This window comes from Aquila chrysaetos, unplaced genomic scaffold (genome assembly GCF_900496995.4).
Source record: "Aquila chrysaetos chrysaetos unplaced genomic scaffold, bAquChr1.4, whole genome shotgun sequence".
Lineage (NCBI taxonomy): Eukaryota > Metazoa > Chordata > Aves > Accipitriformes > Accipitridae > Aquila > Aquila chrysaetos.
In genome coordinates, this window is record NW_024470381.1 from 16,550 (window position 1) to 86,277 (window position 69,728).

Genomic DNA, 69,728 nt, shown 5'->3' on the forward strand with positions numbered 1-69,728 from the left:
GATTCCGTGAACCCCTGAGGTAACACAGTCCATCTTAATTGTTGCTTTCTATTTGTCTCAGGATCTTCCCATTCAAATGCAAAATAATCCCTACTTTGTTCAGCTAGGGGACAAGCCCAAAATGCATCTTTTAAATCTATAACACTATACCATGATTTTTGTGGTCCTAGTTTGCTGAGTAGGGTATACGGGTTAGCTACTACTGGAAAGCGTGTAATTGTTCTTTTATTAATTTCTCTTAAATCATGTACTAATCGGTACTTTCCATTGGGTTTCTTTACCAGTAGAATAGGAGTATTAAAAGGGGACATGCAGGGTTCCAATACTCCCTGTGTTATTAATCTGTCAATTTCTGGTTTTAATCCCTTTCTTCCTTCGAGTGATAAAGGATATTGTTTAATTCTGACAGGTATATTTGGATTCTGAATTTGTATCTCAAAAGGAGTCACGTCAAGTTTACTAACTGTATCTGGTGAATACCATACTTCAGGGTTTATCATTTCTTCATCTTTAACAGTTAATGGGTATACTGATACCCTTAGTTTTTCATCTTCTACCTTAATTTCCAATTTTAATTCTATAATTAAGTCTCGTCCTAATAAATTATATTCTGCTTCAGGGACGAGAAGGAGTTCACCTATTCCATATACATTATTTGTTTCAAATAATACGTCCTTAATTTTATTTACTTCAAACGGTTCTCCCTTAGCTCCAATGACTTGAACCTTTTCAGGAGACAATTTACAACCCATAGGTAATTGTCTAATTGTTGATTTTTCAGCTCCAGTATCTATTAAGAAGGTGAACTCCTGTTTTTGGGGGCCTATTTTTAATTTTATCAAGGGCTCTGGATGACTCCGGTCCCCTAAAAGATAGAGCCCCTGACTGTCCTATTCTGATTTTACCATTTCCTCATCTCTGATCCTTTGCCTACAATTCTTTTTCATATGTCCTTTTTTTCCACAATAAAAACAACATCCTTGTTCTTTCCTTACGGTTATTTCAGAGTCCCTTCCCTTTGACTTATAGTCTCGGGACGCCATCTTTTGTCCTTCTCTCACTGCTGCAACCATCATTTTCACTTGTCTCCTATGACTCTCTTCTTCCCGTCTCACATACACTTTTTGAGCTTCTCGCAATAATTCATCTAATCCCCTATCCTGCCAATTTTCCAATTTTTCAATCTTTCTTCTTATATCTTCCCAAGATTTTGCCACAAACTGAGTTTTTAGAAGGACCTGTCCTAAAGGTGTGTCAGGATCTAGTCCTGAATATAATTGGAGTGCTTTTCTTAATCGTTCCAGCCATTCAGTTGGACTGTCATCCTTCTTCTGTCTTTCGTTGAAGGCCTTATTGATGTTCTGGCCACGAGGGACAGCTTCCCGGATACCTTGTATCACTATTGTTCTTAGGTCTTGCATATGGACCCTATGATTTGGATCTTGATTACTCCAATTGGGTCTCTGAAGTGGCCATTTAATTTCGGCTTGAGGTCCTTGGGCATGTTGAACATCCCACAGCCTCATTCCTGCACGCCTAATCATATCTCGTTCCTCTGTTGTAAATAGGCGGTTAAGTATGGACTGCATTTCATCCCAGGTATAGATATTAGGACCTAGGAACTGGTCCAATCGTTCGGCCACCCCTATGGGGTCTTCTATCAGATTCCCCATCTCCTCTTTTTTAAAGTCTCTAAGATCAGCTGAATTTAAAGGAATTGATATAAACCCTATTTCAGGTTGGGCCCCCCCCCATAGGCATTTCCCTTAAAGGGTATATTTGAACATTCTCTTTCTGACTACGAGTCCTGGGTCTCGAAGGGGGTGGATCAAAGTCTGATTCTGGTGAAAGAGAAGATGCCTGGGGTATTTCTAAAACCGACATGGGTGGTGGAGCATATGGAGGTGGGACTAAGAGACTTTCTTCTAGTTCCTCTTTTCTTTTCTCACGTCTCTCCTTCGTCCCATTAACTGGGTAGAGAGAAGTTATATCTTGAGAACGTTGTATCCATATTTTTGCATAGTCACTCTCTTCTGGGTTGAATGGCTTTTTACTATTAACCCAGAGATTTAATTGTTGTCTGACCCAATCTTCTTCTGACCCATATATCGGCCAATATACGTTTTTAGAGATCTGTTTTCCTCCCCAGACTTTTATACAGTATCCAATCATTTTAGTTTTCTCTTTCCCTGCCGTTCCGGGGAAATATTTCCAATTACTTAGAATATAACCTAAAGGCGTATCCTTAGGTACCTTGGGTAATCCACCCATGGGAATCGAAGGCTTACTATTCTTCGAACCCATCTTCTGGAAGACCTTCTACCACACACACACTCGTTCCCCTTGTTCCTGGCCCAGTCCCTCACGGGAGTTGGGAAACGCAGTACTTAAGGGTCCACACTCGCTTGATTCAGTATATTGAATCTCTCAATCAGTGTTTTCCAGGAAAACCCAACCCCGACCGAACGGTATACCGCGTTATACTCACGCGTCCTTCGTCTTCGTCCGGACTTTTGTGCACAAAATTTATGGGATCTTACCGGTTCCTTTTGCTCAATATCCTTTAATTTAGGTTCGTCGGTAAGGAGTTCAGTGAAGAGAAGCAGTCTCCTCCAGAGCCGCAGAAATCCCGCGGGGCGCCTCTCTGAAGGACTGTATCCCCACCCTTCCTTATCCGAGTCATGGCACCATAATTGTCATAAATTTCATTAATCAATCGTAGTAATTCAATGGAGGTTTATTAATTATAGTAAGCAGGATATGAGCAAAAACAGCGCTGGGCGACAGGGGAGTCTCTGCTCCACCAACTGCCGCGCCTTACGTTTCTAACATTCCCCTTTTATCAGTCTTTCATTTCCGTATTCGCGTCTTCAGTGGAGTACTCAGCGCATGTCCCAGCTGTTGCTAGGGGGTCGTTTTCTGCCTCCTGGTGGTCGTTGAGGCTGAAGGCTAAAGTCTTCCTCAGTTACCTTTAGATAACCTTTTCCGTATATGGTCCTTCAGCTTTGCTGTATGGCAGTTCTTAGAAATGTTTTGCAACAGTTTTTAGCAGGAATTCTTGTGGTTTGTCGCTTATCTCAGGGTATATCTATACATTTTGTTAAGTGAAATAAGCCTTCGAGCGACTACTCGTGCAAGCACAATTTTGCAACATTCTTGTGGTTTACATTGTTTCATTAAGCAACACCTACCATTTGATAAACAATTTACAACTTTTAACACCCTGGCGGTCTGACCTGCTGTGGACTACGAAGAGGGATCCTTCCACACGCGGAGAGGCAGGCTCTCTCTTGCCTGCAGCGGGAGGCAGCTGCCGGCCGGCCAGCCTTCCATTTCTTCTTCTCTACCTTTCCCTGACCTCTCCAGCTTCAGCTGCAGCAGCTCCTGCCCACAGCTGGTAAGTGCCCTGCCTGTCCATTTGTGCTGCCGCACCGCGCGGAGAGGGAGGCCAGGCAAAGACAGCCCACGCAAGCTTTCCTTTCCGGCGGCGTTTCCTTACCAGGAGGAAGCAACGAGCACGGCGGCACCTCCTGCCGGTGCTGCATTGCCGTTACCGTCAGACGGCACGTGCAGGACAGGGGCAGCCCCGCGCACTCGCAGCTTCCGAGCTGCAGTACCGAACATTGGTCGCAGGGTGGCAGCGGCGAGCGCTTGGCACAACGCGCCAGCGCGCATGCGCGGCTCCCCAGCCGCAGTACCGAACTTTGGTCAAGAGGTGGCGGAAGAGAGCGCTGGCGAAACACACTGCCACCGCGCATGCGCGGCTCCCGAACGGCCGCACGGCGTTTTGGTTGCCAGGCAACAGCAGGAGGGCCGTAAACCGCGCCGCCGCGCATGCGCGCCTGCCGAGACGTCGTGCCGCACTTGGTTGCCAGGCAACAGCAGGAGTGTGGCAGAACGCGCCACCGCGCATGCGCGGCACCCCAGCTGCTGTACCGCGTTTTGGTTGCCAGGCAACAGCAGCGAGTGCCGTAAAACGCGCCACTGCGCAAGCGCGGCTCCCGAGCCGCCGTACCGCGTTTTGGTTGCCAGGCAACAGCAGGAGCAACGTAAAACGCGCCAGGCCGAGATGCTGTGTTGCGCATTGATTGCCAGGCAAAAGCAGGGAGCGCAGCAAAACGCTCCACGGCGCATGCGCAGCTCCCCAGTTGCCGTACCGCTTTTTTTGGTTGCTAGGCAACAGCAGCGAGTGCCGTAAACCACGCTACGGCGCATGCGCTGTTCCCGAACGCCAATACCGCGTTTTGGTTGCCAGGCAACAGCAGGGAGCACGGCAAAACGCGCCGACGCGCATGCGCAGCTGCGGAGACGTAGTTCCACGTTTTGGTTGCCAGGCAACAGCAGGAGCGCTGTACAATGCATGCGCGGATCCTGAACGCCGGTACCGTGTCTTGGTTGCCAGGCAACAGCAGGCACTGAGGCAAAACGCGCCACCGCGCATGCGCGGATCCCGAAGGCCAGTTCCCACCTTTGGTCGCCAGGCAGCAGCATCCCCATAACGATCCTGTTGTAAGCATCAGCTGGATGAGAGATGACTGACAGCTCAGCCCAGTATAGACCAGCCAAAGGTGGAAACTACTTACTGGGGGCACAGGGCTTACACTGCCCTGCCCTTTCCCCACTCACAGCCCAGGCAGTCATCTTCATTGCCTCCATACCAAAAAGGACCCGAGTGGCTGGAGCATTTACAGCAGTCCAGTGCAAAGAACAGACAATTCAGGTGGTCGCTTCTGTCCCTGCCCCCTCACCCCATTATCTAGAGAGGAGAAGCAGCACAGGGAACCTGCAAACGGGGGGGGGGGGGTTTGCCCTGGAGCAAGCCCCAGGTACTGCTGTATCCATCTCCATGTGACATCAGGGTGGTGGAAGTGACAGCAGCCAGTCAACAGATGCTGGTGAGAGATTTTTAAAAAAATAACACAACACAGGTGACAGCATGAAGGCAGGCCACAAGAGACCCAAAGCTGCTTTGTGCCAGAGGGACAGCTCTGTTCAGCAGGAAACGGCACATCCGAGCAGACCAGATGCACGTGGCCGATCTGCAAGTGAGCGATACCCCGGTGATCCTGCGGCTCTGTTGTGGTGTTTGCACCTTTCCTCACCTCTGTGCTATCAGAACTCTGCTCTCCTAATCCTGCACGCACGCAAGGCTTCTTGTGCAGGGCTTGTCTCTTATCGAAGAGATGCTGCACGGTGTTACTTACCACCCTGCCCTCCGGCGTGCAAAGTAATTAGACATGAAGCAGGGAAAGCAAGGAGGCATGTCGGGATATTAGATGTCCTCAGCAGATGACCGTAGAGCCCTCAAGGTTCCATCTTTGCTCCCTACAGGAGCGTGGCTCCGCACTCCTTGCCGCTCCCGCCAGCAAGCGTCACAATTACCCTTTGCTGCCTGCAACACGCAATACCTGCACGGCCTGAGTACTGCTGCTTACAGAGCAAGAGGAACTCGCTATAAAGCGGCAACGAACAAGGACAGCCCGTCAAGATGGCAGGAGGAACATAGAGAGCCTCCAGCATTAGCCAGGCAGGGCTTGCAACTCACCTCGTGTCGTGGTTTAAAGCTAGCCGGCAACGAAGCCCCACGCAACCGCTCACTCGCTCCCCCGCCCCCTCATGGGATGGGTAGACAATCGGAAGGGCGAAAGTGAGAAAACTCGTGGCTTGAAATGAAAACAGTTTAATCATTAAAAAGAAACAACAACAACAACTTGTAAGGAAAAGAAGAAAAAAATGACAGAGGATGGGGTGCAGGCAGCATGCCAGGGGTCTGAAGCCTGATGGATGATGGGGGGGTGATGTGGAATATGGGGGGGGGCAGGAGATAGGAGAGCAGGGTATGCGGGGGGAAACAACTCGCGTGGGTTAAAAACTCGCATGGGTGAAGGGGGCAGGCTGGAGCAACAGGGGGCATATGGGGGAGAAACACACACAGGGGGAGGGTGGGTGAGGGTACAAAGGTGCATGGGGGCACACGGGTGGGGATTACCTACCCCAGGGAGTCCACCCAGGATGATCCACAGCAGGTAACTCACCTGGGATAACCCACAACAGAGAATCCACACCAGATCATCCACACTGGGAGGACCCCCAGCAATGCCCCTCAAACTGCCTGTGCTTCACCCCCAATCTTCCCCAAACCAGGGAGTTTTTTGCTTTTTTCAAAATACTCAGTTTGGGGTGTGTTTCAGTGCTTTTCCACAACAGAAAAAGGGGTGATCTTTTGGTTGTGGTTTTGTGCATGAAAATGGGGTGGGTTTTTTCTTTTCCAGCTGCACAAATCCAGGCGGATTTGGCTTTCCCAGGAGTCCCAAATTCGTTTGGTTTTTTCCGTTGCAGACCCAGAATCAGGGGGTTTGGGGTTGTCCTGGTTTCGGCTGGAATAAAGTTAATTTTCTTCTGAGTAGCTGGTACAGGGCCATTTTGGATTTAGGATGAGAATAATGTTGACAACACACCGATGCTTTAGTTGGTGCTAAGCAGTGTTTATACTAAGTAAGTCAAGGACTTTCCAGCTTCTCATACCGCCCTGCCAGCAGAGGCTGGGGGTGCACAAGAAGAGTCGCTGAGCTAAAGGAGGATTCCAGGTAAACAGGTCAGCTCGAAATACAACACCTCCTTTAAAAGTTAAGACTGATTTGAACACTTAAAGTCAGCATTTAGGCTAATTGATATGATTTTGAACACCTTCTTAGCATACAAGTAAACACTCTTGCCAGTGTTGGAAAACGTCTCCTCCCTTCCTTACAGCGCTGCTGCAGGGAGATATCCCCGGGAGGCTGCGGGACGAGGCTGTACACAATCAGAATCTACGCTTATGGATCCACCACAACAGCTACAGCCCTTGCGCTGCTGCTTTGCCTCTTGCTTGTTTGGTGAATAAAGCTGAAAGTGAAGTGGAAAACTTAATAGAGCAAAATGAAAAATAAAGAATAAATCTCAATAATTCACTTTATCCTAAAAAGCTGTGCCCATGTTTATATAAATCCAACAAAAATACATTATTGAAGCAGTAACTCACCAAAACCACCTCAGGACTCACTGTCACTAGTTACAAGGCTGCTAATGCTTCCTGGGAAAACCTGGAAAACACACAGAAGCGACATCAGTTTGTCCACGTCTCTTCTTTGACCTTGATTGCTTTTAGTACAGGTGCTAGTTATCTCAGTAAGGTTTTCGAGTACTCTTATAAGATATTTTAAAAACTCATTGACTGCAAAAGCATAAAGCTTTTATCATGAAAACAAAGTCCGTTTCTTCTGAACAGCTGAACTCTTACGAACAGTTTCTTCTCTCTTTTAGTACAAAATTGTTTTCACAGTATCATTTACTAGTAAGCGCACAGAAACAGAAGATTATATGCTTTCAGGAAGAGGAAATAGACGGAGGGAAGTAAACTGCATAGGCGTAACGTGCTCCAGAACAGACCTTAGTTTTAGTATTCGTATTAAAATATTTCACAGAAAAAATGTGGAAGGAGAGTTGGCACATTCTTAATGTTAACTTTAAAGTCCATACTACAAGTACCTTCGGAAAAATGCAGACACACATCGTAGGCGTACCTTGTACTTGCAGACTGCTACGGAATCTTTCCATCTGTCTTGTACTTTCATGGCAGAAGAAAGGGCAATCACAGTGAAATGGTGGCAGCTGACATCCACGTGAGAGAGGAAAAAAAAAAAAACCAAACAAAAAAAACACTTTAGCATAAAACTGGGTAGGAATCCAAAGCTGCCTTTTTTTGTGAAGACAGTACAAATGAGCAGAGGAAAAAGTATTTTTGCATCATCTTCGGTACAGTTGTTGACACAGGCCACTAGAGCTTTTGCATTTTTTAGACTACCATGCCTTTGTTTTTTTTCCTTATTGACTCATTAGCAGGTTTAGTTTCACTAGAACTCATTTAGATACATGCAGAAGACAGACATAGGTATCTACATACATTTTTCTCAAGCCTAAGTATAGCCAAGACTTCCTCACCCTATATGTCACAAGTTGAGTATTTTTGCTAAAGAGCACAGCAACACATCTGTCCTTGTGAACTCCCTCGTTGCAAAAAAGGAATGATTTTTTCCAGGCCGTTTCTCCAAAAGGTCAAGATCTTTTAAAACCACAGTTGTGCCACCAAACCTGCTTAGGGTCCCTCCTAGCTTTTGACTGCCCTGAGATTTAACAGGCACACGCTCCATTCCATCTTCCAACAGCAAGAATACGTTAACTCTCTCAGATCCAGAGCGCAACCCTACAGACGTCCACACACGCACCTTGCCGTTTTGATGAGGAGCCATCGAGCACCCCTGCGAGCACAGCTGCACGCGCCAGATTGGTTTCACCTACGCTGCGAGTTACCGTTTCAGTGAATGTAGTTTCTGACGCTTTAAACCGAAAACCGTATCTCAATGCTTCGCCACAGTAGAAATGACCCATCACTAGAATGCTACAAAAACGCAGTAACACAAATTGCAAGCCCACAGCAGCAACAGCTCCAGAAATATTTAGACCAGGAAGAAGGGAGAAAAATAAAACAGCTTCATCTCACACACAGGGGAGCAGCAGGCAGAGAAAAGGGTCGGCATTCCGAGCCCTTACAGAAAACAGGCATTCTCCTTCCATTCCTCAGCCCGTCCCTTAAGGTCTAAATACCGCAACACTACTATGGCAATGTCAAGAGTAGGGAACAACAGCCTTGCCACTGGACTTGCCATTGACCTATGCTATTTACGTAGCAGGACACATATGCAGAGGGACACGTTTTGCCACACACAACCCTGAACTTCCTGAAAATTTACGTTTACCAAAAAAAGCCATTTGGAACATATTGCCAAACAACATTTGGCAATAAAGCTTTGATGCGTTTGACACAGACAAATTTTTGGTAACTTGCTATTTGCTTCCTGTTGCTGCTGTTCTTCCTTCAGAAATTCTACTTGTAGCCAAGTTATTCACTACTGGCTCAAGCATTTGCCTTCCTGGTATTACCAGCACATTCACAGAGGCAAGTAACTTAATTGCTCTTCTACAATTACCCAAACGACAATTACAGCCATGAAAGAGACGGTAAGGTCAGGCAGCAGAATAGCTCTGCAGGCTGGCACCAGTCAATATTGCACTCTTTAAAAACAAACAACAACAAACAAAACCGTGACCCTGTATCTTTTTTTTCTTCTTTCAGAGCTCACCCCTGTCTCAGCATTTCGTCTTGTCAGAGCATGAAGTGCAGGTGATCTGTACCCTGACGACTTTTGCATGTGATGAATGCCTGTTCAGAAACAGTCCAGATCTGCAAGACTGGTGTTGTTATTGCGGTTTTAATCATCATAACTCAAATTTTATTTACTCACGCATTTGTGAGGTGCCACACTCTGCTGCAACAATCTAGGAGAAACGATGCATCATCAGGGATCTGCCCTGGGGAGAAAATGGACTGACACAGATGCTGTGGATCAAGCGAGTTCTCCGTTTATTTGCTGCATAACACTCGGTTATATACTATAGCCTAGACCGCCCCCCGCATAAGCATAACGTGTTAGTTTCGTTTCCCAAAGAAAACGTGTTGCCTTGTGCAGTTTCGTTTCCCCTTCTGTCTACGTGCAGTTTCGAGTTTTGTTTCTCCTTTCTCTGCAGTTTCGATTCTTTGCTTCTTACATAGTTTCGTTTCTTCATTTCTACATAGTTTCGTTTCTTCATTTCTACCCCGTTCTACTCCCACAATTCCCCCTCCCTAAGCTCGTCTAAGTTAGATGATTTCATTGGGTACAGGTGAATACAACATATAAGCTTGTACAGTTTGTCTGACTAATCTATCTAGCATAGATCTCAAAAGCGTCAGAACACAGGGAATGATCATGCAAACAACAGCCAAAGCGCATAGACTCCCAACTATGAAAAAAACCCATTTTTTCAACCAGCCAAACCAATCTCCAGGAATATCTGGGAAACCTACTACCTTTACAGCGTTTTGGAGTTGTCGAATAATCTTGGCTTGTCGTCTGATGGTTCTCAGCATGTCGGTGTTGTTCTTAAAATCCAAGCAACAAAAATCTGGAAAGACAGTGTTGTTTTGTTTACATCCTACATCAAATTGGGCCAATAAAAAATACGTGCTGTTTGCTGCTTAGGTTACTCGTCAATTCACAGAGATCATTCTGCAGTAACCGTATCCCATAGATATATGTGCTGATCGGGTCTGAGAGGGACATCATCCAGATACACATTGGTCCTCCCATCTCGTCCTGCATCCATTGCCAAAAGTTCCGACTGTCTCTGACAGGCATTGCACCATCACAATGATCTGCAACAACATGCAGATAGCTTAGTCCTTATTGGTTCCTTGTACATCTGGTCGGATCCATTTGGCTGGCACACATCTGGGTCCACTGTCTGTCTGGACACAGGCGTATCCTCACCCCCACTGTAAAATGGGTACCGGTCCTTGCCATGCCATTGTGACCGGATCTCAGTACCGAACTGGCGCTCCAAACGCACGATTGGACAACGATGTAACAGAAAAATGTCTCTGTGCTGCAGTGTGATGCTGAGATGGGTCTGAATTACCCCGTGGCATATGATTCAGTACCACGCAGGCCTTGGTTAACAGTTCATTTTAGTAACTTACAGGTACCTTTTCCCCCTCCCTAAGACAATCTAACTGCGTCTTCAGGGTTTGATGGGCTTGTTCAATGATTGTTTGACCTGTGGAATTGTAGGGTATTCCAGTTGTATGTGAGATGCCTCATTTGTTCAAGAATTTGCGAACTCGAGAACTAACATAATTAGGGTCATTATCTGTTTTTATCTCTTGAGGGATTCCCAAAACACTGATTGTATGACAAATATGTCATATGGTGGCTGTCGCATTACTCTTAGTTTCAGCAGTGGGACAGATATATCTGCTACAGGTGTCTATAGTAACATGTAAATACTTCTGGGGTTTAAAAGGTTCATAGATAGTAATGTCTTGTTGCCAGATTTGATTTGGTTGTAGACCTCGGGGGTTAATTCCCTATGTCCAGGAGTTAGTTTGACAACAGTGTGGACAAGAAGCAACCACTGCTCGAGCTTTAGACAAGGGTATCCGAAATTGTTTTGCTAGAGCTGTTGCTACTTGATGAAAAAATTCATGAGAAAGTTTGGCTTGTTGCAAAATAGGGATACCTACTGATTGAATGAGGGTTCCTGCCGCTTTGTCTGCATGAACATTTCCCTCCGTCAAAGCACCCGGTATTTGTGTGTGACTGTTAATATGTGCAAAGAATATAAGGCTTTTTCTTTTCTCTAAAACTGACAAAAGTTCCTGAGCAGGTCCAGTCTCTCTGGGCAAACTTTGTTTACATCGTTGTGTTAATCTATATACATATTCGCTGTCTGTTATAATGTTCAAAGGGATGGTAGGTCAAGTAGTTAAAGCAGTTAACACTGCATGTAATTCTAAAATTTGAACTGATCCTTGACTGTTCCAAGTTTTGGTATGCCATTGATTATCAGCAAACCAGGCTATAGCTGCCTGTTGGGTCGATCCAGAGGCAACAGTGAATATTGTGAGGCCTTGGAGGGGTTTTTCTGAGATGGGTGTTTGTGGCTTAAAGGTTGACAATAAAAGACTCTCAATGAGAGGGTCACCCCTAGCTGGAATAATTTGTCCTGTAAAATCTGTTAAGGCTGCTTGTAAATTCATATCAAATATTATTAGTTGTTCAAAATTATGTGGACTGACAGATGTAGAAATAAATTTAGGATCTCTCCCTGATAACTGCTGTGTTCGTCGTCGTCTTCAAGAAATCGCATCTGCTAATGTTACTCAAAATTGTGGTGCAGCTTGTTTTGGATAACTGGTATATAACCATAACAAGGGGCATACCTGTGAATCAATAAATTGATATATCACCCCATTTGCTCCTTCTCGTTGCATGGTTATATGTAATTCTAATGGAATTCTTGGGGTATAACGACTGAGACTCTTGTGGGTTAATTTATCAGCTACTTGCTGTAACACAGCTTTTTGTGTATCTGTTAAGGAAAGCAGCAACATCTGTTTCGAGGAGCAGCAACATCTGGGGTTCCTGTTAGATCTGCTAGCAAGGGTTTCAATTCCATGTGTGTAATAGGAACAAACTGTTTTAACCATTGCAGGTTACCAACCAGCATTTGTAGGTCGTGTAGGGTCGACACTTGGTGTTCAATTTGTAGTTTCTGAGGTTGGACTGCTTGTTTCTGAATGAGTGTACCTAAATATTTCACTGGAACAGTTTTCTGTACCTTTTCAGGTGCTATTTCTAAACCATGTGTTTTGAGAGTTTGAACCAAGTGTTCTAAGGTTGTGTTCATGTCTCCCTCCCCACATAAGAAAATATCATACATATAATGATAAAGAACCCAATTCTGATGTGTGTCTCGAAATTGACGCAACGCGCGAGAAACAAACCACTGACACAGAGTTGGGGAATTTTTCATCTCCTGTGGTAACACTGTCCAATGATAGCGTTGTACTGGTTCTTGATTGTTGATCGTCGGGATCGTCACCGCAAATCTGGGTTGATCATCCGGATGGAGTAGAATAGAAACAATCTTTTATGTCAATTATCGCAACTGGCCAGTTTTGGGGTAACATGGACGACCAAGGCAGGCCTGGTTGTAATGGTCCCATGTCTTCAAGAACAGCATTGACTGCCCTAAGATCATGCAAAAGACGTCAGGCACCTGACTTCTTTTGGATGACAAAAACAGGGCAATTCCATGGACTGGTAGTTGGAACTAACTGTCCTTTTTCTACTTCTCGTTGTACTAACATCTGTAATTGAGACAATTTCTCCTGAGGAAGGGGCCACTGGTCAACTCACACCGGCTGCTGGGTCTTCCAATTCATGGCTGTGGCTGGTGGAAATTGGCCAGCAGCCCTTACGAAAAATGGGGATCAAGTTCAGCTTTCAATCGTGGGTCAGAAACTATGCGGAGCACTAGACCTTGCATAGATACCATCTCGTCCCAACAAAGGTAAAGGAAGCCCTTTTAACACAAATGGTCTGATTACAGTTGACAGGTGATGATCTCTTTCTCCCAATATTTGAATTTGGATGGGTAAAATACTTTTTCGGGTACCTTGATTACCACTAACCCCAGTCACAGAGACACTAGTCTCTTCCAAGGGCCATATTTTGGGCCAAATTTCTTGGGGAATCACAGTGACATCAGCCCCAGAGTCTAAAAGGGCTCGAATTTGAATGCTCTGTCCCCATTGTTCGCCCATTGGTTGTAAAAGACATCCAAGCATAGGACGTTTTGACATATCTAATACTAAATGAGCCATAAGAGTATCTTCCGGAATATATGTCAGTATTTCAGTGAGGGGAACTATAGTGGCTTGTATTGTGTCATTTGTTTCATTGTACATTCCCGGAATAATATCAACCCCCCATTTGTGAGCCCCATTGCCCACTAGAATGCCACCCAAATTCTCTCCCGATCCTCCTGCCTTCAATGTTATTGTTGTGGGTTGGCCCACCCAAACCCCTGTGGTTGTTCTTAAAGGTCGTCGGTTGCGATCTTCCAGGGCAGGAGTTCGTCCTCTTGCTGTCCAGTCGTCAGTGTTCCTCAGTACTCTACTGGATACGCTTGGTGGGACGGATTGTTCCTTGGCAGCCCCGCCCGCCCCATGCTGGGACCGCCCTTGAAGTTTCCCTGATGAGTACCACCCCATGTCATGTGACATTGTTTTGCAAAATGCCCTACTTTTCCACAGCGAAAGCAACTCCTTTTAGGGTCTGAATTTGAATTTTTGCTCTGATTGGATACCAAAGGGCATTGGCTCCTAATGTGTCCTTGTCCCCCCCAGGCCAAAACAGGATATGGTTTTACCTGAATTTGCATGAGAACGAAATGCAGCTGCAACCACAGCTACAACAGGAGCTGCTGCATTTTGAGCTTCTGTTTCTAACACTCGTTTAATCATATCTGCTACTGAGGCTTTTGCTGCTAACTGCATCAAAATTTGTCTTGTTTGATCATTTGCCTGAGTGCGAGCTAACTCCTTTGCAAGAATCGGCTTAACCTCCTCCAGTATATCCGCTATCTCAACGGCTCTCTGCAAACGCTCTAAAAAATCCTGGTACGGTTCATTAATCCTCTGAATAACCTTTGTATATGGTAGTCTTTTCTTTTCAAACCTTCCAACCTTCATAAATGCATTTCTAGCACAAGTTGCTGAAGCTGTTAGCACCTGACCTTGCAATCCAGCCTGAATCTGAGGGGCTGCATGTTGTCCAGCCCCTATTAACTGATCTATAAACACCCCTGCCAAATTGTGTCCTGGAGTAAGAGCATCCAACACAACTGCTTCTGCTTCCTCCTTAAATGCGTGCTCCCAAAGGCACATCAAAGGTGCCGTGAGTGCTGCACACGCTGTCTCGAGTCAAATGGTAACAACGGTTGAGCATATATTACATCTAGCAAAGCTCGTGTCCTTGGGCCATTCAGTCCATCATCTCTACAACACATCTGCCATTCTTTCACTAACTTGTAATCCAAAGGATGCCATTCTGGTCCACCAGTAGTGATTACTACAGGACATACCAACGCACCCCCTTCATCTGCAGGTTTAAAATCAACACCCTCTAAGACACACTTTTTTGCTATCAATCTCCAATCCGTAAACACTGGAGGCTGAGCTGCACAATTTACAACGCCTTGAGCCTGCTGTACTGTTTGATCAATAGTTGCTGCTAAATTTCTAAATTTCGCCAAAACCTCTGCTACTTCAGTGACCTGATTCTGTCTCGGGTCCGGCGAAACCTCCTCGTCCGAATCTGGCAATGGAACTGCGTCCGCTTGTAACTTCCCGATACCCTTACTGCGACTTTCTTTTTCCTCCGAATCTACCTCCATCAAAGACATTGGCGGTGCGCTAGGAGCCGTGATTGTACTACTCGTTGGCGGGACCTTCTTAGGTGGGTCCTCCACCTCATGTGAAAACAGCCCTGGCGGGGGAAGGGGTGGATACCCAAAAGAAAGATCCTCTGGATCCCCTGATTGCCTGCAAAAAATAGGAAATGCCAATGCATCCCGAGTATCTGCTGCCTTTCCCAGTTTCTCTCCCTGCACCTCCGACACCTCCTGTTCCTCTTTATCTTCCTGGTCAGCCTGTATCTCTACCGAATCAACCACCTCCCCACGCAACGCCGCCGTAGCTGCCACCCAAACCACCTTCGCCTCCCTTCCTTTCTGCAACACTATCAGCACCGAACCAAGAGCCGCGAGCTTGTCTGCAGCTCCTTTCCTCCCACTCAAACACTCCCCCACTAACTCCTCGCGCGCAGCCTGCAGCCACGACGCATCAAATATCTCTCCCGGCTTTACTATGAAGCCCCGCTGTATCATCCACTGGATGAGCTTCGTGACTGGAACCGTATGCACTCCACAGTCCACCTCCCTGCCTACCGCCTTTAATACCTTAATAATCATTCCGATGGATGCCATCGTCACCGGCAGGGCGCCCCGAAGGCAACTTCGTTAGTTATCCGGCCGGACACAACACCAACACACCAACCAAGCTCCACTGTGCTCTGATCATATCGGGGTCACCACTTGCCGCGCTCTGCTGCAACAATCTAGGAGAAATGACGCATCATCAGGGATCTGCCCTGGGGAGAAAATGGACTGACACAGATGCTGTGGATCAAGCGAGTTCTCCGTTTATTTGCTGCATAACACTCGGTTATATACTATAGCCTAGACCGCCCCCCGCATAAGCATAACGTGTTAGTTTCGTTTCCCAAAGAAAACGTGTTGCCTTGTGCAGTTTCGTTTCCCCTTCTGTCTACGTGCAGTTTCGAGTTTCGTTTCTCCTTTCTCTGCAGTTTCGATTCTTTGTTTCTTACATAGTTTCATTTCTTCATTTCTGTAGTTTTGTTTCTTCATTTCTACCCCGTTCTACTCCCACAGTGAGGAAACTAACTAACTTTTAGACATTGCCTCTCCTTTTTGGAGCTGGGGGGGGGGGAATGTGTTAGAGACTGAAAAAAATTACCATTCAGAGCTCCCAACCATGAGGGAGTGGTGGAGAAATCAATGAAAGCAAAGACCAACAGTAGCAACATTAAGTGAAAGTTGGCTTTAATTCTGATCACGTACTTAAGTGACTCTCCAAGTCTATGCCTCAGTCCTATGAATGCCTAGTCCTTTTTTTGGAAGGACAAACTTTTTTACTTAAAAGTCCTAGACTGAAGACTCCGCTGAACAGAATGGGGATTGTGCCACGGGACAACATGTCATCAACACTCTAATGGAAAAAAAAAAAAATCAAATAAAAATCAAATTTAAGTACCAGTTTCCATCACGTTTCACTCATTACATTTCTACTGGCATCTAGGTGCTCAAAAATGAACTACAGGGACACCACATATTCCTAAAAATTCAGTTATACATAAAAAAATAAAATGTATTTCCAACTTGCCCATAAAATCAGTATGAATGGAGAGAAGAGAAACACTCAACACTGAAGAAGCTAACAGGCAGCTTTAAATTTACCATACATGAAATTTCGTTCTTTCACCTGAAACAAAAATATATCAAGGGACCAGTTCAGGAACAGGGCACAATCTGTTAACAGCAATTTTTCCATCAGCTTTTCTGCACTAGCAGCAAATTTGCCTTTTCTGTGCATTTGATGTGGAGCATCTGTAGTGCCCTCGAGCTCGCAAATGTTTCTCTCCGCTCCCCCAGCCCCAATATGTGCAATTACCTGAGCAGCAAGCGGAATTAACCACGCAGGATTTCCTTCATGTGACGCAGAAGGTGACACTGGAAAAAGAGGAGACAAAAAAATGAACCTGTTTGTCACACTCAGCCAACAGTGAAAAGACAGAGGAGGATTCTGCCGGAAGGGCTCCGCACCCCAGCAGCTCCCACCGGCCAGTTTCTCGCCCCTTTGCCCGGTACCGAGGGGACGACAACACCTCGCCCATGCCGCCTCACAGGGGAGGCTACCCCAGGAGAGCCGGGGGACCCCCCACCTCGCCTCTGCCCACGGGAACAGACCAGGAGAGACCCTCCACGCAGAGAGAGGAGCGTGGCATGGATTGCATCCCCGAGGGAAGAGGCTGGGCTCCCCACTGGCAGAAGGACAACTCACCTCCCTGCTGCTCGGAGCTGCTTGCTGTGGACAGCCCTGCCTGCGCCCGGCCGCTCTTCGGCCATGCGGGGAGCACAGTCCGGCCGACAGACGCTCCAGCAAAAAGACGCTCCAGCTAATTGCGGCTCCTGCTTGTTACAGCTGCAGGTAATTTTGCCTCTAGCTAATGCACGCTCCAGACAGCAGACACCCTGCCTCGTTCCAGCTCCCGCTTGCTACAGTTCTGGCTCATTGAAGCCCCCACTCTGCACTGAAGCTCTGGTTGAGTTCAGCTTCTTCTCCTTATAAGGTCCAGCTATATGCAACGCTCTGGCCTTTCAATAAGGTTGTAAATCAATTGCTGTCAAAACTTGAGCATTAGGATTAAACATCATAGTTATATGTTGTATAAATATTCATTAGTTTGTGCGATTAATTACTTAACAACTATTCTAAGCAGCGTAGAAAGAAGAGCTGGACTCAAAGAGGGCACGTGGGGTCTGAAAAGCGCCTTTCCCCCCACAGACCATCGCAGATGTTGAGTTCAGCCTGCTGCATGCCAGCCTTCCGAACTTCGGCGTGCGACACAACCAGACCCCCATCTCCGGGGAGGGTCCACGCACCCTGCCCACTCCCTGCTTTCCCCCACAGCCTCCAACACCCTCCCACCCGCCTGCCTCTCACCCACCTGCAAAACCAGCCAAGCCAGCTTCTGCTTTTGGCCCCCAAACCAGCTGACTCACGCCCATTGAGGAGCCAAAAAAACCTGGCTGCTGAGCCTGTTCTCATGTCCCAAAAACGCAGGGCTGGACCTCTGTTTCTGAGCCCAAACCCACACAATTCGGTCTGTTTCTGAGCCCCAAAATCAGCTGCATGAGCCTGTTTTCAAGCCCCAGGAACAGAAAACTTGGATCTCCATTTCTGGCCCCCAAACCAGCTGACCCCCTTTGCAGTCCCCATGGGCAATGCTGGGGGGAGTGTAGCCACCCCACAGCCCTGCACCCCCGGGGCCCCACATGCAGTTTTGGGGAGTGCTCGGGAACCACGGAGGGCCTGGCCCCATGCCTCTGCGGGGCAGCCCCAGCACAGGCAGGGCATCACGTCATTACTGCCGTTTCAGGCTTTATTTCCCCGGCATCACCGGCAGCACTGGGCGCGCACCCCAAACGCCCCAGCCGAAGCACCCCCGCGGGGAGCCGGGCCAGAGACCCCCAGCCCAGCCCCACTCCAGGACCCCCCGTCGACAGCAGCCGGGGCCCTTCCCTGCCCCTGTGAGCACCAGGACCCGTCCACCACCGCAGGAGCACCCCGAGCCGCTGCTGCCCGACCCGTGCCAGGAGCAGCAGAGGCCGCCCAGCCCCAGCGAGGAGCAGCCGGGGACAGGATGGGGCTGCCCCTGCTCCCCACCGGCTGGACAAGGGCTCGGCCCTGAACCTCCCCCGCAATGACCCCGGGGCAGCTTCCGCCCCCGCCAGCCCTGGGAGAGCAGAGCCCGGACCCACCTGCGGAGGCTCCGGCCGGGGGATCCCACCTCCGCGACCCGCCGCGCCTCCCCTGCCCTGAGGCGGCTCCCGCTCCCTCACGGCCCTGAGTGGAGCAGAGCTGAACGAAACTTGGCAGCCGGGGTAGCCGAGGCAGCTGCCACCACTGCCGCTCTGCTGGGCCCGCCCAGATGTCCCGGGCCTGCCCCCGGCCCCACCCGTGTTCAATACAGCAATGAGGAGCAGGACGGAGGGCTGGGAAGCAAAAAATAAAACAAGGGAACGGAGAGGGAAAGAAAGAACAAACAGGGACAGGGAGAGAGAGGCAAAGAGAGGGACGGGGACCAGGACAGCAGGGAATAAAAAAACAGAGGGGGACAAGAAGCGGGACATAAGATTGCAGAGAGAGGTACAGAGAAGTGGAAAGAATGACAGAGAGAAAATGAGGTGGGTGGGGAGCAGGTCAGAGAGCTGGAGAAAGGCAATATATTGCTGGGGAGCAGCACAGGAGAGAGCCAAAAGAGATGAATGGGAAGCAGGGCAGTAGGATGTAGACAGCAAAAATAATGATAGGCAACAGGACAGAGGGATTGACAGGGAAGTAAGGGACAGGGAACAGGACAGAGGAATGGAAGGAAAAAATACTGATGAGCAACAGGACAAAGGGATATAGAGAAAGAGGAGGAGGGAAAAGGAAGGAGGGAGAGAGAGAAAAAGATGGGGTTAGTGTGCAGAGCATGGAGAGACAAAAAGCTGGACAAGGAACAGGACAGAGGGACTGGGGGCAGTGGGGGGAACCAGATGCAGATTAAGACAAAGAGATAGAGAAGGGAAAAAAATGGTGATGGGCTGCTGGACAGAGACAAAGGAAGAAAAAGTTGGGCCAGAGTAGGGAAGAGAGAAAGCAAAAAAGGGACAGCTGGATGGACAGAGGGGTATAACTAGAAACAATGAGACAGGCAGCGGGACAGAGGAATAGAGGCAGAAAAACCAGGGGGAGGAACAAGATAAATTAATAGAATAGCCTGAGTGATTTTCAGAAATTCAAAGATAATCTTTGATGTGTAAGAAGGTAAGTGATTATGGTGACCCAAGACCTTTTGCCTACAACCACTAACTTCAGAAGAACCAGGACACGAGAATTGATGAGATAAATTGATGAATGGTAATGACATGGGAACCGAGATCAACTGGAAAATTACAAAGACTTTGGACTGGGACAATGGGTGGTAAAAAGGTATAGAAGATTGGGAAATTTTTTGAAGGTTGCCATTCACTGCAGTGGTAGCCCAACTCTGAGTTGTTAATAAAGCAAACCTAGAGAAACCCACATCTGAAAATTCTTTAACACCTACGTCCTTCCAGTAAAAGGGATTCTGAACCACCCCCGGGTACCGCCCTGGAACCAAGCAGAGAGCACAGCTCCCTGCAGAGCTCCTGCCTGCCAGGCACTCAGCTCTGCTTCCCCACTGGCCTCTCCCTGATGCGAACAGAGGCAGAAGAGGCTTTCCATCCCCACTCATCCCTCGTCTGCCTGACAGCTGCCCGCAGCTGTGGGGGCACCTTTCCCCATCTGGAGAGTTGTGTTGCCCCGTACGGCTGCACCTGGAGCATCACCCTGGCTTACCCCAGCAGTGTGCTCACCCACAGCTCCTTCAGTGCCTGGGAGCTGCAGAAAGAGACAAGAAACAGCATCAGGCCCCGCTGCCCCCCAGCCTGGGGGCATACACGGGGGCCTGAACAGCCCAGAGGACATCAAGAATTGCAATAGTGATAAGATTTTTTTTTTTTTTTCCAACGGAATTGGATTCCCACCTCCAGCTTTTGAAGTCACTTTATCTGGCAGTTGTACAGCAGGATTCCTGATGGTGCAGTTCCACCTGTGGGAGACAATTTATAGTCTCCCATTTGCTATTGAAGAGCAGCTCAAATTGGAAATAGCCCCTGTTGCAGAGATGCACCCCATAATGCTGGTCTCTAGGTTGTTAGTGAAGACAGTAAGATGAATGACTTCTAGAAGCTGTGATTTCCACTGTCTTATCTGCACCCTTGAACATCATTTCCCCATAGTTACCAATTTCTTGCTCGTACATGAAATTAATGCTTGAGTTTACCTCCTGACTTGCTAAGTTTATTTTGCTTGTTTTTTACCAAAAGACCGTGAAAATCAATTCACAATCATTCAGCAGGCTGCTGAATTATTATCTGCTTTACATCTTTACCAATGCTGATGGGTACCAACCTGCAGCTGCTTACAGGAATTGGACTTCTTCTCACTGACTAGATGGCAAGTGATGCTGTATCAGTCCCCAGTTATGAGAAACCATCCCTAGAGCTGGCCCTGTGCTGTCCTGCTCCAGGGCAGCCTTCCCCCGGCCTGCATGTCAGGGCCAGAGCAGCACTGCAGGGGCCAGGCAATAGCCTGCAGGAGCACTTCTTCCCCAAGCTGGTCACAGCCGTGTCTGGGGCCATGGCTCTGCTGCTCCCCAGCTGGATCCTGGCTCACAGCCTGGGGATGTCTGTCCTTGGGAGATGTCTGCTCAGAAAAACAGAAGCATTCCTGCTCTAGCCCTGCAGTGCTGTCCTCGGGTGAACCCAGGTCCCCATGGTACACGCAGCCCTGGCCCACTGCCAGGGGAACAGATGGGGCAGTGCTGGTGCAGCCTTCCACTGGCCAGTAGTCTCTTCTCCACAAGATACGTGAATGATAATTTTTTTCCTCCAGTGCTTTCATGTGGGCTTCTTTTGTGCTTTTCCCCGCAAGAAACCCCTGAGGGGCTGTGTGTTTGCCCATTCTGTCCTGGAGGGGTGTTGTACATAGCCTGAAAACAGTATGTTGAGAGCTGTCAGGGGCCAGGCAACAGGTCACACAGGCCCTTCTGCAGCTTTGGAAATCTCCACCCATGTCTGGGTCCCATGTCATTACCTGACCCCCCCTCCAGTGACTGCAGGTCACTGAGAAAGAAGTAGATCACAGCCTCTAATGGAAACATGCTCGATTACAGCTGTGCCTGAAGCCAATGGCCACCCAACTGCTCAGCCGGATATTGTCCAGGAGCCTCAGGGCAACCTCACAGGTATGTCACTTGAATGAGCGGGCATTTAGGTTTTAATATTCATTCATATGAAATTTAACTTAATATTTTCTTGGCCAATGCTTAGACATGCAGAAGAGCAGAGAGGGAATGGGTCAGGCTCAGTGACGTGGCCTGGGGCACTCTGCTTTGCAAAACATTCTTTCCCAGCCTCTCTGACCCTGTGCTGCTTCCTTGTTGGGGTTGAGTTTAGGGCTGATGTGAGCTCCAGGGAGTCCTTTGTCCCGACAGCTCCATGCATGGTTTGTTTTAAACTGGCATGGTTCAGGCACCCAGTAACTGTCTGCATAGTGCTCCTGAGGGGCAGGGAGAGATGAGTGCCATGGAGCAATCCTGTGTTCAAACTGCATTCATTGCCGTTCATATCTGAAGTCTGTTGAAATATTTCACGGGAGCTTCTCTGTTCCCTTTGTTTACAGACATGGCTGGACGCAATGGATATCCAGCTTCACAGCCAGGTTCCAGGGCTGACGCCCTGGAACATGTACAGGATTATGGATAAGGTCAATGCAGAGTATGTAGCCTGCCTAGTAGACAGTGTGAGTTTGTAAGGACATGTCTAATCTAGAAACTAACTGTCTTACTTTTTTTTTTTATCGGAGATGGGAGCTGTGTCCCTAGATGGGTATTTTCATCTTTGGAAAGCAGAACACATGCTATCAAAGGTGCTTTTCTGTTTATTGCTGTTAAATTTCAAAAATTGCCTAGCAGTAACTGTTCACTATTCTTCATCTCCTTTAAATGCTTGAAGAAAGAGCAGCAGTGTTTGTAAAACACTTAAAGCTTTATGTCAAATGAAATGTCCTAAAAATTACAACTTGAGGGAACTCCCCTCTCCCCTTATTTTGGAGGGTAGGAAGTGCTCTGAACTTTTCTGCCAGTTCTGGGTTAGCTGAGGTGAACCGTTGCATGGAGTAGGAGGGATACTTGACAAGCAGAGTCTATGAAGGAAGTTGCCCTTAAGTGTAATTGCAGATCAAACCCAGACATATCTGTGCTAGTGTATGAGGTAGGCTTTTATAGCTGAGAGCTGCTGTCTGTGTACAGCTGCTGAAGAAATAACAGCAGCTTAGAAAGATGTAAAACAATTGACCAAAACATCCATTGTTCTTTGCCTAATACTTTGCTTCAGCCTTTATCATCTCAGCTTGGTTCAGATAAAGCATCCCATCTCCTTCAGGTTTTTTTTCTCTGGGTCAGGTTGTTGCTTTTCTCTTAAAGGTCTGGTTTTGCAAGGAAGTTAATATTTTAGCTGCATTTTGTTTTTTTTCCACTGCAGCTTCCTTGACCCTAGCTTACAGAATTGTTCTATGAACATTTTGCTCGTTCCTCAGAACAGGTTGGGGTTTTTTGTTTCTTCTGTTTTCAGTTACTTTCCACACAGTTGCCATACTGCAGGGAGAAGGTGTGTTTGCCTTAACGGTCAGGAGTGGTCAGTGTATGCAGGAGGATCACAGGCACATGTCTTGTTTCTGGATTGCAGGCAGCCTTCTCACAATATTAGATCCATCTGTTCCAAAGAATGGGGCAGTGGTAAGAAACTTGTCAAAGGGTGTTTCAAATGGTTTGTTTGCAGAAGTAGCTGTTAGGACTGCAGTAAGATAAGCTTTTAATAAATAGGAAGGGTTTTTTATGTGAGAGACTAAATCCTTAATGGTATATGTAGGCTTTGCTTTTATGACAGCATTCCTTGAGCAACCAACAAACACGAAAGCAACTCTGAAATCTAATGATAGAAAACATGAATGCTTCTATGATCAACTAATTGTACACCATCCAAATATTTCTGAAGTTTGAAAAGTGTGTGTTTTGCTTCTACTTCTTTTTTGTACTGCATCTTAGTCTGTTTTACTTCATCTCAAAGCAAATCCAGTCTTTGTACCACTGTTAATATTGTCTGTTCTTGCATTTTTCTCTGGGAATGGAAAAAAAACATGTTGTCTGCTCTGTGCTGTCATAGTGGGAGCCTGTGCTGTGAGTGAATGCTTGCTTTATAATTTTAAAGCCATGAGTGAGACTCTCAATTTTCAGTGTGAATTTGTTTGCTTTAAATATACAAAGGTCACTTTTTTAAAAAAAAAAAAAAAGTTTGCAGATTTGTGTGCTGTTTTCCTTTTCTGATGTGGATGCAGTATGTCCAATTGAACTTTACAGCAGGGCCAAGGGTGAGGGCTTGTAGGGTGCGTGGTCCCATAAGCTTATTCTCCTAGCCTTTATTTTCAAGCATAAAAAGGCACTGTGCCGTGATGCCCATTTTAAAACATATGAACCCCAGACTGCTAAATTGCAGTCCTTACTTACCTGGGCTCTAGGCATCCTTCTCTTCATCAGGCAGGTTACAAAAAGAGAATGCATGTAGGCAAGGATTAGGAAAGTTTTATTGATGTGGTTACTGGAGTTTGAACAGTGCCGTCTAGATGAATGTCAGGGTCTGCTTCTTTCAGATGTGGGAGAAGTTTCTGTGATACGAGAAAAGGTGCTTCACCGGCTCGTGTTGTCACCTGCCCACCTTACCAGCAACAGCCCTTGTCCTGACCCACTGTCAGTGAGGGCTCTGTGGAGGTCCTGACACTCACTCTCCAGTATCATAGGGAAGAAATACCAAGTTCCTGGAGTGTCATGACTGGTGGCTGAAAGCTGCTGTATGCGATCATCCCTGCTGGGGGGATGATCTATGTGTAGGTAGTATCTCTGGCGCATCTCCAGTTCATGTCTGGAGAAAGCCTTTGTGCAGTGCTGTTTTCTGCTCTGTGTCCTAGGCAGATTTTTTCTTGTTGTTGTTGGTTTGGTTTTTTTTGGCGTGGTGATGGAGACACTTAAGTAGTATTAATTCCCAAGATACTGAGTGTTTCAACTTTCTCTGGCTGTCACTGGGACTCGGAGTGGTGCAGCACCTCTAGAAAGTAGGCTCTCTCTTGATTTGCAGACTAACATCTGGGTTGACTTTTAAGTGCTTTGAAGTGTTACCTGAATGTGCTTTCAGCTTCCAAATGCACCTGCTGAATGTGGTAAGTCCACACTAACTTCAGATCCTTAATGTTGTATACAAAAGCAGGTCAGACAAAGGCAGTCACTTAATTAAGACTGGAACCGGGGCTGGTTTCTGCCCAGTCTAACCCTATCTCTATCTCTCTCCATGAGAAGGTAGCTAACACTTTTTAGGGCATCTTGTAAATGTTGCTTTTCTTAGCAGCTGTACAGGGAAGTGCAGGCCCTGGATGCTAGTTCCTGATCTGAGAGAGCAACTGCTTTCTGCTCGACTGGCATGCAGTGTAGTGTCATGTGCCCTTGACTTTATATCCCAAAGGTAGCAATGTTAATGTAGTGGACAGAGGTTGCACAGCACAGATGCTGTGTCTGCTCCTCGTGTAGGACATGCTACTGCATCTTCCTTTCCTTCTGGGATTCATAGAGCCTCCCTGCCTCTCAGGCGTAAGACTCAATCTGCTGACCCAAGTAGTCCAGGTCCAGAGGTGGTAGAGTGCTGGCTATGTTGGAGAGCTTACCATGATCAGTCCTAGGCACAGCTTGTGCTTTTAGTTTGGTGGGAATGATGAGTCTGAGGGACTTCAGCCCCTTAGGAGCCAATCTGAACTGCTGTTCTTGAAAGCCTGTTCTACACATCCTCTTAGTCGTGGGTCCATCAGGGATGGCTTCAGTTAATTTTTTTGGATTAGAGAAAGATCGACAGTCATTCTGCATTTTATAGCTTTTTATTAATAAATGACATTGAAAAGTATATGCCATCTGCTTTCATCCTCCGTCACCTGTTCTGCTAAGGAAGAGTTATGCTGGGTTGCTTGTCAAGAGCATTTTTGGAGCAAAAATAAGAGGAAGTCCCCTCTTGTGCCTTTCTCCTCTTATGCAAGTGACTGCTTTTGCTGACAGGCCCTTGTAACAGGGGGGGCATGTCCCCAACTTGCTCAGATGCCTTTGTAGTTCTCTGAATTAAAGTGGGAGATTCTTATCTGAATCTGGTGAATCTAAGTCAGCAGGTGTGAGACTTGCACATCGCTTTCCCACCTGTTAAGCCTGCAGCCAAGACTTCACCTCACATCTGGAGCAGGACAGCATGGCCTTGCCTTTTCGAAGTGTGTGTCACAGATGCTGGCGGCTGTGGATGTAACATCAGGAGGTTGCGGAGGCAGAAGGATGAGGATATGTTTCTGGTTAGGACTCTGTACAGAGGGGAAGGGGAAACTCCCTGTCTGCATCCATGCCTCTCGCATGTCTGCTGCCACGTGTACCGCTGGGTGTATTTCCAGTAGGTTACAAGTTTTGTGGCATTCAGTCTCACTTGGTACGGTGACAGCAGTTGGCACGTGGATGTAGCTGGCATCACTCCCTCTTTTCCCCTCCTGTTTGAATGCTTGTTTAGGCTGTAATTCAGTGGTACTTTAAAGAGGGCTTAAAAAGGCCTAGGGTTTGCAACTTGGCATCATGGTGTGCAGGAAGGAAAAGCATAGATGTGGTGGGGTTTAATCTGCATAAAAGAGTTGTTTGGGGAAGAGTGCTTACACAGAACACACCTTTTGCATGATAGAGATGAGATGACAGGACATTTTGCAAATTGCAGATTACTATGTAGGGATCCTTGTTTAGCTGAGGCTTCAGGTTTAGATTTTGTGAAAGCAAAATGTACTCTTCTACTCAATCTCATGGCATAACTGAACGGTGCTAGAATGTTTTGTTTGGACTGGAAACGTGCTGTAGTTTCCTATGTAGTGGTGGAACATGGTGTCGCTTAAGTTGCGGGATTCCTAGTCTGTTTTCATTGCTGGGTGAAGTGCTAAAAGTACCAGCTACAAAGAGTAAGGTGTGCTTGTGTGAGAATATTTTTGAGTGGAGATAGGTCAGGCTTTTAAACAATTTTGAAGCTACCTGAGCAGCAAAGTGACTGGTGATTATTATGGTTATACTTGCTTACAGCTAGCCTGTTGATCAGCAAAATGCACTTCGTGGCAGCTGGGACAGTAATTTCTCTCACATGGTCAGCTATTGCAGCTTGGCAGGTAGCTAGATAGGTATGAGCGTGATGGAGCCCTGCTTTCCTGGAGATGACTGAACACCAGCCTACCAATGGAAAGTAGTGAATGAATGCCTTGTTTTGCTTTGCTTGCATTCATGGCTTTTGCTTTACCTACTAAACTGTCTTTATCTCAGCCCACGAGTTTTTTTTCTAACTTTTACCTATCTGATTCTCTCCCCTATCCCAGTGTGAGGGAGGTGAGCGAGCAGCTGCATGGTGCTTAGTGGCCGGCTGGGCTTAAACCACGACAGAGCTCATGGAGGAAACCAGAGTGACGTTCTTTCCCCTCTCTGCTGCCACGTACTTGCTCCTGGTGTGTTCACTTAGAGGCTTGTGGAAGACAGAACAAAGCTGCTCTTGATCCAAAATGGCTTGTGATCTTTGCTTCTCTGGCAGAGCTGGGGCCTGCTGAGCATGGAGCTTCTGGCTGTGCACCATCAGTTGAGCTGATGGCCTCAGAGGAGAAGGGAAGCAGTGCATGGAATTAAAGCTGCTGTTTCAACAGCATCCATGGGATTTGTCTGCACTGCTCCCTAGCGGTGGGGAAGCTTCGGTGCTGCAGAGAATACGAGTAGGTAGTTCCTCTTCAAGAAAATCCTGGACATCAAGCAGCAGCACTGCAGAGGCAAAGCATCCATCTTCCTCACCACATTGTATGTCCCTTCTCTGTTTGACAGGTATTCTGTGGGTGAGCTTCTACGAGCACATCATCACAGTGGAAATGGGGCAAGGTTCCTTCCTGTTTTATGGTATCAGAGCCCAGAGGTTCCTGGGTGAAAAGCCCCCCAGTGCCTGCTATGGACAGAAGCAGAAATTAGGAAGAAGCAGAATTTTGCAGCTGACTACTGGGAAAGGCTGGCTGGTGAGTAGCTTGAGGCTGTAGGAGACCCTTTACACAGGAGTGCCATAGAGGCTTGAGAAGCGGGTCTTTTTATAGTACTGGGAGCTATTGTATGAAAGGCGTCCCAGCAAAACAGTGCTCATGTAAGCGATAACTGTAATCATGCATGAAAAGCAAGAAGTCCTGCAGAACTGCTTTCTACAAAAGCTTTCTGAAAGAGTACTGAAGGTTGGTTGCTTGAGTGTAAGGCATACTGACTACTGTTCTTGCACACCGATTCATGAACAAGCTAGAGTTTATATTTCTGAATGGGATCTGACTTGTAGTTTTCAGAACCTCAAACACAAAATACATTGTCTTCCTCTTAAACCATGCTCCTGTAGTGTGGCACTCAAAGTGAGAGTGATTTCATTTAATTGTGTGCAATTTCAGAAACTGTGGCTTCCTCAGGTAATGCCATGGCAGCCACTTGAGTTCAATTTCCTGTATCTTCTCATAAAGCAGTTAAAGGCTTTGTCTAACTTCTAGCCATTACCTTTTGTGTCATTCTGGTGTAACTTTAAAAAGGAGTGGAACTTGGTAACTTCCCTACCCTTCATCCCCCCCCCCCCAATGTTTGGCCCAAATGTCCTCAGAAAAAGCTTCAGGAGAACTCAGGTGTCTTCAAGAAGTTGACCTGTCTGAAGCTTCAGGGAGTGTTAATAGAAAAGATCCCTTCTTAGACTCTGGAAGCTGTCTTTGGCTTTTGTGAGACAAGGTTTTGGGTTGGTTGGGCAACAATAACAATCTAAACTTTCCTTTAACAGAATCCTGATGGAACCTGGAGGAATTATTTTTCTGACCTAAATTTCTTCCCAAATGCTGTTCACACCCACTGCTACGACTTGTCTGGAACAAAACTCTTTGTGGCAGGAGGTTCCCTTCCATCAGGACTTCATGGGAATTACGCTGGTCTCTGGAGCTAATGATGACTCTTTACAAATGCTGATCTTTACACAGATTTCCACTTTTCCCTTTTTTTAACAACAAAACTGCATGATGCCCTTGATGTCTGATTTAAATGCAAGTTATTTTTTGGCAGAGATTTCTGTTGGTCTCCAGCAGTTTTGTACCTCTTTTTTAAGCAGTTTTTTGCTTTAACCTCCTTGATTGCTTTATATGAAGGGTTTTTGAAATCCCTTTTTATTGTTTTGACTCCAGATGCCTCTTCCCCCACATTGAGGCTAACCTGGCCACGTGCCCCCTCCCCTACTTTGCTGTGAGGTAGCATTCCTTTCTTAGAGAGGGGTTGCTCCCAGGCTTTCTGTGAAAGTCTAGGGGCTGCATGTGTGCGGGTACTTTGTGTCAATGACGTTACCTGGAGTGAGGGCTACTTGTAATCAAACAATATTAAAAATATTTATGAGAGAAGTTACTACTCTATCTGTAGAGCCTGGCCCTGGCCTGGGTTGGTCTTGTACTTTTAAAAAATAAGTCTAATGACACTGTTTATACATAGAGGAATATGGTGATTTTAAGCTGTACTCATTGGAGCCCAGGGACGGATTCCCTGGGAGTATTGCCCATCAAGCCCAAACTGCAGGAGTGCAGCAATTTTCAAAAGTGCATTTGTATTTGAATTGTAGTTTTCAGCAGTGCCAGGAGCAAAAATGGATCTCTGTTTCTTCTCTGCCTGTCCCAGTTATCAACTTGCACGGATGGAGTTTGCATAGGTTGTTCTGCAGCATGGCTATTGCAGGGGGATATGACATGGAGGGCTTGCAGAGATGTAGAGAGAAAATGGGATCTAGGGACATGAGTGTTCTGATCATTCACAATGAACTAAATCGCTCCATTTTCCACAAGCCAAGGTTCCTGAGTGCTGCTGCTGCTGCAGCTCATGGGTTCTTCATAACCTGCCTACAACCCAGGACGTTTTTTTGTCCCAGGCTGTGGAAACTTTTCCCATTTTAGCTGTTCTGGTTGCCATCTCCTCTAATAAGCCAATGTGATAAATAAACTATTTGGTTTTTTTTTTTCTCCAAGGCTGAAGAGTGCACCTCGGACTTCACTAACGCAAGCTAGAAGCTTTCCATGCAGCAAGTTACCTTGCTGTTAGCTCATGTTGCGCTAGCACCTGCTCTCATCCCGCTTGCTGTAGGAGAGGATCAGTCTTTCCCCAAATGCCCTGCTACCTTGTGCATTGAAACTCCATCAAACTTCTGCGGGACTGGGTGGGGAGAATAGGTCTGATGCCCTCCAGGTCCAGCTGTGAAGCGTGTATGTTCCAGGGTGATGGTCTTCCCTACTGCTCAGCTAAAGTGCAGGACTCCAGGGTGCTGCTCCTAGCCTTTTGGCAGGCACCATACTCAGCTTGTTACTGATGCCTCTATCCTGCCGGGATGAACGCCTTTGCCCTGCCCCTGTCACTGGTGGAGCAGAGTGTGCCTGTACCTCACTGCTTTGGTGCCAAATGGGCAGCTGGTTGAGGCTGAGAAGACAGACAAGACTGGGACATGCTCTGTTCTCCTGTCTCTGCTGGAGGTCACAGCCACCACCGCAGAGTAGCTCTAGTCCCCTACGCAGTTCCTGCCAGACTGCCTGGAGCTAGTCCGCCTGTGCCCTCGTGGTCCCTCTCGTCTCTGTCCTCAGTATCTTCATCAGTGATGCCAAGCAGTGAGCCTCAGGCTTAATTTCCAGTTGGTAGTGGAGAGTTGGATGGAAATCCTGCAAGAAAAAGGAATGCAGTTCCCTCCCCTCCAGGTGGAAATCCTGGCCAGGAAACAGCTCTCCCAGAGGTGGACCTGTCCCAGAAGTACAATTTATTCCCACTGAGCACTGACATGGGTATTTCACAAACAGCTCTTCTTGTGGCATTTCATAATTCTACTTCCCTTGTGGGTTGGTTGCTTAAACGGAATGAGTTCACGGCGCTGCATATGTGGCTCTTCAGGCTTTTCTTGGAAAAGGGGCAAATTACATACCCTGGAGTAGCAAAGGAGCTCTCCAATTTTATTTGGCATTGTTTTTTAAAGATCTCATAATGGTGCCTGTGTTGTTCTGTGATGGCAACATACTGCTTTGGTTATTTTACGGACTTTGAAAAGTGGAAGCATACAGAAAAGAAGCAAGTCTTGGGTGAAGTATGACAGTTTGTGTATTTCTAGGATTACTCTTCCAGCTGCTGTGTAAGATCACTGTGTCACAGGGAACATGTTCTGCTTAGTTTTCTTTATTTGGGCTTCGTTTGAGGTGCTGCTTGCCTTTTTTTTTTTTTTTTTTTTTTAAAGAAACTATACACTTGAGTCTACTTGAGTGTCCTCCAGTTGTGCTGAAACAACATTTACTAGTTAGGCACCGAGTGTCACCATTGCCAAAGGAAAACTCCTGGTGTGGAAATCCCAGCCCTGATGTTGACCAATTAATTGAAGCATATTGCAGGTCTGGGTGAGTGGGCAAAAAGGGTATTTGATATGGACTGAGCTTCAGCTTCCAAACACAGAGGCTGATCTTTCTGGAGAGTCAGCAGAGTCTCTAGGTTCCTGTAGAGGCACCCCTGGAAAGTGTCCCTGTCTGCTGACTCTGGTCTCCTGGAGCACCTCAGTGTGTGGTCCTAAAGCCTGGCAGTGTGAGTGCCCTTTTCCTCCTTTTTTTTTTCTGCATAGGAAGCTTTGGACAAATTTCGGAAGAATCTGGACAATGATGTAAAATTCCTCAAGTCTCACATGCTTCTGTGTATTCTGCTTTCAGGGTGCTTTCTAGCAAAGAGAACTTCTCACAGGGAGGTATTCATCCTTGTTGCTGTATGAAAATCCCTCCAAAAAACTGGAAACAAACTAGATAGCGCTGCAAGCCTGCAGACAAATGGGGCCAGAGAGAACTTGATTTCTAGCCTGTTTCAGTGGTTTTAAACACTTGTAGCCATACAGATGTTAAGTTTCAGAACATTTTGTGTTGGTCATCTGTCACTTTTGGTCCAGTCAGTGTTAGAACTTGAGACAGAGAAAGGTGATGATAGGCCAACTGTCCAAAGATCAGTGATAAGAGAAAAAGCCGGGGTTTCTTACTTGATTTGATTTTGTTGCCCTATTGGGTTAGATTTTGGAATTGAAATCCAGGATCATGGTGAGAAAGGCAGGGGGTTCCCATCAAAGGGCAGGAATGGCTGTAGGGAAGGGAATCTCCAGGCTCCGCATGGAAGGCGATTTGGGGGCAGCCTGTTGTTGAAATGGAAGATAGACCCCTGCGATGGATGGAGTTGAGTCTTGTGACTGCTCTTTGGTAGCTTCTCGAACAGCTCGCTGTGCTCTGCTGAGACCCAGTGGCATGCCCGTTATCAGACCATATTATCTTTTCCAATGTTCCTTAATGATTTCCCTCCCTTGCTCTTGCCTGCCCTCTGGAATGGTGTGTTTGGGGTTGCCTCCTCCACCCCAAATCATCCCAGTCTTTACTGTAGCAATATTGTACTTGCAGAGGTGACCTCTGTCAAGCAGGAGACCTTTGATCTGCTTAATTTGAAACTGGGACGACCTTTGAGGCTGGCTTGGCCTGTAGAACTGGGCAGTTACCCTTGTCCCTGTTTGATGGGATTACACAGTAATGGTCTATTCCTCAGGGGGTGAGGGGGAACAGACTCTGGGTTATCTCGCATTAGGCACTTGGAGGAGAGAAGAGAACTTTAATCATAACAGACCTTGAGACTTTTCTTCCTGCTGTTGACTTTTCAGTCATGTGGGAGCTCTTGTGCTGCTGGTGAGTGTAGGAAGCAGTTAATTTTACGGCTCAGCTCTTTTCAGTAGACTAGCATGTTAATTTGGGCATCTTTGGGTATTACATATTCAGTATTCATGGCCACATGTAATCAAATGAGTGACGACTTAATTCTGGGTTCAGTAATACCCAGCTTGCAATTACTAGGCAGCAGCCCCTCAGTAACAATTGGGTGTTAACATGATGGACATTCCTAAGGAAGCAGAAGCTACTTTGCAGTGTTGGCTTGAGCACAGCAATGAGTGTGGTGCTCAGCCTCTTCACCAAACACCTTCTTCCTGGGAATTCCTCCAGTTTTCTCCCTTGTACAGTCAAGTCATCCAGGGAGAATTGCTAGTCCTCTCCTTGGGCGCTTTCTGGGATTGTGGTAAAGTGAGTCCATGTGTTTGGTTCCCTCATCAGCGCTGCTGGAATTAGTCCAAGGGGAGTAAATGACCAAAGAATAGTTAATAGATGCTTGTTGCTAGTCTCAGTTGTTCATTTTCCACATAGATCCATTTTTAAGATGCGCTGCAAGAGTGTGCCCAGTGATCTTACTGGACTTAGTCTGTCCACAAAGGTTACATTGACATTGTGGGTGACTCTTGTGTCTTTCATTACAGGGATATATTTGTGTCGTGGTTTAACCCCAGCCAGCAGCTAAGCACCACGCAGTTGCTCACTCACTCCCCCCCCCCCCAGTGGGATGGGGGAGAAAATCGGGAAAAGAAGTAAAACTCGTGGGTTGAGATAAGAACGGTTTAATAGAACAGAAAAGAAGAAACTACTAATGATAATGATAACACTAATAAAATGACAACAGCAATAATAAAAGGATTGGAATGTACAAATGACGCGCAGTGCAATTGCTCACCACCCGCCGATCAACACCCAGCTAGTCCCCGAGCAGCGATTCCCCCCACGCACTTCCCAGTCCTATAATAGATGGGACGTCACATGGTATGGAATACCCTGTTGGCCAGTTTGGGTCAGCTGCCCCGGCTGTGTCCTGTGCCAACTTCTTGTGCCCCTCCAGCTTTCTCGCTGGCTGGGCATGAGAAGCTGAAAAATCCTTGACTTTAGTCTAAACACTACTTAGCAACAACTGAAAACATCAGTGTTACCAACATTCTTGTCATACTGAACTCAAAACATAGCACTGTACCAGCTACTAGGAAGACAGTTAATTCTATCCCAGCTGAAACCAGGACAATTTGCTGCCTCGGTTTCAAGTCTTTGGCTGCCTTTTGTTTCTTAAGGATTAAGATACTTCCATATCCGTGTCCAGAATTTCATCCTCTTCCTCCACCTGAGTACTTGCTTTGTATATAGACTGCATCTGCAGAGTTAACAGATGAAAGATTGTACTTCATTTAATGTAGTGTCTTTAAAACTCTTGAAATGGCATTCAAATTGTCTGCATTCTTAGCTGGGTGCCTGTCTTGCTCCTTAACACTTCTCTCTTTGGAGCTTTAGAAATGTCTGACAACTGTTTGGCTTGTCTTGGCTTACTCTTTGCTGGATTTACAGGGAAGATTTCTTGGCAATCAATGGTGCAGGTTGCAAGTGTGAGCTTCTGGCTTCTTGTCGTGCCCCAAGTGATGCAAGAGTCCTAGCAGATGCAGAAATGCTTGCTTATTTTATTCGAGGGAGGTGGTGGTGGTTGTTTTTAAACTACCCACAATGTGCCAAGTTTTCCTTACCAAGCAAGGGGAGAAGTTACTGCTTAGAACTTTGCAGCTGAAACTACAAAGCCAGTCCCTTAACTGTGCAAAGTTTCTTGCCCTTAGAGCCGTTGCTGTTCTGGTTATAGGAATAACTGTGCAGCTGGAGGAGCAAAGTGAGGAAACGACAGAGCAATTCAAGAGCTGACAATGGATCAGAGGGGGGTACAAGCAGGGGAAGGCACTGCAAGAAATATGTCCTGTTGCTGCTTCTGAGAATATCTTAATTTGGAAACTTGTTATAGGAAAATGATGTCGAGGTTGAAGATGAAGTGCAGAAGTGTGAGGGTCATGCTTCCACTTTGTGTGTTTCCAAGTTCTTTACCTTTTCAGCCCAATTAGTTTAGAGTTCAGCTAAAAGAATTTTGCATTAGAGTAAGTCTTTATTGACCTTGTATCAAACATGGATGTATGACAGTGGTGTCAGACTGGAGTATGTGAAGGGTTTTTAATTTCAATCCTCATACTTGTTGAGGTGCTCTTTGAAGTGTGAATCTCTTGCAGCTCAGCTGAAGCATGGTTTTCCTGCGTGTGTGGACATCCTGAGGTGTGGCTGTGTCTTCCTAATGAGCACTCTGCTGCCAGCTTTAGGACCTGCAGGTGACACCTGCAAGCCTTCATCTTAGGTACTTAAGTGTTGATTTTGTGGGGTTTTTTTTTCAATAGTTGAAGGAGGATGGGGGAGGGAATTGGGTATTTCTGCCGCAAGGAAATACTGAGGAGGAAAAGAGGATACACACTCCTAGGGGAAGGACAAGGGAGGATGAGAGAATTACTGGTCCTGATCCTGCAGTGCCGGTGTTGTTTTTTGGGGACGTGGTTAGGGCACAGGAGCTGCTGTGTGCATTGTGTTTTTACCAGCTGTCACGGGCAGTGAACTGCACTGTAAGGCTTGGGAGAGGTGAGGAGTGCCTCCCTCCTACTAAGCAGCACTTGAGCTGTTGCCTGATTCCACACCTGCGCGCAAAAGGAGGAACTAAGTGTGAAAAATCAGTCCCTGTAGGAAAAGTCACCTGTTTGTGCAAGACTGCTGCATACAGAGGAAGATCAGTTGTGGGCTGAAGGTAATGCATCATTCTAGATGCAGTACACAAATAGCGACAAATGGATTTCTGCTTTCTCTGTAGAATGAGTTTAACATACCATACTTTATCAGGATTTGAGTTGACATTAATATTCTGCTAGTTCAGTACATCAAGAATAATAGATATGCTGCTGAATTTTCCTGGGTTGTCTTTTTTTTTTTTACATTTCTTAACAGTTCTAGAGCCTGTGAGAGTTCACGAAAAGCAACTTGTATGTCTCACTTCTCTCTGAGAACCTCTGGATTTCTCTTCTGTCCTTGCAGAAATGTCTGACAAAGGGTTTCAGAACAATTTCCTTGAGGTGTGTATTTTTTAAATTGCATTGAGTTTTCTTTGTTGTTGTTGTTGTCTTCTCCATCTTCAGTTCCCTTCCAGAGGCTTTGAGGCAATGTTGTTTGGTTAGAGAAGGAAGAACCTTAAGGGGCGGGGCATGGAATTTAATCATAATCCTGGGCTGTGATTCTACATCCCTTTCCTTAGTGCCAAGTCAGCTTCAGATCCTCCATTTCCTGGCTTCAGTCATGTTCCCTTGCAGGGCTTTGTCCCCTCTGGTATACTTAATTTGACTGTTAGTGCAGCTGCCCTCTGAACAACATCTGTGAAATGATGCAGCACAAGAGCCTCCCAAATGAAAGTGCACTTTTGCAGGCGATGTAAACCTTTGTTCTGGTTTAGATTGTAACCCTGTGGTCATACATGTTTGAACTGAGATAACTCAGGGTATATGTGTCTGTTGGGAGAGTTGTAAGGCTTTATAACTGAGTTTTCTGCCAAGGGGACAGTGACATAGAGCTCCAACTTCTAGTCTTTTTGTGGGATAAGGTATGTAGCTGGATATCTTTTCTTTTTTTTTTTTTTCCCCAGGTGTTTGCACTAGAAGAACTCTATGTAGTTACTATTCTCTGTGTATCACCAGAAAACAAACTCCAATCATATAAATTGATAAAGTGCTGGTTTGCCAAAGCCAAAACTTCATAGTAAGTATAAACATGATTTTTAGTTCCTTTTTATAGTAGGACTGTGCATTTTGAAAATAAAAGTATGTAGCTACTTGACAGAAGTAAAGAGTGCTGCTTTTAGAATGGAAAATCCAAGTCCTTAGAATTGAGATGAATTTGCCCTTGGTCAGAGACCTGTCTTTCCACCACCTAATTGCTCTCTATTAATTAGACGCTTCAAAATTAAAAAAAAAAAAAAAAAAAAAAATTAAAAAAGTTAAAATTACTGTTAGGTACTTAAACTGTTCCAGCTTGATACTGGAACCTTACCAATAGGTTTTTAATGTAGGTCTGTCCTTCTGAGTTTGTACTAAAAATCAAAGTGAAGGACACTTGTCTCCTTTGAGACTACTCTGTAGAGTATAGTGGCACAGAAAAAAAAACTTTTTTATTTGAGGATGGACATAAGGACTGGATCAGTTGTGTGGATCAGTGATACTATGGCTGTTTCTGGTAAAGTCAATTTTTTTCTTTTTTTTTTTTTTTTTTTCTTTTTTTTTCTTCTTTCTCCTCTGCAGAATTTTATACTGATGTACAGCTTTTAAAGGTGCTTCCCTAAGACCTATTATCAGGGTATTTGAAAGTACTTGGAACTACCTTTGCTATTTAAACCCTTCTTGGTCATAGTACAGTGCTCCACTTTGTTTTGTTTTTAGGGCCCTGGTCTAGATTTTATTTGTCTAGTATCAGACAGAATATTACTGTCTTTCCAGTAGGTGTTGCCATGAGAGGGTCTCTAAACACAATGAGTTACAGGGAAGGATTCCACACAAGAAGACTAATTTCAAGAGGGATGTTGGTTATCAGTTAATAACTTTGGAACACAGCAGAGCAATATCGGTTTCCTGAAATTGTATGAAAGACTAATTAATGAAAACTCAGGGGTTTTTGTCAAGCTATCAGTACAGTTGTGCGACATCATATGTTGCCATGGTGGTCTAGTCATCAAATCTTAAATCCTGCTGTTCTTAGAATAATGATTGCAGCCAAGGAGGCTGTTGCTCTTACTCCCGAATCTGAATGCCTTGTAGATTTTTCACAAGTTGAGGAATGATGCATCTGTGAAAACAGTATTGAAGAGGGGACAGTCAGACTCTCCTCAGAGGACTGCTGTCACCAAGAAGCAACATCAGAGTGACAAGCCATTTTAAGCTTAGCATTACTAGCCTTCAAATGCTACAGTGCGACATGATGGCACAATGCAATGTATAGCTGTACACCTTTCAAAGAGACTGGGCCTAGGTGAAATCTTATTTAAAGTTAAAACTTATTTAAAGTTAAACAAATTATCTTCAGTGTTGATCACTTGTGCAACACAAATGGGTTCATTTAATGGTGATGAAGAGCTTATTATCCTTATGTTCTATATTCCGGTTTTTTCAAAATATCCACAAACAGTTTTTCTAGGTGGTGTAAATGGATATAGAGCAACTGTTGCATTATGCATTGGCCTGTCTGCAAATTCTGTCAATAGAAGCAAGTGTACTCTGTGCTTCTGAGTGGAGAAATTGTTAATTGTTGTAGGAACCTATGTTGTATGACATCTTGTCAAATGTAGTTGAAATCTGGGTGTGAATGTTTTCTCTTACCAAGAGGTAGGGTCGAACAGCAAGTACACAAATTGGCAGCCAGTAGGTGCATCTGAGAGGTTTTGGAGGTGCTCCTAGGTGGAAATCTTTGCGTACACATCATGGCAACCACTGCAGGTGAGCTGCAGGAGGGAGAGTATACAAGTGTTCTTCCTGATCTGGTTCCAGAATGTAAATGACATGTGAAAGATGCTGAGCTCCCAGACAAATTCACAAAGAGCCTCAGCCAATATTGCAGAAAGGTAAAGAATTTTGTTTTCAGAAAACTAGGCTAAGGACCTTGGAGAGAAAGTTTGGTAGTATGCTAACTGAGAAAAGTCACAGGATTAAACGAAGCAGTGTATCCGTAGAGGCAGAAGTGGAGCGATGAGCAGTGACCTGGAGAAGAAGTATCACTGGATAAATGCCATAATTAAAGCTCCAAGTCCGTACCAGGTCTTCCATGTGGAGTGTGGTGACAGCCAGAGTCTGAGAGTCAAAGGTGAGTCCAGGGATGTTGTCATGGTTTCAGCCCAGCTGGTAACAAAGGACCACACAGCCGTTGGCTCACTCCTCTCCTCCTCTCCGCCCTCCTCCGGTGCGATAGGGAGGAGAATCGGAGGAGAGAAAAGGGGAAAAAAAAAAAAACAGAACCTCAAGGGTTGAGATAAGGGCGGTTTACTGGGATAACACAGAAAAAAAGAGAAGTTACAACAACAACAACAGTACTAATAAAAGAATATACAAAAGGAGTGATGCACAGTGCAAGTGCTCACCACCCGGAACCCGACGCTCCACCACCGAAAATCAAGAGAGAGCTCCCCCCAGCCCGCTCCCCATTTATATATTGAGCATGATGTCACATGGTATGGAATAGCTCCTTGGCTAGTTCAGCTGCCCTGGCTGTGCCCCACCCCGCCACCTCCCAGGTTCCTGTAAAAATTAACTCTATCCCAGCTGAACCCAGGACATTATCCACCCCTTACTCTATACCATCTACATCATGCCCAGATCTTACATTTTCCAATTAACCACTACCACTTTCCTTGTTATATATATATATATATATATATATATATGTATATGGACACACACACACACACACACACACACAAATAGCATTGCCTTAGTTGATGGGCTATCCCTCTAATGTGTCCATCAATTTTATTTAGTCCATGACTTTGGGGCTCCATCTGTTGTAACAGTCCTTCAGGATAGGAGAGATGGTGTGCGGCGTTGGGTTGTTGTATGCTGCCTCTGGAACTTGCGGCTGGTACATTTGGTGCAACCCACGCCCTTGGTCTGCAGGTCGAAGATGTTGATCTTGAGGAAATTGCTGGGCGCCAGTTCAAGTTCTATCACTGTTGTACTTGGCTCAGTTTCAAAGTCCATCCTTCAGTGATTTGGGTAATTCTTACAGTAATACCCTTGATATGGCATATAAACACTATAGATACAATGACATACATTGGCAGGTTAAATATCATACAGCCTAATTCACTGGCTATTCTCTCCCAAAATCAAATCTCCCTGAGGTACCCATCGAACTTCCCCATCCTTCTGCATCACCCACCAGGTGTACCCAGGTCCTTGAGCAAAAACAATCCCTTGGATGGGTTTGTCTCTGTTTGAGGGAGGACTAACCCAGACTGTCTTTCTTAACATACTCCTCATGCACACTACAGGGACTTTATCCCCTTCTACAGTATGTGGAAGTCTTGGTTGGGCGGGGCCCGCCCGATTGGTGGATCCTCTAGTATTAACTAACCAGGTGGCTTTTGTTAAATGTGTATCCCAATGTTTGAAAGTCCCCCCCCGCATTGCTCTCAATGTAGTTTTCAGCAGTCCATTGTATCGTTCGATTTTTCCGGAGGCTGGTGCGTGATAAGGGATGTGATATACCCACTCCATGCCATGCTCTTTGGCCCAGGTGTCTATGAGGTTGTTTTGGAAGTGAGTCCCGTTGTCCAACTCGATTCTTTCTGGGGTGCTGTGTCACCATAAAACTTTCTCTTCAAGGCCCAGGATAGTGTTCTGGGCAGTAGCGTGGGACACAGGATATGTTTCCAGCCATCCAGTAGTTGCTTCCACCATTGTAAGCACATGGCACTTGCCTTGGCGGGTTCGTGGGAGTGTGATATAGTCAATCTGCCAGGCCAGCCCCTGTTTATATTTCAGCCATTGCCCTCCATACGACAGGGGTTTTAGCCGCTTGGCTTGCTTAATTGCAGCACGTTTCACATTCATGGATAACCTGTGCGATAGTGTCCATGGTCAAGTCCACCCCTCGATCGCGAGCCCATCTATATGTTGCATCTCTTCCCTGATGGCCTGAGGTATCATGGGCCCACTGAGCCATAAATAGCTCACCCCTATGTTGCCAGTCCAGGTCCACCTGAGACACTTCAGTCTTGGCGGCCTGATCTGCCTGCTGGTTGTTTTGATGTTCTTCAGTGGCCCAACTCTTGGGTACATGAGCATCTACGTGACGTATTTTTACCACTAGCTTCTTTATCCGAACAGCAATATCTTGCCACAGTGCGGCAGCCCAGATGGGTTTACCTCTGCGCTGCCAGCTGCTCTTCTTCCATTGCTGTAGCCACCCCCATAGGCCATTTGCCACCATCCATGAGTCAATATAGAGATAAAGCACTGGCTACTTCTCTCTTTCAGCGATGTCTAATGCTAGCTGGATGGCTTTCACCTCTGCAAACTGACTTGATTCACCTTCTCCTTCAGCAGTTTCTGCGACTTGTCATTTAGGACTCCATACAGCAGCCTTCCACCTCTGATGTTTTCCCACAAAGCGACAAGACCCATCAGTGAACAGGGCATATTGCCTCTCATTTTCTGGCAGTTTATTATACAGCGGGGCCTCTTCAGCCCATGTCACCTCCTCCTCTGGCGACATTCCAAAATCTTTGCCTTCTGGCCAGTCCATGATCAATTCCACAATTCCTGGGCAAATGGGGTTTCCTATGCGAGCTCGTTGTGTGATCAGTGCAGCCCACTTACTCCATGTGGCATCAGTTGCATGATGTGTAGAGGAGACTTTCCCTTTGAAGATCCAGCCCAGCACTGGCAGTTGGGGTGCTAAGAGGAGCTGTGTTTCAGTACCAACCACTTCTGAGGCAGCTCGAACTCCTTCATATGCTGCAAATATCTCTTTTTCAGTTAGAGTATAGCGGGCCTCGGATTCTCGGTATCCCCAACTCCAAAACCCCAGGGGTCGGCCTCGGGTCTCCCCAGGTGCTTTCTGCCAGAGGCTCCAGGTAGGGCCATTCTCCCCACCTGCAGTGTAGAGCACATTTTTAACATCTTGTCCTGCCCGGACTGGCCCAATCGTTACTGCATGAACAATCTCCCTCTTAATTTGTTCAAAGGCTTGTCGTTGCTCAGGCCCCCATTTAAAATCGTTCTTCTTCTGGGTAACTTGGTAAAGACGACTTACAATTTGACTGCAATTTGGAATATGCATTCTCCAAAAACCCACAACACCTAAGAAAGACTGTGTTTCCTTTTTATTAGTCAGTGGGGACATAGCTGCTATTTTGTTGATCAAATCCATAGGGATCTGACGACGCCTGTCTTGCCATTTTACTCCTAAGAACTGGATCTCCTGTGCAGGTCCCTTGACCTTACTTTCTTTTATGGCAAAACCAGCCTTCAAAAGGATTTGGAGTCTTTTCTTCCCTTTCTCAAAAACTTCTTCTGCCGTGTTGCCCCATACGATGATGTCATCAATGTATTGCAGGTGCTCTGGAGCTTCACCCTTTTCCAGTGCAGCCTGGATCAGTCCATGGCAAATAGTGGGGCTGTGTTTCCACCCCGGGGGCAGTCGATTCCAGGTGTACTGGACACCCCTCCAAGTGAAAGCAAACTGTGGCCTGCACTCCGCTGCCAAAGGAATGGAGAAAAATGCATTAGCAATGTCAATTGTGGCATACCACTTAGCTGCCTTTGATTCTAGTTCATACTGAAGTTCTAACATATCTGGCACAGCAGCACTCAGCGGTGGTGTGACTTCATTCAGCCCACGATAGTCTACTGTTAGTCTCCACTCTCCATTAGATTTCGGCTCAGGCCATACGGGACTATTAAAGGGTGAGTGAGTCTTGCTGATCACTCCTTGGCTCTCCAATCGGCAAATCAGCTTATGGATGGGGATCAGGGAGTCTCGGTTGGTGCGATATTGCCGCCGGTGCACCGTCGTGGTAGCAATTGGCACCTGTTGTTCTTCAACCTTCAGCAACCCCACAACCGAAGGGTCTTGAGAGAGACCAGGCAGGGTAGACAGCTGTTCAATTTTCTCCGTCTCCAATGCAGCTATACCAAAGGCCCAACAGTACCCTTTTGGGTCCTTGAAATACCCCCTCCTGAGATAATCTATACCAAGGATGCACAGGGCCTCTGGGCCAGTCACAATGGGGTGTTTATGCCACTCATTCCTGGTCAGACTCATTTCAGCTTCCAATACGGTTAGCTCTTGGGATCCCCCTGTCACACCAGAGATACAGATGGGTTCTGCCCCTTTATAACTTGATGGCATTAGGGTGCATTGTGCACCGGTGTCTACTAGAGCCTTATATTCCTGTGGGTCTGATGTGCCAGGCCATCAAATCCACACTGTCCAGTAGACTCGGTTGTCCCTTTCCTCCACCTGGCTGGAGGCAGGGCCCCTCTAATCCTGGTTAGAGTATCCGTTACTCGCTTTTCGCACACGTGAATCAGAAGTCCCTTCAATAGGATCAGAAATGAGATCAGCCCTTCTACTGCGTCTGGGGGACTGCTCATGGGAAACTGGAGCAGCAGTTTTCCAAGAAGAATCCTCTTTTCTGATTGCTTTTTCTCGCAACTCCTGTACCCATGCATCCAGGACTGAGGTAGGTTCTCCATCCCACTTCTTCATGTCCTCTCCATGGTCACACAGGTAAAACCACAGGTTAGCCCATTGTGTGTACTTTCTCTCTCCTGTCTCCTGGGCAGAGGAATGCTTACTCCTAATAGCTGCAATGCGGGCCTGTACAGGTGGGGAGGAGGACATATCCACTTTGAATTGCTGGAATTCTCGGGACAATTCCTCTACAGCCGAGACACAGGCCCGTAGGGAGGAAGAGAGACTTCCTTCATATTGCCGGAGTTGGACAGCCAATTCGTCCACCATTTGTACATAGCCTTCTTTCCAGGACATTACTGCCAATGAGTTGGCATAGGTTGGTGGTGCACTTCGTAGAAACTTCCACCACATCAGTTGTGTGCATTGGACTTCATCTGGATCTGTGGGTGACTGCGCATTTTCTGGATCATTATAAATCACCTCCAGCACGGCTAATTCCCTCAGGTACTGGATACCTCTCTCCATGGTGGTCCACTTGCCTTGGTAACATGTAACTTCATCCTTGAAGGGGTATCTTTCCTTTACACCTAACAGAAGTCGCCTCCAGAGGCTGAGGACTTGTGTTTTTCTCCCAATCGCCTTGTCGATGCCCCCTTCCCTAGACAGAGATCCCAACTGCTTGGCTTCCTTATCCTCTAATTCCAAACTACTGGCCCCATTATCCCAGCATCGGAGCAGCCAGGTAACAATGTGCTCACCTGGGTGTTACTGATTTGTCATTAATTTGTTATTAGTTAGAATTAATCATATTTAGTTTTAATATTTTAGCAAAATCATATGTATGATGTATTTTATATATTTAACCACCAACCAGTGTCTGCTGCAAAACCCCTGTATAGCCCCGTACCAAGGCCAGAGAAATTGGCTAAAATCAACTAGTAGGAACATTTAGAACTTAGAGAACAGGATAAAGAAATACTTGACAACGGGGTGGTGTAAGAGTCGTTCAGTACGTTACTTGACAACGGCCTGTTTGGAACGCAGCGGCCGATCCCTAAGGAGAGAATGTGCGGTACAGGGCTCCTGGAAGGTACCTGGCTAGAGCCGATAGAGATAACCACATAGCTACTGTCAAAAAGGATGGATTGCACCTGTTGCCATAACATCGATGAAGAAATCATGAACTTTAGACGAACTTTGCTTCATTATAATACCAAAACACACCTCCTGGTCAAAAGCTACCCGCCTCCAAGACTTACCACGCCTCGGAGAGACCTTCACTACGCCTGCGTAAAAGATATTCACATATGCTAATGATTTCCCAAAAATCTAATGAATATGTATAACTTTTCTTGGAAATCTAATGAATATGTATCGATAAGTCTTAATATAAGGTGTATTGTTTTGGTGACAGGTGTGCGTGGTTCGTGAGAGGACTCGCCCGCGCACCCGGCCGTCAATAAAGAAGTGTCTGCTTATCTACACTAAATTGGTGTTGATAAGTTCTTCATTCCGAGCTTTTCGGTAACATGGGTGGCGGCTAAAATCTTTTCGCATGTCATGCAACTCACTCAGGGATAGAGATCAGGTAATTATTTCAGGTTCTGCCTCGTCCTCCTGTTCTCGCGATGACCCTGGTTCATCTTTATCTCTCACTAAGCGAACTGATTTCTTTGTGTGTTTCTTTTTCTGTACAGGGGCGACTGATACTGGCACAGGTTGGTTCTCTGGTTTAGCTGCAGTACCTGTCACCAGGGTTGGAGTAGCCACGCTGCCTGTTGCCGGGGTAGGGGTAGCCATGGTGCCTGTTGTCAGGGTTGGGGTAAGCCACGGTGTCTGTTGCCCTGTTTTCCCTCTTTTCCCCCTGAGGGTGCTGCCTAATATCAAGCAGTGTTTGGTAGATACTGGCCAGGGCCCAGCACAGTGCAGTGAGTTGTGCGTCTCTGGAATAGCCACAGCATTTTCCTTTCAAATATTCTACCACTTCATGAGGGTTCTGCAGTTGTTCGGGAGTAAACTTCCAAGCCACTGGAGGTGAGAAGTTCTCTAGATACCTGCCCATAACCTCCCACATGCCATGCCACCCATGAATATCCAGCTTTGGGGCAGATCTCTGGGTGGTACTCTTAAAGAGCTTTTTCGTAGCCCTAAACAAGACCTGAAACATATTCATGAGGCAAAACAAATTCTCAAAAGCTGTTGTAACAAACAAACAAATTCTCAAAAGCTGTTGTAATTAATCGGAAGGGGAGAAGGGAGGCGAACGGATGGGGGGAAGTATCCCCCCCTGACTTCCCCATGGATTGGGTGTAATTACCAATAAAATCCGATAGAAGGTGCCCAAAGTATGGAAATTATATCACTGCCTCATACAGATACCAGCTTAACCTCATGACCAGTGATGTAATCATTTCACAAGTCGACATTGCCCAGTACAGCAAAATGATAATCCCAATCACTCTCCCAGAGGTGATAAACATAACTACAGGCAATACATAGAGCATATAAGAACTTACAAAACGCCACCATGTAAACAAATGAACCAACATTGTGAATAACATCTATTTATCTAATATAAGAAATGAGTATGACAAATTTGTTTCAACATGCTCTGGCCAGATCCGTCGTTATCTCAACCCTTCCTGCCCCACGTTGGGTGCCAAAAAGGACTGTCGTGGTTTCAGCCCAGCCAGTAACAAAGGACCACACAGCCGCTCGCTCACTCCTCCCACTCCCCTCCGGTGCGATAGGGAGGAGAATCAGAGGAGAGAAAAGGGAAAAAAAAAAAACCCCAGAACCTCGAGGGTTGAGATAAGGGCAGTTTACTGGGACAACACACAAAAAAGGAGAAGTTACAACAACAACAACAACGGTACTAATAATATACAAAAGGAGTGATGCACAGTGCAACTGCTCACCACCCGGAACCCGACGCTCCACCACTTCCCCCACCGAAAGTCAAGAGAGAGCTCCCCCCAGCCCACTCCCCATTTATATACTGAGCATGATGTCACATGGTATGGAATAGCTCCTTGGCTAGTTCAGCTGCCCTGGCTGTGCCGTCCCCCACCTCCCAGGTTCCTGTAAAAATTAACTCTATCCCAGCTGAACCCAAGACAGATGTCCCAGACAAACTCCCGTCCAGCAGCATGTCCTGAATTAAAGTAATAAAGTTGAGTGCATTAATGAAGATTTGAGCTACCCGATGAAGGCAGGATCCTTGGAAGAACTGTCAACTGAAATGAATAGGGTTATATTATTACTATTATTATATAATTTTTGTTATTATGCTTCTAGGAATTACACATAAATCTTTTATAGTCAAAGGTGACATTTAATGAGTGTATCTTACTTGATACAATTCCTTTACAGGATGATGTTTGATTAACACATTTCTGGCTAATCAGAATAGTACAGCTAATCTCCATGTTAATTTGAATAAGGCTGTTGGTTTTGAACAGTAGTTTCTTTGTATTTTGATTTAGAAGTTACGACCTTTTCTTGCATTGCTTCTCATAAGCACCTCTAAACGGATGTTTAGATACATTATTTGAGCAATTTTCGGCTTGTGGTACCTTTACCTACTTATTGTCATGCTGTTAGGTGATTGGGCATTATTTTTTAGTAACTATTTCTGTCACTTAGCAACCCTCAGTGTCTTCAAAAACTTTTGTTTATTTCGCTCCTAAGTAATTTTCTTCTTCAAAATGGTAGTATAAATTACAGATACAGCAGTGTTGATAGCATCACTGATACAAGGTACTTGTTGTGTATGTAGCCCAAAATACAAAAGAATACAGAATACAAAAGCCCAGAATACAAAAGCTGGGAGGAAGGAGTGGCTGAGGGGGACTCCTATGGCTAGCAATCCGTGTAAGCCTGGAACACCCTGTTGCTGCTGTTTAGGGGGGGTCTGCCTTCAGTGCAGCAAAACTGAAGACCAACCCAGGTGAATCCTGATGCAGTAGGTGGAAAATGCTACTTCTGGCTTGGGAGGAGGGACTGTGACCTGAACACAGCTCCCCAGGGCATGATGCACTTCCCCCCACTGCGCCCTGGTGATCGGGGGATGTATGTTTTGATGTCTAAAAATGCACATATCACTTACCAATAAGGAAAAAAACTCAATCCAGAGTTGACCAGAGATATGGTCAGAGATATGACCAGAGCTCCAAGGCAGGGCAGGGGCTCGGCTTTGCTTTCCCACCCTCATCCCTTCGTGCCCTTCCCATGGGCCTGGCCACGTCCAACGCCACAGGCTGCTCTGCACACAGCAGACTGTCTGCCCCCGGGTCTCTCCCGGGCACCGCGAGGCACCGCGGGAGTCCTCCCTTGGCGCTGGGAGTTCAGACCAGTCTCCTGGGCGTGGGAGGGACAGCAGAATCACTGCCACAACTCTCTGTCCTCTTTGCAGACCCTGCGAGCCATGGACACCATGCTGGAGACGATGGTGCGCAGCTGTTCTGCCACCAGAGTCAGCGAGCAGCTGCAGAGTATCTTTCAGGTCTGGCATGTGAAAGGGGGGGCTTCACAGGGGCTGTTCCTCACCCTGGGGGGAAGGGGGTGTCCACTCTTGCGTGCATGGTCCTCACCCCAGTGCCATGCAGAGAGAGCACGCTGCAGGGAGGCTGCCCACCTCCCTTGGTAACCAGGGGCTGCCCGGCAGGCTCTTCTGGAGCACAGTGCCTGCAGAGGGTGGCATCTGCCTTCCTGCCCGGCCACAAGGTTGGCCCGGGGGATTTGTCCCAAGCCTGCGAGGGACCCTAGGGGCAGGAACCCCGCTACAGGCTTTGCTCGAGATCCCAGGCAGCCTTGACGGACTGTGAGAGTCCAGCCCGGGAGCCGAGCAGTGCTGCTTCTGCTGGAGGCCGTGTCTGCTCCCAGGGCACACCAGCAGCTTCTCTCTTCCCAGATGCTGCTGAACTTCACCAACTCTGAGAGAGCAGCTGTGCGGGAGAGGGCCGTGGGGAGGATTAAGGTTCTGAGCCTTTTGCTGGCCAAGAATTCCACACTGAAGGTGAGGAGCCAGGCACCCTCCAGCCAGGCCATCTCCCCCTCCCCGCACACCAGAGCAGCCTGCAGCTCTCCCCACGCGGGGCTGCTGCCCAGCTAGCTGCTCTGGGAGCCGCGGCCGGCATGGCCCTGCAAAGCCCTGACTCACCAGGGATCCAGCCTTGGGCACACTCTTGGGTTCAGGGCTTTGGCACCAGCTGCCTGCCCTCAACCCTTCTGCTGTCCTGCCTCCCTCGCCCAGGCTTGGCACCGCTTTGGACAAGACACGTTCGGCCCCATCTGCTATGGAGATGTCCAGATCCCAATCCTGGGACAGCTGCTGGGACGTCTCCTCCTTTTCCGCTCTTCCAAGGAACAAATAAGCTGTGCGGCTTCTGATGCTGTTTCTTTGCTCCACGAATTCATGCATAATCAAAAAAGTAAGGGGACTTGTGGTGGGCTTCATCCCTCTGCACACAGACATCTGCTTCTCTTCCCGACCTCCTCTGCCCCTCACAGCTGCTCCCCGTAGCATCCCAGCTCTCATTTTGCTGCAGAACCTGAGCGCTCTCCTGAAGTCCAGGACCTCTTCTCCGCTGCTCTCCTTCCTCCCTGCTTTCAGGATCTTGAAGCCCGCCATTTTGCAGTCCCCACAGCCAAAGCCACCATTGATTACCATGTCCCAAAGCCACGTCTGCCCTGTTAGTGAAGAGCTGATCCATCTGTGCACCACCACGGCTGGCCCCTCCAGTGCCTGGAGCAAGAAGGTGTTCCTGACACCCTCCAGAAACCTCCTTGACCGCTTCTGTCCTGCCATCTTGCAAGCAGCTCTCAGGGCCGTTCGGTAAGCTTGCTGGCAAAGCTGCTGTGTATTACTGACTCTTCTGTGTCCCCGCCGCTGTTTAGGCAGGTCAATGCTAAAGGCTAAAGCACTGCGGCTCCATTGGGAAGATGAGATCTCCTCCTTGCTGCGTCTGACCACCATGAAAGACATGGTAATGAGCTTCCCCCTTGCCGGGACTCTTGTCCCTGCCGTCAGCCGGGGACTTGTGTCAGCAAAGGCATCCAGAATCGCCGGGGCTGGCATGGCCTCACTGGCCCTGGTGAGAGGGCTCCTGCTGTCCCCGAGCAGGGACCATGCGAGGGCTGCACTCCAGTGTCCCACCAGCAGCAGCTCCAGCCCTCCTGGCCACCAGCAAGCCCTGCTTCTCTGGAGGGCCAGCACACTGTGCCCAGGAGCCCAACCCTCCTCCCTCACCCTGGGGGCCCTCTCTTCTTGTCCTCCCCCACCCAGTGACTGCAGCCCCTGCTGCCAGCTTTCCTGCGGGCACTGCCGCCAGCACTGCCGGCCATCTCTCGCCAGGGCTGCTCGCACTTGCCCAGCGAAGCAGCACCGTCAGGGCACTCGGTGTGACGTGTCTTCGCTCCCTTCCTTCCTCCCCTAGGCCTTTGCAAAATACCTCAAATCTTCTGAGAGGGCAGACATCGTCCTTGTGGCCATCGAGGCGATGAGAGACTCCAGCTTCAGTGAGAAGGAGGCAGCAAGAAAAGTGCTGCACGAGGTCATGAGAGACCCTGACTTCTGGCTGGCGGATGTAAGTGGCCGGTGGCTGCGCTGCCCTGCCCTTCAGCCCTGTCAGGCCTTGTTCCTCCCTCCATCCCTCCCTCCCAAACCCAGGTGTCTCGGGCACCGGAAGCCACCTGAAGGCAGCAGAGAGGGATGGGAAGGGCAGCGGACGAAATGGCTGCACTCCAGTGCCAGCACCATCCTCACCTGTGTCCTCTCCAGGTGCCAAAGATCACGAGCTGCATCCACAAAAACCTGGGATGCATCAACACGGAGTCAGCCCGGCAGAGCGTGGAGTCACTACTTCTCCTGATGACCGACCACTACCCCATCCAAGTGGTCACGAGCCTGCTGAAGTTCTCTCCATCAGCAGACGGGTACTGGCCCTGACAGCCCTGAGGGCTTCTTCCCCATGGGGAGAGGGGCACGGAGACTCTCTGGCTGCCAGACCCAAGGAATACTGCAGGATACCCCGAGGAGCAGGGCCCTCCATCCCACCACGCCTTCCAGCCCTGGTGGGTCAGCCAGGCCCGCAGCAGCCAAAGCTGGCCAAGCCAGCCCAGAGCCCTGCCACCACGCTCCTCCCAGCCCCACAGGGAACACTGCCTCAGCCCTCTGCTGCTGGCCCAGGGCATCCCAGCTGACGGGTAGGGTCTGCCTTATGCAGGGCTGACCCAGGCCATGCTGCTGTGGCCGAGGCAGCCCTGCTGACAGAGCGCTCTGGCTTGCAGCACCAGCATGGCCATGTGGGAGGTGATGTTGTCCGCGCCCCGGACTTTGGAGGTGGTCTTCAAGGAGCAACTCAGCAAACTCCAGGACGTGAAATCACACAGCCCGGTCACCTCGGCCACGGAGGACGCCTGCACCCCTCACTTGGCTGTGAGTTACCGGAAAGGGTCTTGACCACCTTCAACGAGCCCTGCAGCCTCTGCCAGTATCTCACAGCTGTGTTGTTTCAGCTGATGGCCTCCAGTGAGATCCAGTCAGAGCGTTCTGGTGACGAGTCCCACATTGAGAGCTACCAGAGGCATCCAAGCCTGCGGACGGTCTCCCTGTTGCTCGAAAGCCTCATCACGCTGTCGGAGAGACCTGACTTGGTGAGCAGGGCGTCATAAAGGGGAGCCATGTTGGCAGCCGGGCGCTGGGGCAGCGGGTAAGGCCGTCGCTTGGCCTTGGCTGGGAGTAGGGCGGTGGGGCGACTGCTCCAAACGCCCTCCCTGCCATGGTGGGGCCTGGTGGCTGCCTGGGGAGCTTTCCAGGCACAGAGGATTACCAAGCCATCTGTCCCTTCAGGCCTGTGGCAAAAGGGGGTGGCTGAGCAGGGGACAGGGAGCCTTTGCTTTCCTGCCCTCCCCGACCTAGCCCTGCTCTCCCGCGTCCCCAGCAGTGTGCCCACGGCCACCACCTACCAGGAGGCTGCCACAGAGACTCCTGTGCCGCCACCTGCCAGGAAGCCAGACAGGAGGCTGGAGCTCCGCGACCAGAGCATTTTTGCCAGGGTGGTCGCGGACTGTTTCACAAAGAAGAAACCCTGTCTTTCATACAGGCAAGAAAAATACAGGTCCTCCGGCGACACATGGAGGAGGTGTTCCACAATGGCAACACAGATATCAAGATGAAAGTCCTGATGGTCTTCAGAAACGTGATGGGTCACCTGAAGAGGACGGAGGCCAGCGCCATGGCTCTGCAGCTGGCGGAGGAGCTCCTACCCCTCTTTGATGACGTAAGGCTGATGTGGGAGCCTTAGCCCTGCAGATGGGCACCCTGCAATGACAGCTGCCCTTCAGCCCAGCCCTGCGAGCAGCACTCACGGCAGGGACTTCTCTCCTTTCTCCCTCGGGCTCTTGTGGGATGGCTTCTGGGTTCTGCAGCCCAGCACGGCTTCCCCCGACAGGCTGATGACCCCGGGGCGACCTGAGTCCCCTGTGCTGGGGCCCAGCCTGGCCCCTGTGCAAAGACCCTGTGGGCCAAGAGCTGCTCTCAGAGCCCCGAGGGCTCCCCAGCTGCGCTGCCAGGCAGGACCACAGATTGCCACAGCTCCTGCGTGCAGAGCCCTCCCCCAGAGCATGTCCCCACACATCTGCCCTCGGGCTAATGCTCACAGTAAGCGGGCAGTGGCTCTTCCTCAAGTCCCCCTCCCCTTCTCCCTACCAGGAGTCCAGCCAGATGAGAGAGCTCTCCATCAGCCTCTTCCGAGATGTGATGGAGACTGTGGTGGGGAAGGACAAGAGGAGGATGAAGAAGAAAGTGCGAAGGGGCCTTCTCCCGCTCTTCTTTCACATGTGTGATGAGACCGACAGCGTGGCCAAGGTAGAGATTCCAAAGCTGGCCAGCGACCCAGGGAAAGGCGTGCTGACCCCCCCCCGGGCATCAGGGCCAAGAGCTGCTGGCACGCGGACTCTGGGAGCGTGTGTCATCTCGGGGTCCGACTGACTGAGTCACTGAGGGCAGGGCAGGGCTCCCCTCCGTCCCTGCACCGCTTCCACCACTGCCCTCCTCATCCCCCAGTGCCTCTTGCTGCAGAGGCAGAAGGGGAGGTGGGATCCACTCCCAGCCACGCTCCCTCCATTCAGCCCTCCTCCTAAGGCTGTCCCTTAGGAAGGGTCCCTGCAGAACCAGCGTGAGCAGGGGCAGAGAAGCTGGCATGGACTTTTCCAGGACCTGCCCCACCTGCTCCGGCAGGGCTCACCAGCAGCCCGTGGCCCGAGGCATGAATACGCGCGTCCCTACAGGCTTCCCTGCTGTCCCTGCAGGTGTCAGAGGCCAAGGTTTTCAGCCTCGATCCCTGTCCCCCAGGGCTGTGCCCAGGACACCCCCAGATGTTTGGGCCAGGGCATGTCCCAGCTTCCCAAGGGCAGGATCACCCCAGGAGCAAAGCCAAGAGGAGGGGGACACCAGCTCTCCTTCCCCAGACCATGGTGCCATCTCCCAGCTTCTGCTGCTCTCCAGGTCTCTGGGGAAGCCCTCATCACCACCGCAGAGCTCCTCAAGTGGAAAGAGCTCAAACACCTGGTGCAGACACAGCAGACATGGAGGACTGGAGAGTGCTTGGTGAGGACAAGCCCCTGGGCCTGGGGACCCTGGCCCATCTGGGCCTTGCAGTGGGATGGAGGGGTCTCAGCACCCATTGGACCCCTCTGCCTGTGGCTCTTTCTCAAACTCACTCCCACAGAGCTCCTGGCTAGGAGATGGGAATGGCCTGGGGGGGACGGGGAACAAGGGCTGCCGGGAGGAGGGACTGCTCGGCCAACTGGGGAGAGGCTCTGTGACATGCCCGTACCCTTGTGCCCTCTCGCTCTCTCTCTCCAGCTGGTGCAGGACAGGAGCAGGGCGGAAGAATACTTGAGCCAGAGCCTGCCGTACCTGGGGGACGCTCAGGCCACCTTGCGAGAGATGGCCGTGAGGTTCATCGGTGAGCCACAGCCCCCGGGGTCCCTCTTTTGGCAGAGCCCCAGCTGCCCCGCGCGGGGCCTTGGCCTCCCTCTCCCACCCCTGCCCACGCAGGTGGGCTTGGTGGCTGCCTTGTGCAGTCCCACCCCCCTCAGCTACCGGTCTTCCCTGGGCTCAGCCCCGGCGAGGGGGAGGAGGGCGTGCAGCCCAGGCGGCAGGGCTGGGGCTGTGCTGCTGGGAGCATGCTGGGGAGCGGGAGGTCTGACGACGCTCTGTGCCTAGGGCTTGCTGCGCGGCCCCTGAGGGACCAAAGCAGGGAGAAGCTGGCTGAGATCTGCAGGGGTGAGTAGGGAGCATGGTCTGGATGGGGACGCCTGGGGGTCTCTGCAGACACGGGGGGTCATCTCGGCTCCGTTTCTTTCGGTTGCAGCTCTTCAGCCCATGCAAGAAGACAGCGAACCCGCCATCTCTTCCCTGGCACTTCAGACCACCTTCATCCTGAACTCTCCAAGGGTGCAGCGCACATGGGGACGCAGCCTGCGAGCACTGTGCTGCGGGTGCTGCTGAGCCAGGCAGAGGTGCAGCTTTCCTCGGGAAAGCGGCTGTATTTTAATAAAGCTGGAACAACAAGCCCAAACCCACGGTGTCCTTCAGCTGTGTCGCGTGCCGAGCAGACAGCGTCATCCCTGGCCTGTCCCGCTGCCTGCAGGACAGCTCGCCCCTCGGCGCACCCTGGCCCCAGGCTTGTTTTACAAGTTTACCCCTCGGCGAGTCTTTCCCCAGAAGAAGCCACGTTTGTTCACCCCCTGGGGAAGTCTTTTCCTTAGGGAGGCAGAGGGCAAAGGGGAAATGGCAGCCCCCAAAGGAATCGGGATTGCCCGGAGAGCTGCCTGACGCCCACGCTTGCCAGCAGCCCTGCAGAAGTTCTCCTTTGCTTCAGTCCCAGCGTCCTTCCCCACGCACAGCACCCTGGGGTGCGCGGATGCTGCTTTGAACGACAGCCCCGGGAAGGCCTCGGGTCGCAGCCCCATCTCATGGCCCTGCAGCAACCCTCCTCACGCTCCCACTCCCACAGCTCAGCCGAGACCCAAGAGGAGAAGCAGAGGTGTTCCGCAGGGGCCTGCAGTCCCCTCCGTCACGCAGCGAGGGGAGGGCGCAGGAAGGGTGCGCCCAGCTCCAGCCATCCTGCGGCTCTCCAGGCATCCCAGCGAGGCCCCAGCATCTGCTGTTGCTGCTTCGCCACTTCCCTGCCCCATGAGGGACTCAGGAGGGTTTCCAAGCAGAGTCCAGACGTGATAAGGGGGCAACTGCGGGGGGGGCTAGAGGACAAACAGAGTGCCTCCGTCACCATGAATGCCTCACAAGTGGTCCTCTGGAGACCAGGGGGCTCCTAAGAAGGCTGGACGAGCAGCAGAAGGCTCTGGGGCATCACAAAGACCTATGGAAGAGTGCCGAGGGGACTGAAGTGGTGTATTGTAGAGCCTAGGGGACCAGGCCCCCACTCCAGTGGGGCTTCTTAGGGTGCTAGAGGTCCCGCAGAGGGGCCGGGGGGGGGCAATGAAGGCCTCAGGAGGGATCCTGAGAGGCCTAGAGCGATCCTAAGACAGCTAGAGGGCAAACGGAGGAGTCCCGCGGTTGGAGTGTGCCCGAGAGCCCTCCACTGGCCCCAGTGAAGGCCAACGGCGGGCTTTTGTGTGCAATGAGGGCCAAGGGCCGCTTCCTGAGGCTCCAAGGGAGGGTGCAAGGAGGCTAAGAGAGGGCTGCTGCGGGGACCAGCGGGCAAACTGAGGCTTCTAGAGCACATCAGAAGGCGCACTGGGGTGCTGAGAGGTTCCGAGGGGGCAACTGTGTCAGGCTGAGGCAAGGCCAGGACAAGAGAGGGGTTCAGAGGGGACTCGTGGCTATGAGGAGGCCTCTAGGCCTGAGGGGAGCGGAAGGGAAAATGAACAAGTCTTGAGGGGATCCGATGGCAAAAAGAGAGCCACCCCATCTTGAATTTCCAAGGCAGCTACTCCTCATCCACCTCTTTCCCGTCCTGGCCCCAGATCTCCCCATCTGCTCTCAACCAGGCATCCCGGACACACACAGCCAGCCAGCTCGGGCAGAGCAGAGCTCTGAAGGTGCCTGAGCGTGGTCACACCGCGCAGCGGCTCCATGGCACCTCTCGGGCTGTAAGAGGTGGGGCAGAGAGGGGCTGTTCCTGAGACAAGGGGAGTCAAACGAACCTCAGTAGACATAATAAAGGGGGATGAAAGATGATGTTTAGCGCTTACATTGTTGAAATTAGCTGACATAGAGACAGTCCTTGATAAGAAGAGCTGGTCCTAAGAACCAGCCAATGAGGTAGAGACAGTTCCTGATAAGAAGCAGGTGCTGGCCCCAAGAGCCAGCTAAGACTGGTTTTGCGGCTTGGGTGAATACCAAGAAATCACTGAGCCTGCGCAAGAAAAGAGGTTACTAGCGGTGACGAAGAGGAGTCATCTATCTTCATCTCTGCGACCACCAGACGACCACCATAAAGAGGCACTGCGCAAGCGCAGTTGAGAGGAGACTATGGAAATGACCTCTCGGAGCTAATTTTAATATGAAGCGGGGATAGGTCATGCATATCTATAGGCGTATTGTGAATATGTAACACTTGACTGTATAAACTTGAAGCGAACTGCCGAGTTGGGTGCGCACGACTTTGGTGGGAGTACCCCCCATGCTGCCCAGTGCTGAACGAACATACCTACTTTACAATCTCACTGATTGTGGAGTCTGTTTCCGCACGTCATTCCAGGGTCCCTGGGGGTTCCTTGGACTGCCTCCGTGGAAGAGACAACAGCACTGGGACTACAGCTCCTGGCACGTCCTGTGGACCAACACAGCCGCACAACAGGCCTGTACCAGAAGATGACAGCTCCCGGCAGGCCCCGCAAGCTAACACAGCTGCCCAGAAGTGCCATGCTGGGAGACTACAGCTCCCAGCATGGCGAGGACAGAATTGTATGGCCCTGGGTGCCATCCTCCCCCCTTCACCCCCACAGAGGCTGAAGCGCAGCCCTGCCACACCGGCCCAGGGCTCCTCCACCCCGGCGGTACCACACAGCCATCCCCCAGGGGCAGCTCAAGGTCCCGCAGAAGGGTCTGGGGTGCAATGAAGGCCACAGGAGGGGTCCTGAGTGGACCAGCGCTGGAAGAGATTTCCGGAGGGCAGGAAAGGCTGTAATTGTGAGAGGGTGTTCTCCATCACGGTCACGGACCAGACCGAGAAGGAAACCAGTGAGGCGGGAATCTCCGTTTCTGGGAGCTTCCAATTCCTTACAAGGGCAAACTCAGTGGAGGAGGAAGTTTAATTTTCTTTTTCCTCTTTTCTGCATGAGCTCTTCCTGTTTGGTGGGAGGAAGAGAAGAGTTGAGACGACAAAAACTATGATTTCTGTTAAGCTTGAGTGAATCTTACAAACTTTATGGCATCGAGGGGAAGTGGCAGCGCTCTGCACTGCACCGAAAGGAAAGGGCTGTCCTGGGGGCACGCCGGAGTGTCTGAACATGGGGCTCTGGGACACACCGGAGAGCAACAGGGAGGCCCCAAGGGGACGTGAGGGCAAAGGGGGTCTGGAGGCACCCCGAGGCCCCCCAGGTGCCCAGGGCTGAGCCGGCCCCGTGCCCCCCCCCAGGGGACGCCCTGCCCCTCCCTGCCCAGGCAGCGGGTCACAGTGGCACCCTTTGCGACCTCCCTTTGTGACAGCGCACTGCACCACATGTGATCAGCACAGCTGCAGCCCCCAGCCTGCAGTGTCCAGCAGGACTGTGACGGGACAGGGCAGGAGCACGGAGCCGGCGAGGAGACCCCGAGCACAGCCCACGTCTTTCCCCGCCGTCCCCGGCAGCCCCGGTGAAGCCGAGGCGTTTCGCCGAAGCTTCCCCCTTGCCCAGCCCTACCCCTTCCCTCCATCCCGCAGGATGGCTCAGAGACCCCCCAGCCACCCCAGGGTGGCCTGGGAGGAGGACAGGGCTCCCCAGGAGAGCAGGTCTCCACCGGAGCCCGACGAGGTGTGCATGGTCCAGCCGCTGCTGACTGGTGAGTGAGGTGCCCTGACACTCTGGGCAGGGCTGGGGCCAGCGACCGCACCCTGCTCGATGCCAGGATAGCCGTTTCCCCAGCATGCTGGCAGCACAGGTCCCATGGGTGGTGGGCATGATGCTGCCTGAATGACTCAGACAGCTGGGAGCTGGCCCCAGCACAGCCTCTCCCAAGGAGGGAGAGAGCAGAGGGGACCCCGCTCCTGCTCCGGGGCACAGGCAAGAGAGAGGCAGCTGGGCTGGCAGCAGGCGGCGATGCTGTGGGACGGGGACCTTTCCTGCCTATCTGCAAGGCAGTTCCTCAGCCCGGTGCACTGGGGGCTTTCCCCACCGTGCTGTGCTCCAGCATCACAGAAGCCTGTCTGCCCTGCACGCTCCGGCCCTGACACACATGGGAAGACTGCGCCAGGGGACCGGGCACGAGGCTGCAAGGAGGGCAGAGCTCCTTCCTCTGCTCTCTCCTGCCGCCGGACTCTCTCTACAGCCCTCCCTGCTCTCCTGCTTTATTAGGTGTCAGCCAGTTACCCATGTACGAAGAGGAACAGGAAATCGTGGACTTCATCCAGGCCTTTGTCAGCAGCCCAGAAAAGGTAACCATGGCCATTTCGAACACGGCTGTGCTGGCGTCGGCTGACAGGGGCTCTGCTGCCGGCCTGCTGGAGGTGTGCTGGCTGGGCAGAGCTGCTTCTCCCAGGCCTCCCGCACAGCACTGCACCCCCAGTGCTCCGGTCCCACTGGCCATGTGTCCCCAACTCTCACGCTCCTTGTTGGTCTCTCTGTCCCCCGGCTGCCAGGAGGAGGGCCAGAAGATTAAGTTCCTGAGGGCCATTTGCAACCTGTGCAAAAGCACCAGGTACTATACCTTGTCACAGCGCCTGGATGTCTTCTGCCACAGATACGAGCTGGCAGAGAATATCAAGGTGAGGGGACACCCGGCAGATCTGGGAAAGGTGGCAAGGCCCCCCGGCACTGGCACCCTCTGAGGACAGCCCTTGGGCAGGGCTCAGGTCTGGTGGCGCTGGGTGCTGGCAGCTGCCAGGTCCCATCCCGGTTGTGCTCTGCAGGTGCTGCTGCAAGAGGAGCCCAGGGACCAGCTGTCCAGGGCAGTGCGGCAGCAAGCCATGCTTGCCATCACCGAATTGAGGTACCTGCCCATCCCTCCTGGGGACCCCTGCCCCAGAGGTCTGTGTCCACCTGCACGAGGCCTCGAGGCACTGCTCCCACCATCAGTGTCCAACTGGCCCCTCTCTCTCTTTGCAGCTCAGTGCCGACGGTGCTGGAGGGCAAAGAGGACATCCCCCTACACACTTGCTTCACGAGTGTCTTCCTGCTTCCTCCAGAAGAGGAAATGAGGAGCCTGGAGTCTTACCTCTATTTTCAGGTAAGGGCTGGGTGAGCCCCAGGAAGCCCCCAGTCCCTCTGGGCTGTTCCCTGGCCACCCCGTGCTGCAATACCACCAGAGCTCCAAGGCAGGGCAGGGGCCTGGGCGGAGCCGAGCTGGCTTTGCTTTCCCACCCTCAACCCTTCGTGCCCTTCCCATGGGCCTGGCCACGTCCAACGCCACAGGCTGCTCTGCACACAGCAGACTGTCTGCCCCCGGGTCTCTCCCGGGCACCGCGAGGCACCGCGGGAGTCCTCCCTTGGCGCTGGGAGTTCAGACCAGTCTCCTGGGCGTGGGAGGGACAGCAGAATCACTGCCACAACTCTCTGTCCTCTTTGCAGACCCTGCGAGCCATGGACACCATGCTGGAGACGATGGTGCGCAGCTGTTCTGCCACCAGAGTCAGCGAGCAGCTGCAGAGTATCTTTCAGGTCTGGCATGTGAAAGGGGGGGCTTCACAGGGGCTGTTCCTCACCCTGGGGGGAAGGGGGTGTCCACTCTTGCGTGCATGGTCCTCACCCCAGTGCCATGCAGAGAGAGCACGCTGCAGGGAGGCTGCCCACCTCCCTTGGTAACCAGGGGCTGCCCGGCAGGCTCTTCTGGAGCACAGTGCCTGCAGAGGGTGGCATCTGCCTTCCTGCCCGGCCACAAGGTTGGCCCGGGGGATTTGTCCCAAGCCTGCGAGGGACCCTAGGGGCAGGAACCCCGCTACAGGCTTTGCTCGAGATCCCAGGCAGCCTTGACGGACTGTGAGAGTCCAGCCCGGGAGCCGAGCAGTGCTGCTTCTGCTGGAGGCCGTGTCTGCTCCCAGGGCACACCAGCAGCTTCTCTCTTCCCAGATGCTGCTGAACTTCACCAACTCTGAGAGAGCAGCTGTGCGGGAGAGGGCCGTGGGGAGGATTAAGGTTCTGAGCCTTTTGCTGGCCAAGAATTCCACACTGAAGGTGAGGAGCCAGGCACCCTCCAGCCAGGCCATCTCCCCCTCCCCGCACACCAGAGCAGCCTGCAGCTCTCCCCACGCGGGGCTGCTGCCCAGCTAGCTGCTCTGGGAGCCGCGGCCGGCATGGCCCTGCAAAGCCCTGACTCACCAGGGATCCAGCCTTGGGCACACTCTTGGGTTCAGGGCTTTGGCACCAGCTGCCTGCCCTCAACCCTTCTGCTGTCCTGCCTCCCTCGCCCAGGCTTGGCACCGCTTTGGACAAGACACGTTCGGCCCCATCTGCTATGGAGATGTCCAGATCCCAATCCTGGGACAGCTGCTGGGACGTCTCCTCCTTTTCCGCTCTTCCATGGAACAAATAAGCTGTGCGGCTTCTGATGCTGTTTCTTTGCTCCACGAATTCATGCATAATCAAAAAAGTAAGGGGACTTGTGGTGGGCTTCATCCCTCTGCACACAGACATCTGCTTCTCTTCCCGACCTCCTCTGCCCCTCACAGCTGCTCCCCGTAGCATCCCAGCTCTCATTTTGCTGCAGAACCTGAGCGCTCTCCTGAAGTCCAGGACCTCTTCTCCGCTGCTCTCCTTCCTCCCTGCTTTCAGGATCTTGAAGCCCGCCATTTTGCAGTCCCCACAGCCAAAGCCACCATTGATTACCATGTCCCAAAGCCACGTCTGCCCTGTTAGTGAAGAGCTGATCCATCTGTGCACCACCACAGCTGGCCCCTCCAGTGCCTGGAGCAAGAAGCTGTTCCTGACACCCTCCAGAAACCTCCTTGACCGCTTCTGTCCCTGCCATCTTGCAAGCAGCTCTCAGGGCCGTTCGGTAAGCTTGCTGGCAAAGCTGCTGTGTCTTACTGACTCTTCTGTGTCCCCGCCGCTGTTTAGGCAGGTCAATGCTAAAGGCTAAAGCACCGCGGCTCCATTGGGAAGATGAGATCTCCTCCTTGCTGCGTCTGACCACCATGAAAGACATGGTAATGAGCTTCCCCCTTGCCGGGACTCTTGTCCCTGCCGTCAGCCGGGGACTTGTGTCAGCAAAGGCATCCAGAATTGGCGGGGCTGGCATGGCCTCACTGGCCCTGGTGAGAGGGCTCCTGCTGTCCCCGAGCAGGGACCATGCGAGGGCTGCACTCCAGTGTCCCACCAGCAGCAGCTCCAGCCCTCCTGGCCACCAGCAAGCCCTGCTTCTCTGGAGGGCCAGCACACTGTGCCCAGGAGCCCAACCCTCCTCCCTCACCCTGGGGGCCCTCTCTTCTTGTCCTCCCCCACCCAGTGACTGCAGCCCCTGCTGCCAGCTTTCCTGCGGGCACTGCCGCCAGCACTGCCGGCCATCTCTCGCCAGGGCTGCTCGCACTTGCCCAGCGAAGCAGCACCGTCAGGGCACTCGGTGTGACGTGTCTTCGCTCCCTTCCTTCCTCCCCTAGGCCTTTGCAAAATACCTCAAATCTTCTGAGAGGGCAGACATCGTCCTTGTGGCCATCGAGGCGATGAGAGACTCCAGCTTCAGTGAGAAGGAGGCAGCAAGAAAAGTGCTGCACGAGGTCATGAGAGACCCTGACTTCTGGCTGGCGGATGTAAGTGGCCGGTGGCTGCGCTGCCCTGCCCTTCAGCCCTGTCAGGCCTTGTTTCCTCCCTCCATCCCTCCCTCCCAAACCCAGGTGTCTCGGGCACCGGAAGCCACCTGAAGGCAGCAGAGAGGGATGGGAAGGGCAGCGGACGAAATGGCTGCACTCCAGTGCCAGCACCATCCTCACCTGTGTCCTCTCCAGGTGCCAAAGATCACGAGCTGCATCCACAAAAACCTGGGATGCATCAACACGGAGTCAGCCCGGCAGAGCGTGGAGTCACTACTTCTCCTGATGACCGACCACTACCCCATCCAAGTGGTCACGAGCCTGCTGAAGTTCTCTCCATCAGCAGACGGGTACTGGCCCTGACAGCCCTGAGGGCTTCTTCCCCATGGGGAGAGGGGCACGGAGACTCTCTGGCTGCCAGACCCAAGGAATACTGCAGGATACCCCGAGGAGCAGGGCCCTCCATCCCACCACGCCTTCCAGCCCTGGTGGGTCAGCCAGGCCCGCAGCAGCCAAAGCTGGCCAAGCCAGCCCAGAGCCCTGCCACCACGCTCCTCCCAGCCCCACAGGGAACACTGCCTCAGCCCTCTGCTGCTGGCCCAGGGCATCCCAGCTGACGGGTAGGGTCTGCCTTATGCAGGGCTGACCCAGGCCATGCTGCTGTGGCCGAGGCAGCCCTGCTGACAGAGCGCTCTGGCTTGCAGCACCAGCATGGCCATGTGGGAGGTGATGTTGTCCGCGCCCCGGACTTTGGAGGTGGTCTTCAAGGAGCAACTCAGCAAACTCCAGGACGTGAAATCACACAGCCCGGTCACCTCGGCCACGGAGGACGCCTGCACCCCTCACTTGGCTGTGAGTTACCGGAAAGGGTCTTGACCACCTTCAACGAGCCCTGCAGCCTCTGCCAGTATCTCACAGCTGTGTTGTTTCAGCTGATGGCCTCCAGTGAGATCCAGTCAGAGCGTTCTGGTGACGAGTCCCACATTGAGAGCTACCAGAGGCATCCAAGCCTGCGGACGGTCTCCCTGTTGCTCGAAAGCCTCATCACGCTGTCGGAGAGACCTGACTTGGTGAGCAGGGCGTCATAAAGGGGAGCCATGTTGGCAGCCGGGCGCTGGGGCAGCGGGTAAGGCCGTCGCTTGGCCTTGGCTGGGAGTAGGGCGGTGGGGCGACTGCTCCAAACGCCCTCCCTGCCATGGTGGGGCCTGGTGGCTGCCTGGGGAGCTTTCCAGGCACAGAGGATTACCAAGCCATCTGTCCCTTCAGGCCTGTGGCAAAAGGGGGTGGCTGAGCAGGGGACAGGGAGCCTTTGCTTTCCTGCCCTCCCCGACCTAGCCCTGCTCTCCCGCGTCCCCAGCAGTGTGCCCACGGCCACCACCTACCAGGAGGCTGCCACAGAGACTCCTGTGCCGCCACCTGCCAGGAAGCCAGACAGGAGGCTGGAGCTCCGCGACCAGAGCATTTTTGCCAGGGTGGTCGCGGACTGTTTCACAAAGAAGAAACCCTGTCTTTCATACAGGCAAGAAAAATACAGGTCCTCCGGCGACACATGGAGGAGGTGTTCCACAATGGCAACACAGATATCAAGATGAAAGTCCTGATGGTCTTCAGAAACGTGATGGGTCACCTGAAGAGGACGGAGGCCAGCGCCATGGCTCTGCAGCTGGCGGAGGAGCTCCTACCCCTCTTTGATGACGTAAGGCTGATGTGGGAGCCTTAGCCCTGCAGATGGGCACCCTGCAATGACAGCTGCCCTTCAGCCCAGCCCTGCGAGCAGCACTCACGGCAGGGACTTCTCTCCTTTCTCCCTCGGGCTCTTGTGGGATGGCTTCTGGGTTCTGCAGCCCAGCACGGCTTCCCCCGACAGGCTGATGACCCCGGGGCGACCTGAGTCCCCTGTGCTGGGGCCCAGCCTGGCCCCTGTGCAAAGACCCTGTGGGCCAAGAGCTGCTCTCAGAGCCCCGAGGGCTCCCCAGCTGCGCTGCCAGGCAGGACCACAGATTGCCACAGCTCCTGCGTGCAGAGCCCTCCCCCAGAGCATGTCCCCACACATCTGCCCTCGGGCTAATGCTCACAGTAAGCGGGCAGTGGCTCTTCCTCAAGTCCCCCTCCCCTTCTCCCTACCAGGAGTCCAGCCAGATGAGAGAGCTCTCCATCAGCCTCTTCCGAGATGTGATGGAGACTGTGGTGGGGAAGGACAAGAGGAGGATGAAGAAGAAAGTGCGAAGGGGCCTTCTCCCGCTCTTCTTTCACATGTGTGATGAGACCGACAGCGTGGCCAAGGTAGAGATTCCAAAGCTGGCCAGCGACCCAGGGAAAGGCGTGCTGACCCCCCCCCGGGCATCAGGGCCAAGAGCTGCTGGCACGCGGACTCTGGGAGCGTGTGTCATCTCGGGGTCTGACTGACTGAGTCACTGAGGGCAGGGCAGGGCTCCCCTCCGTCCCTGCACCGCTTCCACCACTGCCCTCCTCATCCCCCAGTGCCTCTTGCTGCAGAGGCAGAAGGGGAGGTGGGATCCACTCCCAGCCACGCTCCCTCCATTCAGCCCTCCTCCTAAGGCTGTCCCTTAGGAAGGGTCCCTGCAGAACCAGCGTGAGCAGGGGCAGAGAAGCTGGCATGGACTTTTCCAGGACCTGCCCCACCTGCTCCGGCAGGGCTCACCAGCAGCCCGTGGCCCGAGGCATGAATACGCACGTCCCTACAGGCTTCCCTGCTGTCCCTGCAGGTGTCAGAGGCCAAGGTTTTCAGCCTCGATCCCTGTCCCCCAGGGCTGTGCCCAGGACACCCCCAGATGTTTGGGCCAGGGCATGTCCCAGCTTCCCAAGGGCAGGATCACCCCAGGAGCAAAGCCAAGAGGAGGGGGACGCCAGCTCTCCTTCCCCAGACCATGGTGCCATCTCCCAGCTTCTGCTGCTCTCCAGGTCTCTGGGGAAGCCCTCATCACCACCGCAGAGCTCCTCAAGTGGAAAGAGCTCAAACACCTGGTGCAGACACAGCAGACATGGAGGACTGGAGAGTGCTTGGTGAGGACAAGCCCCAGGGCCTGGGGACCCTGGCCCATCTGGGCCTTACAGTGGGATGGAGGGGTCTCAGCACCCATTGGACCCCTCTGCCTGTGGCTCTTTCTCAAACTCACTCCCACAGAGCTCCTGGCTAGGAGACGGGAATGGCCTGGGGGGGACGGGGAACAAGGGCTGCCGGGAGGAGGGACTGCTCGGCCAACTGGGGAGAGGCTCTGTGACATGCCCGTACCCTTGTGCCCTCTCGCTCTCTCTCTCCAGCTGGTGCAGGACAGGAGCAGGGCGGAAGAATACTTGAGCCAGAGCCTGCCGTACCTGGGGGACGCTCAGGCCACCTTGCGAGAGATGGCCGTGAGGTTCATCGGTGAGCCACAGCCCCCGGGGTCCCTCTTTTGGCAGAGCCCCAGCTGCCCCGCGCGGGGCCTTGGCCTCCCTCTCCCACCCCTGCCCACGCAGGTGGGCTTGGTGGCTGCCTTGTGCAGTCCCATCCCCCTCAGCTACCGGTCTTCCCTGGGCTCAGCCCCGGCGAGGGGGAGGAGGGCGTGCAGCCCAGGCGGCAGGGCTGGGGCTGTGCTGCTGGGAGCATGCTGGGGAGCGGGAGGTCTGACGACGCTCTGTGCCTAGGGCTTGCTGCGCGGCCCCTGAGGGACCAAAGCAGGGAGAAGCTGGCTGAGATCTGCAGGGGTGAGTAGGGAGCATGGTCTGGATGGGGACGCCTGGGGGTCTCTGCAGACACGGGGGGTCATCTCGGCTCCGTTTCTTTCGGTTGCAGCTCTTCAGCCCATGCAAGAAGACAGCAAACCCGCCATCTCCTCCCTGGCACTTCAGACCACCCTCATCCTGAACTCTCCAAGGGTGCAGCGCACATGGGGACGCAGCCTGCGAGCACTGTGCTGCGGGTGCTGCTGAGCCAGGCAGAGGTGCAGCTTTCCTCGGTGTCGTGGTTTCAGCCCAGCCGGTAACAAAGGACCACGCAGCCGCTCGCTCACTCCTCCCGCCCCCTCCAGTGGGATAGGGGGGAGACGGAGGAGAGAAAAGAAAAAAAACTGGAACCTCGAGGGTTGGGATAAGGGCAGTTTACTGGGACAACGCAAAAAAAGTTACAACAACAACGACGGTACTAATGAAAGAGTATACAGAAAAGAGTGATGCACAGTGCAACTGCTCACCACCCGGGACCCGACGCTCCGCCACTTCCCCCACCGAAAGTCGAGAGCAGGAGAGCCCTCCCCCCGGCCCACTCCCCATGTATATACTGAGCATGATGTCACATGGTATGGAATAGCTCCTTGGCTAGTTCAGGTCAGCTGCCCCGGCTATGCCCCCCCACCTCCCAGGTTCCTGTAAAAATTAACTCTATCCCAGCTGAACCCAGGACATTATCCACCCCTTATTCTATACCATTTACATCATGCCCAGATCTTACATTTTCCAATCAACCGCTACCACTTTCCTTGTCTTATATATAGATATATATGTATATGGACACCCCCCACACACACACACACACATACAAATAGTATTCCCTTAGTCAATGGGTTATCCCTCCAATGTGTCCATCAATTTTATTTAGTCCATGACTTTGAGGCTCCATCTGTTGTAACACTTCTTCAGGATAAGAGAGATGGTGTGAGGTGTTGGGTTGTTGTATGCTGTCTCTGGAACTTCTGGCTGGTACATTTGATGCAACCCACACCCTTGGTCTGCAGGTCGAAGAGGTTGATCTTGAGGAAATTGCTGGGCGCCAGTTCAAGTTCTATCACTGTTGTTCTTGGCTCAGTTTCAAAGTCCATTCTTCAGTCATTTGGGTAATTCTTACAGTAATACCCTTGATATGGCATATAGACACTATAGATACAATGACATACATTGGCAGGTTATTTAGCAGTTAAATATCATACAGCCTAGTTCACTGGCTATTCTCTCCCAAAATCAAATCTCCCTGAGGTACACATCGAACTTCCCCATCCTTCTGCATCACCCACCAGGTGTACCCAGGTCCCTGAGCAAAACCACCCCTTGGATGGGTTTGTCTCTGCGTGAGGGAGGACTAACCCAGACTGTCTTTCCTAACATACTCCTCATGTGCACTACAGGAACTTTATCCCCTTCTACAGTATGTGGAAGTCTTGGTTGGGCGGGGCCCGCCCGATTGGTGGATCCTCTAGTATTAACTAACCAGGTGGCTTTTGTTAAATGTGTATCCCAATGTTTGAAAGTTCCACCCCCCATTGCTCTCAATGTAGTTTTCAGCAGTCCATTGTATCGTTCGATTTTTCCGGAGGCTGGTGCGTGATAAGGGATGTGATATACCCACTCAATGCCATGTTCTTTGGCCCAGGTGTCTATGAGGTTGTTTCGGAAGTGAGTCCCGTTGTCTGACTCGATTCTTTCTGGGGTACCGTGTTGCCATAAGACTTTCTCTTCAAGGCCCAGGATAGTGTTCTGGGCAGTGGCGTGGGACACAGGATATGTTTCCAGCCATCCAGTGGTTGCTTCCACCATTGTAAGCACATGGCACTTGCCTTGGCGGGTTCGTGGGAGTGTGATATAGTCAATCTGCCAGGCCTCCCACTGTTTATATTTCAGCCATCGCCCTCCATACGACAGGGGTTTCAGTCGCTTGGCTTGCTTAATTGCAGCACATGTTTCACATTCATGGATAACCTGTGCGATAGTGTCCATGGTTAAGTCTACCCCTCGATCGCGAGCCCATCTATATGTTGCATCTCTTCCCTGATGGCCCGAGGTATCATGGGCCCACTGAGCCATAAATAGCTCACCCCTACGTTGCCAGTCCAGGTCCACCTGAGACACTTCAATCTTGGCGGCCTGATCTGCCTGCTGGTTGTTTTGATGTTCTTCAGTGGCCCGACTCTTGGGTACATGAGCATCTACGTGGCGTACTTTTACCACTAGCTTCTCTATCCGAACAGCAATATCTTGCCACAGTGCGGCAGCCCAGATGAGTTTACCTCTGCGCTGCCAATTGCTCTTCTTCCATTGCTGTAGCCACCCCCATAGGGCATTTGCCACCATCCATGAGTCGGTATAGAGATAGAGCACTGGCCACTTTTCTCTTTCAGCAATGTCTAACGCTAGCTGGATGGCTTTCACCTCTGCAAACTGACTCGATTCACCTTCTCCTTCAGCAGTTTCTGCGACTAGTCGTGTAGGACTCCATACAGCAGCCTTCCACCTCCGATGTTTTCCCACAATGCGACAGGACCCATCAGTGAACAGAGCATATTGCCTCTCATTTTCTGGCAGTTTATTATACAGCGGGGCCTCTTCAGCCCGTGTCACCTCCTCCTCTGGCGACATTCCAAAATTTTTGCCTTCTGGCCAGTCCATGATCACTTCCACAATTCCTGGGCGACTGGGGTTTCCTATGCGAGCCCGTTGTGTGATCAGTGCGGCCCACTTACTCCACGTGGCATCAGTTGCATGATGTGTAGAGGAGACCTTCCCTTTGAACATCCAGCCCAGCACTGGCAGTAGGGGTGCTAAGAGGAGCTGTGTTTCAGTACCAACCACTTCTGAGGCGGCTCGAACTCCTTCATATGCTGCCAATATCTCTTTTTCAGTTGGAGTATAGCGAGCCTCGGATCCTCTGTATCCCCGACTCCAAAACCCCAGGGGTCGACCTCGGGTCTCCCCAGGTGCTTTCTGCCAGAGGCTCCAGGTAGGGCCATTCTCCCCAGCTGCAGTGTAGAGCACATTTATAACATCTTGTCCTGCCCGGACTGGCCCAAGGGCTACTGCATGAACAATCTCCCTCTTAATTTGTTCAAAAGCTTGTCGTTGCTCAGGCCCCCATTTAAAATCATTCTTCTTCCGGGTAACTTGGTAGAGAGGACTTACAATTTGACTGTAATTTGGAATATGCATTCTCCAAAAGCCCACAACACCTAAGAAAGCTTGTGTTTCCTTTTTATTAGTTGGTGGGGACATAGCTGCTATTTTGTTGATCACATCCATAGGGATCTGACGACGCCCGTCCTGCCATTTTACTCCTAAGAACTGGATCTCCTGTGCAGGTCCCTTGACCTTACTTTCTTTTATGGCAAAACCAGCCATCAAAAGGATTTGGATTATTTTCTTCCCTTTCTCAAAAACTTCTTCTGCCGTGTTGCCCCATACGATGATGTCATCAATGTATTGCAGGTGCTCTGGAGCTTCACCTTTTTCCAGTGCAGCCTGGATCAGTCCATGGCAAATAGTGGGGCTGTGTTTCCACCCCGGGGGCAGTCGATTCCAGGTGTACTGGACACCCCTCCAAGTAAAGGCAAACTGTGGCCTGCACTCCGCTGCCAAAGGGATGGAAAAAAATGCATTAGCAATGTCAATTGTGGCATACCACTTAGCTGCCTTTGATTCCAGTTCATATTGAAGCTCTAACATATCTGGCACAGCAGCGCTCAGCGGTGGCGTGACTTCATTCAGCCCACGATAGTCTACTGTTAGTCTCCATTCCCCATTAGATTTCCGCACGGGCCATATGGGACTATTAAAGGGTGAGTGAGTCTTGCTGATCACTCCTTGACTCTCCAATTGGCAAATCAGCTTATGGATGGGGATCAGGGAATCTCGGTTGGTGCGATATTGCCGCCGGTGCACCGTCGTGGTAGCAATTGGCACCTGTTGTTCTTCAACCTTCAGCAACCCCACAACCGAAGGGTCTTGAGAGAGACCAGGCAGGGTAGACAGCTGTTCAATCTCCTCCGTCTCCAATGCAGCTATACCAAAAGCCCAACGGTACCCTTTTGGGTCCTTGAAATATCCCCTCCTGAGATAATCTATACCAAGGATGCATGGGGCCTCTGGGCCAGTTGCAATGGGGTGTTTATGCCACTCATTCCCGATTAGACTCATTTCAGCTTCTAATACGGTTAGCTCTTGGGATCCCCCTGTCACACCAGAGATACAGATGGGTTCTGCCCCTTTATAACTTGATGGCATTAGGGTGCATTGTGCACCAGTGTCTACTAGAGCCTTATATTCCTGTGGGTCTGATGTGCCAGGCCATCGAATCCACACTGTCCAGTAGACTCGGTTGTCCCTCTCCTCCACCTGGCTGGAGGCAGGGCCCCTCTAATCCTGGTTAGAATATTCGTTACTCACTTTTCGCACCCGTGAATCAGAAGTCCCTTCAAGAGGATCAGAAATGTGATCAGCCCATCTACTGCATCTGGGGGACTCCTCACAGGAAACTGGAGCAGCAGTTTTCCAAGAAGAATCCTCTTTCCTGGTTGCTTTTTCTCGCAACTCCCGTACCCGTGCATCCAGGACTGAGGTAGGTTTTCCATCCAACTTCCTCATGTCCTCTCCATGGTCACGCAGGTAAAACCACAGGTTAGCCCGTCGTGTGTACTTTCTCTCTCCTCTCTCTTGGGCAGAGGAATGCTTACTCCCAATAGCTGCGATGCGGGCCTGTACAGGTGGGGAGGAAGACATATCCACTTTGAATTGCTGGAACTCTCGGGACAATTCCTCTACAGCCGAGACACAGGCCCGTAGGGAGGAAGAGAGACTTCCTTCGTATTGCCGGAGTTGGACAGCCAATTCATCCACCGTTTGTCCATGGCCTTCTTTCCAGGACATTACTGCCAATGAGTTGGCATAGGTTGGTGGTGCACTTCGTAGAAACTTCCGCCACATGGGTTGTGTGCATTGGACATCATCTGGGTCTATGGGTGACTGCGCATTTTCTGGATCATTATAAATCACCTCCAGCACGGCTAATTCCCTCAGGTACTGGATACCTCTCTCCATGGTGGTCCACTTGCCTTGGTGACATGTAACTTCATCCTTGAAGGGGTATCTTTCCTTTACACCTAACAGAAGTCGCCTCCAGAGGCTGAGGACTTGTGTTTTTCTCCCAATCGCCTTGTCGATGCCCCCTTCCCTAGACAGAGATCCCAACTGCTTGGCTTCCTTACCCTCTAATTCCACACTACTAGCCCCATTATCCCAGCATCGGAGCAGCCAGGTAACAATGTGCTCACCTGGGTGGCGGCTAAAATCTTTTCGCATGTCACGCAACTCACTCAGGGATAGAGATCGGGTGATTATTTCAGGTTCTGCCTCTTCCTCCTGTTCTCGTGATGACCCTGGTTCATCTTCATCTCTCACTGAGCGAACTGATTTCTTTGTGTGTTTCTTTTTCTGTACAGGGGCGACTGATACCAGCACAGGTTGGTTCTTTGGTTTAGCTGCAGTATCCGTCACTGCGGTTGGGGTAGCCGCGCTGCCTGTTGCCGGGGTAGGGGTAGCCACGGTGCCTGTTGCTGGGGTAGGGGTAG

The 69,728-nt window shown here is 50.5% G+C and overlaps 3 protein-coding genes and 2 long non-coding RNA genes across 6 annotated transcripts; 4 read left to right on the top strand and 1 right to left on the bottom strand.

Annotated features, from left to right (window-relative positions):
* Positions 1-6,332: 6,332 nt before the first annotated feature.
* LOC115337673 lies at positions 6,333-7,845 on the bottom strand. Of its 2 annotated transcripts, none has more exons than XR_003922213.2 (2): positions 7,022-7,845; positions 6,333-6,885 (listed from the first exon to the last, which is right to left on the bottom strand). It is a non-coding gene; the product is annotated as an uncharacterized LOC115337673 (long non-coding RNA). The 2 variants fall into 2 exon arrangements; XR_003922212.2 differs by having other exon boundaries at positions 6,333-6,904.
* An 885-nt stretch (positions 7,846-8,730) lies between these two features.
* Positions 8,731-16,476, top strand: LOC121233087. The gene is made up of 2 exons (XR_005931868.1): positions 8,731-9,291; positions 16,361-16,476. It is a non-coding gene; the product is annotated as an uncharacterized LOC121233087 (long non-coding RNA).
* A 5,803-nt stretch (positions 16,477-22,279) lies between these two features.
* Positions 22,280-28,512, top strand: LOC115337651 (DDB1- and CUL4-associated factor 12-like). Its single transcript, XM_041121723.1, is given in 5 exon segments — positions 22,280-22,342; positions 23,047-23,091; positions 23,093-23,210; positions 27,384-27,568; positions 28,354-28,512. Coding segments are annotated over 5 exon segments (570 nt in total).
* A 22,697-nt stretch (positions 28,513-51,209) lies between these two features.
* LOC115337728 (maestro heat-like repeat family member 5) lies at positions 51,210-53,040 on the top strand. Its single transcript, XM_030006153.1, has 5 exons — positions 51,210-51,359; positions 51,999-52,100; positions 52,359-52,461; positions 52,722-52,781; positions 52,870-53,040. The coding sequence occupies exons 1-5, from the start codon at positions 51,216-51,218 to the stop codon at positions 53,004-53,006; spliced, it is 546 nt and encodes a 181-aa protein (XP_029862013.1). The 5' UTR covers positions 51,210-51,215; the 3' UTR covers positions 53,007-53,040.
* A 3,666-nt stretch (positions 53,041-56,706) lies between these two features.
* On the top strand, positions 56,707-64,332 carry LOC115337652. Its single transcript, XM_030006005.1, has 16 exons — positions 56,707-57,096; positions 57,301-57,426; positions 57,571-57,650; positions 57,767-57,887; positions 58,229-58,318; positions 58,727-58,831; positions 60,253-60,402; positions 60,598-60,752; positions 61,107-61,254; positions 61,335-61,472; positions 61,922-62,098; positions 62,530-62,685; positions 63,325-63,426; positions 63,685-63,787; positions 64,048-64,107; positions 64,196-64,332. Exons 1-16 carry the CDS (start codon positions 57,034-57,036, stop codon positions 64,330-64,332), a joined length of 1,911 nt encoding a protein of 636 aa, XP_029861865.1. The 5' UTR covers positions 56,707-57,033.
* The last annotated feature ends 5,396 nt before the right edge of the window (positions 64,333-69,728 follow it).

Coding starts and splice junctions, on each gene's coding strand:
- LOC115337728 (XM_030006153.1), top strand. CDS start 51,216: ATGAGAGAGCTCTCCATCAGCCTCTTCCGAGATGTGATGGAGACTGTG. Junction 51,360..51,998: donor AGACCGACAGCGTGGCCAAG/GTAGAGATTCCA, acceptor GCTGCTCTCCAG/GTCTCTGGGGAAGCCCTCAT. Junction 52,462..52,721: donor GATGGCCGTGAGGTTCATCG/GTGAGCCACAGC, acceptor CTCTGTGCCTAG/GGCTTGCTGCGCGGCCCCTG.
- LOC115337652 (XM_030006005.1), top strand. CDS start 57,034: ATGTACGAAGAGGAACAGGAAATCGTGGACTTCATCCAGGCCTTTGTC. Junction 61,473..61,921: donor TGTCGGAGAGACCTGACTTG/GTGAGCAGGGCG, acceptor TCTTTCATACAG/GCAAGAAAAATACAGGTCCT. Junction 63,788..64,047: donor GATGGCCGTGAGGTTCATCG/GTGAGCCACAGC, acceptor CTCTGTGCCTAG/GGCTTGCTGCGCGGCCCCTG.